Here is a 52,328-nt window from a genome sequence, read left to right on the forward strand (position 1 = left end):
CACTGCACTGTTTGTAACCAGAGCATAAGATTGAGTTTAATTTAAACCTTTTTATGACCCTTGTAAAATGCATATACACTGTGAGTTCCATGTGAATCTTCCAAAGTTGTAAATATTCTGTGAACTCTTGACTTTGTAGTTCAAAGTGTTACCCTCCATTTTTATCAGTGACAAAAAGGCTCTTTTCTCTGAATCCAAAAAAGCTCATATTTGGGGCTTCTACCCGTTCTCAGTAATATGTTTTTCACCCCTAATGTCATGCCGTATTAAGCACAGTGTAGCCCTAAAATGAAATGAACAACCTACCTACTTTAATGTGAAGGGTAGATTAGCAGATTACTCAACATCCAACTCAATGACTTAAGCAAAGTTTTAAAACCACTATGAAACAATTCTGTGGGTTGGGTAAGGAGGAACCATTAAGTAGCTGAAGTAATTCAAAACATCCACTAACCATAATACAACATGTGGTTTCTGATTTCTGGAAAAGTGAAGTACTTAAAAACAATCGGATTTGAAAAATTTTATCCTTCTCCTCATTCCTTCCTTCTCTGTGGCAACAAACTCCACTGTGGGACAAAAATACTCTGATAAATGCAGTTTTTTTTTCTGAAATGTGGAGCTGTATCCTGCTATCACAGCTTGCCCCCTTTGTCTAATCCAAACCCTGCTTGCGGTGAAGCTCCTGTCATACCAGCAAAAGCAATGACATTAACATCAGAAACCAGAGGAAGCCTGGTTGTAGGCCACCCAGGTTTTCCTGAGGTCTGGAGACCCAGGGAAATATATATCTTGGACAATTCACCCGGCTACCCTTGCATTTCCTATTATTAATTTTACGCAGGCGACCAGCCCTGCTCTGTAAATCATACCTGTGGTTTAGGAAGGGCCGACAAGTCTCTTCTTTCTCTTCTTTTTAATTCATGATGAGTTCGGTTCATTGTCTGTCTCTGCTTATCTGTCCAGTTATCCCACAGATTATGCTTGTCACTTACAATACAACGCATCCACATGATGTAGTCCTTAAATGCTGTTGTGATTTTGCCCTGTGACATTTGGAGTCACGTTTAAAAAGGTCTGGACAAGTTAAAGAGCGTTTTCCCCCTAAAATTATCTGCACGTTTGTGTTATTGTTGCATCAGAGCTACAGTACTTAAGAGAGGAAACTGTGGTGAGAACTGGCAACTCATTTCACCCTTTGCCCTTCATCTTAAAGACAGGAGGCAGATAGCGTATTACCCTCTCAACTCAATATAACACAGACACACAAGATTTAACAGCGAGGTCGGAGAGGCCGTTAAATGAACACTCCAAGGTTCAGCTTACTGTGCATTTTCTTGAGGGTCGCAATGCAGAGCTGTAGATATTTTATTTTGAAAGGAAAGGATCGTACGGGGACAGCAAAATGAAATGAAAGGAATTTCAGACAACACTTGAGCAAATGTTTATTCCATATGTTTTGTCTAATTCATGAATCTTGGAGAAATTTCAAGGCTGTGTGTGAGATTTTCTGCCCTTTTCTCGCTATGGCCAGACACATAGCCTGTCATTAAAAAAACAAAGTTGATTGTGGTAGATATTCGATGCACAAATTAAAACGGAGTGGTCAGCTATTGATATATACACATTGTATATGCTGTATGCCAGTATAAACTGTATTCCCTCAAAATATTTGGCTCATTGTGGGTAATTTTGTCTCAGAATAGTCATGAATTCTGACATTTTAAACAACCTGCCCCACAAATGACTAATACTTCTTCAGGGCTACACGTATCTGCATTTAAGGCGTCCTAAAGCCGCCCACCATTTATAGAAATATACTGAGCAGAAACCGCACAGGGACTATCAGGGACGTATTTTGTTTAATACAGTCCTCTCTTCTTTCCTCTATTTGTTATTGTATGTGTCTTAATCCCATTTGCAAAAATTTGATTTTTATCTCCCTGGTGTGTACAGTCCTGCAGATCCGAGGGAGGGGGATACTGCCTGCAAAGCCTCAAGTGATTGCTGAAATCATTCATATGAAGTTTCTGGCAGGCTGTGTGTGAGTGTGTGGCAGCTCCCACTGTGATGCAGTCACTTAACTGGCGCCCATCAGAACACAGTGGTAAGGTGTAATATGTGTGGGGCTGCAAGGGATCAGAAGATGGGTTAATAGTTATGCAGAAAAATAAAGGTTCAAACATTTACCCCCGTAACGCATTTGAGGCACTTGAATATTTTATTCATGCCATCATTCTGGTGTATGTAAACATACAATATGATTAACTTGTCAGTGAACTTTCTTCAGTACAGGACTACAGAGTAAAAGCAGTAGTGTAGTTACACTCAGAGCATTATCAAATTGTACAAATATTCTGCTATAATTAAAAGTGCTGCATTCAACATCTACAAAGGCAGCACATCGGCAGCATGTGGGCAGCATGTGGGCAGCACAGTGACAGGTTATCACTCTTGCCTCACTCTTGCCCTTCTGTGTAATGTTTGCATGCTCTCCCTGTGTTTGTATAGGTTTTCTCCCACTGCTAAAACCATGTCTGTTGGCCCATAGTGGCAGCGGCTCAGGACAAATCCTCCATCCGCCCATTTGACGCAATTTTGTTGTACACCTTGTATGTCTGATGGTAAACAAAGCACTTTACCTTAAAATGATCGTGAACAAAACATAAAGTACTCAAAATACAGAATAGTAATTTCAAAATGATATATATTGCTATATCATTGGATTATAACCATGACAACATTATCAGACTGCTAATATGAAAATTATATTTGCTGGATTTGTTATTTTGAGTCTCCTCATCCACATCCACAGTTCTGATGTTTTGTGAGTCTACTGAGTGGAGCAGATGGTGATGAACAGGTTCATTTGCATCCAAATATATTTGCTTGTTACCACTAGACTTTGTAACAATTAAATTTTATCAATACAGCTTTTCTTTTCAAAATATGTGCACCGAAAAAAGGGTTTAATAAATAACTGAATAATGTTTTTACATGTAGCTAATGCTGAAAAAAAAGTGGGAATGATAAAGGTTCTTGGAAATGCAGCTTAGCATATCTAATGAGAACTTAATTATGTTTTCCAAGTTACTTTCCAAGCACTACTTGTAAAAATGTCACTAAACATCCTTGCACCAGCTTTAGCAATCACTAATAATGTATATACCAGTCTAACAGCCGGTATGATTTTAAACAATTTAAGCAAACTGTTCTATTAATATTTGTATACTTTTAATATGAATGTAGAAATGTCACTCTTAACAAATTGTTGTTACATTGTTTTATCGAAACCCTGTAAATACTTCCACCACTGCAACTAAATACTCAAACAATAAAAATTCCTTCTTCCAAAACTTAACATAATTCAAATCTTTGTTGACATAGTGAGTAACTGCTTATGTTTGAATGCTAACCAGTGGGAATTGTCAGCTCAAAGACAGCTGGACTCATAAAGGTGGACCTATTTGGAATGTGCCAGTAAAGCTGAGCAGTGGAGAGTCTCTGTGTGAATGTGTTTAGATTCAGTGTCATCTGAGTGCATTAGGCAGAATGTAAACACACACTGCAGACATTTACTGAAACCAGTCTGCATACTTACTTAGGCTGCAATCTTAGCTGCATGCAAACTTTGAATCTGACCATCTTTATTGATTTAAACACTATAAAGCTTTTGTACACTAAGAGGCTGAATGGACACTGTAGTGTTCAAGTCATCATCTCCTCGAGACACCAGACAGACAGCTCAAGGAATTTTTAAACAAAGTTGGAGAAATCCATCATATCAAAACCGTTTTAGGTTTTATTTGGGCCTCTGGTATCTCTCATCTCTTTTGTAACATGGCAGTAATTACAGCCATCCAGGTGCTTGTCTGGAGCCATCAGCCAAGAGTGTGGAGACTGCTTCTCCTCAGCTGGTCTGACATGGACTTCTGACATCACTGCCTCATTTGTTTTAACAGAGCCTGAGTATGTAATGGTAATAATCACAGAAAAGCCAAGATTTATTCTGCATTGTCACTCTGGTCTCATTCATACATTAACTTAACTGTTACTAGGAGGATAACCTTATAAACAAGTTAAAGGATTATCCGGAGGAAGGAATGTGTTTATAAACATAAGTTGTGAAATGGTCAACACGGGAGGTCTCCTGGTGCATCTGAAATCATGTCAGTGACAAATGAAATGATTTAGGGACAGTGATTTGATGGACGTTCATTCCCCTCTTCATAAAGACAATACTCAGCTGTGCTCGGCTGGAAGGTTTTGCAAGGATTTAGAAAATAATAAATGAGGCGGCTGTATCAGTGTTAGGACAAAAAGTATATATCTGTATTAAAACTTTTAAGAGGAAGCTGCAGTATTGAGGTGCATTTTGAGAAATGTAGGGTCTAGGTGGGCTTTTCGGAGGTTACAAGGGACTGAAATATAATCAGAATAGGTGAGATTACAGGGAGCAGAGGTGAAGAAAGTGCAGGACTTTAAGTACTTAGGATCAAACAGTTCAGAGAAACGGAGAGTGTGGAAAAGAGGTGAAGTGCAAGCAGGTTGGAACGGGTGGAGAAAAGTATCAGGTGTGTTGTGTGATAAAAGAGTATCAGCGAGAATGAAAGGAAAGGTGTTGAAGACGGTGGTGAAACCAGAGATGTTGTTCGGCTTAGAGACAGTGGCACTGAAGAAAAGACAGGAGGCAGAGCTGGAGGTAGCAGAGATTAAGATGTTGAGGTTCTCTTTGGATGGACAGGATCAGGAATGAGGACATTAGAGGGACAGCTCATGTTAGATGTTTTGGAGATAAAGACAGAGAGGCCAGATTGAGGTGGTTTGGACATGTTCAGAGGAGAGACTGTGAATATATCGGTAGAAGGATGCTGAGGTTGGAGCTGCCAGGCAGGAGGTCTAGAGGAAGACCAAAGAGGAGATTTATGGATGTAGTGAGAGAGGACATGAAGTTAGTTGGTGTGAGTGAAGAGGATGCAGAGGACAGGGTTAGATGGAGGCAAATGATTTGCTGTGGCGACTCCTGAAAGGGAACAGCTGAAAGGAAAAGAAGTAGAAGACCAGGGACTGAAATATCTGAGCTTCAGCTGGTTCAATTTTAGTAACGTCTCTTTTGAGTGCCACAGCTTCAAAATTCAGTCACACGTCCCTATAATAAAATATTTCTCTGCCTCTAGGTGAAAAACTCCTCCAGATGACATCACCCAGAGGAATCTTTGAAAAGTAGATTGGCCATGATTACAAAATCTATAGAGTGAACAACAAGATGATATAATCTGAACTGAGGTTCCTTCAAGTCAGCTGGAGGCATTTTTCAGCTAGAAGTAGAGACATAGTTTGGTATAGGGAGCTCAATAAGAACGGCATTTATGTACATGTACTACCCAAACTAGACAAAATCAGTGAAGGCATCCTTTAAAATGATATAATCAAACCAAGACCCCTTCTCATCAGTGTTGGACTTCTATATGTGTAGCCCCATGAGTGACTGCTCTGGACTGTTGAGGTTAAGTGCCTTGCCCAAGGGCACCCTGATGGTAGCACTGCAGGCAGGACTAAACATCAGTCATACTATTTCCCTGCCAGACTTTCTGAGCAAGGCCAGAGCTTTGAACTGGCAGCCGTCCAGTGCCTTTCATAGTGATGTACAGTAGTAGGGACACAATTTATGGTTATGTTGCTTTGTGGTTGGATTCATAAGGATCAGATTACCTCCATAAACTGCACTTATCAATTGAGTCACAAGGGTTGCAAACTTCCTCGTGGATGTAGAGTAGATGCAAAAATAGCAGGTTTTAATGAGGTTTATTCCTGAATTCTTGCCACGTTGAGGTTTTAATCCGCTTTTTAACGACCAGCTGTGTGTTGCAACAAGAATATTTATCTTATTAATTAATAACTTAACAATCAACTATGCAAGAATTTAATACAGCAAAACCTACAAGCAAAAATAAAAGCAAAAAACATACCTTTAAAAAAACGGAATTGATTTAGTTGATTAGTTACAGTAGGACAAGAAACACAGCCAAGCAGGACTTGGCAGCCTTCCTCCACAATGCTCCAAGAGAGGCAAACTCTGCTCCAGTTTCATACTTGTTTGACAATGCTGTCACCCTAGTCCCTCTTAAATATGAAATACTTAACACATGTAGAAATTATAGCTTTTTAACAGCTATTAAATGAAAAGACAATTTTTCTGCACAAAAGGAGTTGATTGATTTGCAGAGCTTGTTACTGAGGTGTTACTGTTATTCGGTTTCATGGTATTAAGTCTAATGATGTCAACTTTTCCCTGTTGTGAATGTGCTCCACCACCTATTCATTCAAAAGCATAATGGTGCAGCTAAATCAAGAATAAACTCTGTATAACGCTCCAATAAAACACAGGTCCGGAAAGAAAAAAGTCACCTCTGAAAAGAGAAATGTGCATAACATCAACAATCTGCTGTGAAATGTGAAATGAAGAAGGTGACCTTTAGTCCAACTGCTCTTGCCCCACTACCATTCATCAGCTTCTCGTCTCCACTAAAAGCAGGCTTTACAGCCAGTTGGCGCTTGTGCCCTAAAATATGTTCTACTGGATGGACACAAGTGTCGATGAGGTGGTATTTCTCAGGCCCCTTGTCTTTTTGTTATCGCAGGATGTGGAGTTGGGGAGAGTAAGGGAGCAGAGTGGGGAGGACCAGAGCCCTAAAGCATGATTTACTTGACCTTCCAGTTCTGGAACTCACAGCCAGAACCTCATTAATTTCCAGGGTCATTCTGTTCAGACATAAATTGGTTAAAAATCAGAATGCATGGAAGACTTCCAGACATGCACAAAGAATTATGAAATCTCTGGCCTTACCCCGCCCTTCCAGCCTCTCCTCATACCCACTCCAAACCCCAAGCATTTCCCCATCGCTGGGTGTAAATCACACAGGTCAGTTCGGAGGAGTCGCCTAATCCTGATCAGAGGGAGGAGGCCAGTGGAACGTTTTGTGCTTATTAGGCAGCAAATATGGCGTTGTTTTATGTGATAATCAACCGTGAATGATTTTTCACTTCCATCCGTTCTGAAGCCTTGGCTTGTCTTTTGTATGGGAAAAGGGAGCTGGAGGAACAGCAGGGCTGAGAGGGAAGCCCAATAAATTACACTAATGCACACATTTAAAGGGGCTCATATTCCCTCTGGCCTGTTATCAAGACTACTCCAGTGGGAATGTAAACTACCTCTGACTGCCCCCCTCCCCAGGCCCAATATTTAATGTTATCATCCTTTAAAACAACTCAACTGTTTATGTTATCACAAATAAAGGGCAGATAATTTCGACTTTTTCTCACTATTTCATATTGGCTCCAGATTAGTCAGGCAAATAGTTGTCTAATGGTGCTGTTGGCCTCATTAATTTCAGAAGATAGACCCAGAATTGTATAAACACAGTGAAGTCAGGGTTGGTGAATCACACCTTCAGTTTATAAAGGCCGACAGAGGGGGAGGATGCTCTATATGAGCCCACACAAGGAAAGCCATGGAAAGGAAAACAAGCATAATCCTGCTGATAAAAGCAGGATTGTTTCAGGGTTTATTTGGACACGCAGTGCCTGGCAGAGGTTAGACCCTAATGAGACAGCAGCTTGTCCAGAGTGGATTCATCACCGCCCGATAGGGGTTATCACCCTCCGACGTGCTCCACTACTTTTAATCAGGCTCCTTTCTGGTCACTCCTTATCAGCAGCAGTCCATCTCTGGGGCCGTCAGCATCCATCAGAAGCCACAGACAAGCCCGCGGAGCACGACTGACGAGTGCATTAGTAAATTATTGCCTTGCGGCCCAACTTTAGTGTCTGTCATGCCGCAGAGCATATAGCAAACACACATATGCACACAAGTATGTAGCTGCACTTCTATGCTTGAGACATTTATTTATGGGTGCACTGATAGAGATGAGACATCGCAGTAAAAAACAGCAGTGTGATACATGCAGGAGGAGGACAGTGCACTCAAATCCTGCAGAGCTGTAAGTCAAGAACACATAAAAGCAACACCTGTGGAAAATAATGCAAAGACCCTGCAGTAAATACTAACTCTGTGATGTTACTTATGCTGCTACTACTCCGCTCTCGTTGTATGTTACAAATTTCATAACACAAACTTCTGCACACACACGGTCGTAAAATATGTGTGTGTGTGTGTGTGTGTGTGTGTGTATGTGCTCTGTCTGATTAGTTTAAGTTAAACGGTGATTTAGTACTGTTAGTGTTACTCTCTACCATGACGTGACCCGCTCCCACCTCATCAATGTGCCCCTACAACCCCAAACAAGCACATTAAAGTCACAACAGGTCTTTGTCTTGTTCTGTGACGATGCCGCAGCATGACTGTCAGGCTCCTCGTCGGCATCTTTGTCTGCAAGAATAAATAAATTTTTTTCTCCCTTTTCTTCTATCTTCAGTCAAGAAAAATACACAGACCTCAGGGGCTGAGAGGAGGCCTTAAATCACTCATTGTTGATGTTTAGACCAGTTAAGTCAATAATCTCCATCTTGCCACAGTGATAAGTGATATTGCAGGAAGACTCTTTACCATAACTCCTCTCTGGCAGTTCGAGTTTGCTTATAGCAAAAACATCAGTCAGACCGTGTATTCTGATTGGCTGATTGGGCCTGGGGGGAGAAATTGAATTGAAAGTAAAAGAACAATGTTGGAAAATTGCATTTTAATTTTCTGTTACACGGCATCACTGTAACCAAGTGTTTACAAAGATGTCTGTAGAAGACTGTATTGAGAGAGGAGGGAAACAGGACCGTGAGAAACTCAAGTGCTGGTTAAAAAGAATCAAGTACACTTTGGTCAAGTACACAATAGTGGTTAACATGCCAGTATAGGGAAGTCTTTACCGACTTTACCAATACACTTCACTGCCAGGCCACAGGAGCAATGTGATGAAACTAGATAAAGTTGTAAAAGACTGTCTATCATAAACAGCCCTGATATGATGAATGCATTCATTTCTTAATGTTTTTAGTGCAAAAGTTGTACAAATGTCTGAAAAACGTTGCCCCTCGTGCTTCGAATCAGCATTTCCCAGTACTGCAGCCTGTTACCTGTGCATGGCGAGACCTCTGGTGCAACTTCAGTATGGTGACCTACATCCGTGCGGACAATATTTGTTTTGATCAAAACCTCTTGAAATGGAGAAACGTGCCGCTCAGGGTTTTGTTACAACAACAACAGGGTCCGTGGCACAGATAAACAAGCTAATCCAGGCAAACGTGAGTAGAGAAGCTTCAATGTTGATTTTAGCATCTATTGGTGATTGTTGACAATACGATTAATTTAGAAAATGGCAGAAGTTACCTTCATTCATAAGGATGTTAATCAGGAGATAGTTAAGCGCAAGCACCAAACACAATCTAAAGAAACAAATTGTTTGTGTGTGCTGCAGAGGAAACAAGCCCAATCAGTGTTAAGCTTCAACATGTATTTAGTTAATCAAGTATTTCAGTGCACTTACAATAAAGTACAGATAACTTTTCTTTAGACTAAATGAATCATCTCCTGTCTGTACAGAAAGTTAAACACAGAGGGCCATTGTTGACCATTTTCTCATCTGACTGTATGAGTTAATTTCACAAACTGTCAAGCTCCTCTTTAAAGCACAATAAATGTGTTTATCCCCCTCCACGGGTCTTTTATTCAGCATAATGTTGTCTTCTTTTACATTCACGACAAACATATGGTTTGAAATTTATCCTGTATTAACATTGTTTAATTATTCAATTTTAGAAACTGTAATATGAAATATAGTCCATGGCCTTCATATTTAGATCCATCTTGTATTCATCCAATTATTAGATTTATGAAGCCAACGTGTCATTTTCTGAAAATGAGAGAAAATTTCTCTTTTTTATTCTCAATGTTGATGCTGGATACTTGCTTAATTGCTATTTAATTGACATGCATTTGTTGGCTAACTATGTTTTTTATGATAAAAAATTGAATGTTTTTAGGTTTTTACTGGACGTGTCACCTTGGCATGTGGAAAATACTTATTTCCAACATTTTGCAGTCCGAACATTAATTTATTTACAAAAAGTAACATTAATTAATAATAAAAGTACATTTGATTTGCAGCCCTGCAGAGCATCCAGTGCACCATAATGACCAAACTAACTAATTAAGCAGTTGGTAAATCAAGACAAATTGGACAGTCAAACACTTTTGAATAATGGAAAATGTACAATAAATCTGTTTCAGCTTTAGAAGATATAGCACCACTCCTATTTCCCTGGAGCATCCTATAGGCAGTAATTACAGGCTGTGTAACATGCGTTTCTAAGTCGTGTGGCCTTTGCTGCTGGCTGCCGAGGAGCCCTGCAAGCCATCACAGGCCATAATGGAAGCCAGATGTCTCCCTGTCCGTTTAAGGCTCATAATCAATCGCCTCTCTCAGAGCAGTTCTGACTTTCTCTCCTTCTCTCTCTTCTTCAACAAATTGTTATTAGACGATCTGTGAAGGAATGGCGTGCCTGTGCAGCAAAAAGTGGAAGTGTGTCAAGAGTGAGATTAACTAATTGGATTCCCCACAAGAGTTTTTGTTTGGAGGAGGAGGGGTGGGGTGAAAGGGGTGATGTGGTGGGGTGTGAGGGAAGGGAAATGATCCCTCCCTGTAGCCTTGACAAGCTACATGACACTGCCGGCTCGTTCCTCCAACCCCCCGACATGGACTCTGGGAATCCAAGAGTGATGGAGGAAAGGGGATTCCCGTGAAAAAAAAGAGAAGAATCTGTCTAAATAAATAACCTGAAGTGGCACTCGAAGCTACACAGTGCATCTCCATTTCCTGTGGCTGTTTCCTGCAGTCAGACAGGATTGCTTTATATCTGAGTCCTCAAGCGTGTGCCAGGGGAAACATTCTGAAGTTCTGACGTTTTTTGTAGTGTAAGGGGAAGTGGAGTGTATGTATGCGACACGGGTTTACTGGAGGAAGAGGCAGAGGTGTGCTGATTGGGGTGTGCAGGTCATGACCTCCAACTTGTAATGAACACCTGATGGATGATGCGCACCTAAGGTCACCTGTGTGTCAGAAGAGGGCAGGGAAGTGGATGGGTGTGGAGCTGTAAATGGCCAGTATGTATCACACAATAGTACAGTGGAAAACACGTCACTTATTTAATCGTCAGAATAAGGCAGAAATTTCCAGTAATATTTATCAACTATGAACAGAGGTTGACATCATGAAGCCAACTTTTAATGAAACCCCACTGACTTTGATTATCACCTATCTGATACAGACAGTTACTGTGTAGCCATGTTAACCGCTCTTTGAGAATGTACTAAATGCTTACACCAGTATACTCACATTTTTAACATGCTGATGTTTATCCTTTTATCATTTTCACCATCTTAGTTTAATGTGCTGAGAAGGGTCAAGGAGCACTGAACCAAACAGGCAACAGCACAAAATTAAAATGCAGTTTATCTAAAGTGACTCTTTCATATTAGGACAAACTGCTGAATATTCTGTATTAGAGTGTTTGGTGTTCAAGCAGCAGGACAGTGCCTGACGAGGGTCAGAGCAGCAGGTCTGGCGCTGAGGCCTCCCTCTGTCCAGAGTGGGAATAACTCCCTCTCTCACTGATGGCAGCTGGCTCTGGTGACGCTCAGTAAAGTTTTATAGTCAGATATGTAGAGATGATTAGGCCAGCTGTGCTGTGTCATTATATTCCCAAACAAACCCCGCAGGAACTGAACTCTCACCTCGTTGCACATATGGGTTACAGGACTCTCACTCTTGTCCATGCTCTTAAATATGTGAAAACATTATGCACATATACACACACAACAGAAAACGAAAGGCACTTGCTGGCTTGAATGAATGCTTGGACTATGTGACCCTTTCTAAACCACATAAATCATATTCTTTGTTAAAGTGCACTGAAGTCTGAGAACGTGCTTTACTGTAACCACACAGATGCAAATAAGGACTGTAATTATGATCTCTCACCCGTATCTGAATCTGTCGGCTAAATCAGTTAAAAGGAAGTGGGAATAAAGGATGTGAAACTGAGAAGGGCTTTCTATAAATCACCTGTTGACTCTCACTTGCATGTCTCTTCTCTGGTTGCTGTGGTAACGAGTGTGTGGCACATTCTCACTACAAATTGTTTTGATCAAAGGAGCTGCACAATACCAAGCAGCTCTGAAAGTTCTCTCCACCGCTGCTCTGTTTATTTTGGAACAAGAACAAGACAAACCCAAGTGACGTCTTATTTATTTTCCCGATCTTGCCCTCTCCTCCCTTTAACAAGCAGAGTTGCAAAGAAGAATTCCTCGATAATCAATCAGTACCAGTCCAAAGTGGGTGTTTTAGTGTTGACACCCTACACACACACACACACACACACACACACACACACACACACACACACACACACACACACACACACACACACACACACACACACACAGGTATGATATAACAAAGTGTGACTAGGTCTAATGCTACAACACAGGCAGATAATAAAGAGCATCATCAGATAAAAGGGGCATGAGCAAGTGACATACTTGATTCTGATCGGTCCCCGGGGTGGTCTAAACACTGAAGGAGCGCTGCCTGTCTCACAGCAAAGGAAACAATCATGACTTAAATGTGGTTTTCAAAAGTATTTCAGTGATAAATATAGCTTTCTGCAAGTATGCTGCTTGGGTGGCAGCTTTTCATCCTCATATCTTGTTTTCTCATTGTCACTGTTTGCATTAAGTGTGCTCCAGGGCCTCAGTGTCAAATGCGCGGCTTTTGTTGTCAGTTGGAGAAGTTGCATTTTAAGGGTGGGTATTTAACGCTGGATGACTTTGTCGGAATAAAAAGTTTTGAAACACCGGTCATCAGTTGTTTCTTTAAATGATAATATCTGATTTGCTAAAGAGACAACCTGTTTAGATGGCATGACATTCGCCGATGAAGAGACAAAAACATTGTTAGTCATTTTACATCAGTGGCCTCTGAGTTAATCTTGTTATTCACTGAGTGGTGTTTCGTTTTAGCTGTTCTCCATAAAACAGCATCTGTGAGCCACGATAAGCACCAGAAAGGGGAAATGAGGAAACCTCAGACTATACTCAGCAGACTTAACATTTATCTGCACTACAACCACGCAGGTGACCTCAGTTGCATCAGTTGTCAGGTTCTGCTAACACTGTAACACACTGTTTGTGTCGTACAATGTCAAAGGCCATACAGGAATGGAAGTGGAATTGTCTTTTTCATTAACTTTTAAAATTCATTTTTATGCCAGTTTAAGTTAATTTGTTTCAATTCAAGTGGCTAAAATGCATTGTGTCAATAACACAACATATTATTGTATCGGAACAAATTGCATGAAAACACAAAAGTAAAAACACTGTGAATGGAGTAAACCTACAGAGAAAAACCTGCCATCCCCATGACTTTGTAGGACTGTATAGGGAGTTTCAGTTCACTTCACGGTTTGGCCTGTAACCTGCTGTTTTGGTTCAGTCTAACCACTCATGCTGTTTCTGGCTGCGGCAGGCAGTTGTTTTGGATGTAAACGCTCAGCAGGTTAGCAGGTGAACATGGAGCTTAGAGAAGACAAAGCCAGGGCTGCTAGATGTACGATCATTTTCAGAAACCTGCTTAATGTTGCTTCACAACAGCACTGTTTACTCAAAGATCATCCTAAAAGATGATGATGTGTCCGTGTTGTGTTTACAACTTGTTCCCACTGCCCCAAATTAGAAAATATCATTTATATCAGGCTTACAACTGACAGATCTACGGACAATTCACTAATTAATCTGAAGGAACTTATTCCAGGTTGCAGAGGGGTGGAGCCTATCCCAGCTGTCATTAGGTGAGAAGCGGGGCAGACCCAGGTCTCCAGTCTATCTCAGGCCCAACACAGAGAGACATACGCAGACAGACAGACAACCATTCACACCTATGGGCAGTTTAGACACAACCAATTAACATAACATGCCTGTTTTTGGGCTGTGGCAGGAAACCAGAGTACCTAGAGAAAACCCACACAAGCACAGCGACAACATGCAAACTTCGGCTACATTTGAACCGGAGACCTTTTAGCTTTGAGGCAGCAGCGCTAACCACTCCGCGACCAGAAGAAATGTATCATTTGATAAATCTAAAGAAGTAAAATCTGCACATTAGCAGTTATCATGCATTGTCTGACAGCCTGTGTTTTTTGTTGTTGTTGTAGTGGTTTTTGCAGGCTGTGTCATGTAGCAGAGAGTATAGAGCTGATGTGAAGTGCTAATTTCGTCTTTGTCTCTGTATATTTGTATATGAGAGGACTTGCTGACTTACTGGGCGGCAGTGGCTCAGTTGGTAGAGGGGCCACCTCCTGATCATAGGGTCGGAGGTTTGCGCCTCGCTCTTCCCCACATCATGTCGAAGCATCTCTGGGCAAGACACCGAACCCCCAACAGCCTATCCCCATCCACAGCCGTGCAGTGTCGGTCCCAAGCCCAGTAGAAATTGGGGAGGGTTGCGTCAGGAAGGGCATCCGGCGTAAAAACTGTGCCAAATCAACATGCAGAGAAATGGTCCACTGTGGCGACCCTGAAATCACGGGACAAGCTGAGAGGACAAAAAAAAAAAAAAAGCAGACTTACTGTGATCATCCTCACATTGTCCTAGTAGAGGAAACCACAGGCATAAGAACTGGCCCTTTAACTATAACTTGGAAGAGAATCAGAACCTATAACATTTTTAAATTTGTTTTATGCTCAGTGAAGTGGTTGCTTTTTTCTGAAACTTATTATTCAAGTTAAGTTTAGTTAACTTGTATTTTAAGGAGGCCGGGAAATGCGTACCCCCTTGAACTGTACTCGGAGGACAACCCCATTTGAAACGTATCCACTTTGAAATTTGTACATGACCCCCTAAAATCTAACCTCATAAAATGATATTCTCATCACCGAGAATGATTTCATGCTCTTGAAAGCCAGCACTGAGGTTAAATACATGAGCAACTCTCTCATTTGCACGCACACAATGTCAACTCTATCTGATTCTTGGGCCCAGCGTACATTTAGTTCGAAAGCCGCAGCCAGTTTACCCCGGTTTCGGGGAGCAGAGCGAAAATTTGCTGCTGATGACAGGTCATGTGAAATGAAAGTGCTTTCTACATCCTCTCCTTTGTGTTTGCATCTCAGCGGGCAGCCAGAGCTGGGCCATAATCCCCCCTCCCAGTGTGTACATCACTCAGTGAATTCAGCCTCTATGGAAACAGGCAGGCGGTCGGACCGCTGCCATTTCACAGCCCTAATTAATACCAAACCTCTGCACCCTTCACAAATTACAGCGTTTACCACACAGGGTTGGCTCAAGACAACAGTCTGCAGTCTGCAATAAAACGATTCCTTCATGGCCACATTAAAACAGGGCGGTAGGTCAGAGGACTTTTAGCTTAGAACTGATTACTGTTGACCATCGGCTCAGAGTGTGTAGGCAGTGTATTATTTGAGAAGGGTGGTGAAAGAAGGCTTGAGCGGTGCCGTCCAGGTGGCAGATTCTCTGAGGGATTCTCCACTCTGAAAGCTATCCAAGGACAACCAGGAGGAGCTTTAGAGCTGGGGCGGGGAGGACCCGGCCACCCCACGGTGCCCCGCTGGCTGTGGTCCGCAGCCAGTGTAGCAGTTGGTAACTCTGGAGCCAAGGTGGAGTGAGAAAGGAAGGGAGGAAACTCAGAGAGAAACCATGAAAAATGTGGAGCATGAAAATGTCTCCCTTGGTTTATGGCGGTGCGGCCCGGTTTCCAAGAGAAACACATCTTTAAATTTAACTTGAGATGTCTTTTTTTTCTCTCCCCTTCTTCTTATTCCACTCCCAACTGCTGGCAAGGACCTGGTTTTGAAAGCAAGGCCAAGATGCTTGGAAACTGCGACCATGTTAAAAAAGCACTCAATAATGTGGCCTTTTGGAAATGTGGCGACAGCTTCTGTACGAGGGGCTCAGCTTTCAGGGTTGGTGAACATGTTGGATGCCCGTGCAGCTGGATTTACAGGCTAAAGGTATATTGGCTGAAGGTAAATATGAAGTGTAAGAAGGACTGACTTTCGGTTTGGTTAAATGTTCTGCAGATGGTTGTGGTGATATTTCATTTTCACAATCTGGTACATCAAACATAAACTCTCTTGGCACTTTGGCCAATGAGCATTTAACGCCTTTCTGCATAACAACTTCACCCGCATTCTTTTCTGATTCTTCTCTGGGAGAAACATCCCAACTGTATTTGGGAGAAAAGCCCATAAATAAATAACTTGATACTGATTATTCCAGTGCATTGGCTTAAAATGATGTGGGCGGCTGGAAACATTTTGGCCTGCTATCAAATTAATGGTTCGTACCCCGTAATAATATTTTGCTAGTCTCATGAGGAAGTCATCCCTCATGCCAGTGATTCAGAGATCATTTAGGGAAAGAGCATCCAGCCGATGTCATAAATCAGTGTTTGATGGAACAAACATACCTCTGAAGGGAACAGAGCATCAACACTGGCTCCTGCCATTACAGTGACTGAATAAAATGCTCCACTGATGATAAGCACACTTTTTTACATGTGGAACGTAACACAGATTAGCCTAAAGCTAACAGCTGCATGTTCCACAAAGCACAAATTTATATTTAGGAAATTAAAGAATTGTAGGCCATTAGAGCTGAGTGTAATTTAGAAATCCACAAAAACATCGGTAAAACTTTACTAAGCATATTGACTCAGTTACTGTGGCAGGACTAATGGCAGTTTTGAGGGACGTGCACTCAAGTTGAGCATTTCCAGGTTCTGGTTCTTTATGCTTGCTGCTCCTTTATATTCATATGACAGCGGTAGTTACTTTGTTTCTGATTTAACATACAAAACACGAGGGTTTGTTTTGACCCAGTGTGTTATTTTCTGTTTCTGCCATTATTTACTGTAGCTCTGTTATGAATTTATGTTGGCAGCTGGGCAATTTACAGTTTTGGACGTCTCGTGAACATTGTTCAGTACAACTAACATACCTACGCATCCGCGACAGTTTAATGCTGAGTTCAAATATCTATATTTTAATTTTGGACCAGTAACCAGCCGAAAGGAAAAGAAGAAGAAGGACTCATAACCGTAAAATTTCAAAACAAAGTGCGTCCAGTATTTTGTCTGTGTTATATTAATGGTAAATTTGAATACAGTCATTTTTAATGTGTCGGTAAAATGAGCTGCAGCTAAGACTTAAAAATGCTATTATGTCTTTATTTTCTTTGAGACAGATCTATTTCATACAGCTTTGCAAATCTACTCCTTTCTCTCTTTTACCTCACTAGTTGTAAAGTATGATTTATTGTTATGAAAGTACCAACTGTGTAGAAACCAGTAAAGATTCTACTGTGGTAATCCAATAATTTGATATACAACAATACATTTGAAATGTTCATTTCTCTGATCCATAAAATATACTTTTTAATACTTATGTTTGCCACTTTAAAATAAAGGTCAGAGAGCTCGTTCCTCTGCAGCACAAAAATGTGTCCATCAAAGAAGATGCTCAGATCATTCTCATCATCATGACAATTACTGACATTATCAATTTAATCTGCCAAATGAGGAAGAAGCAGAGTTACTAAACGCAAACAACATTTTTTTTATTTGCACACTACATCCGTTGGCCACAGTTTCTTAAGCACTTGGTGAGTTATGGTGAAGCGTTCGTACCCCCCTCTCTACAGCCTCGAAAGCCTCCACTGACGCATTGCAGCAACAGAAGAGAAATTTCCATCAGCCTATCAAACAACTTCACAGATAATGCCTCAAAGGACTGAAGACGTCACAGCTTTCAGTCATGTTAATCTCTCAACCACTGCAGACAGAAACCCCCTCCTCTGCTCTCAGAGAGGTAATTTGTTTTACACAGTTACTTTTTCAAAGCATTAAATATTGGCGAAACCTGCAAGCCTGGTTTGTTTTATGGGTTGCCCTGTCTTGGGTTGCCAAGAGGGATGTATAGGACAGCTTTTAATGGAGGGTGACATTAATTACAGGCCAGATGGACTTTCTCCCACCCTGCTTATAAAAGTTCTCAGGACAGTTCACAAATCAAGGCCACTCAGTATTTTGTTAAGCGTTTGGATTGTTATTGTTATTGTACATCTGCAAATACTAAGTAATTTATGGCATTTCGTGCATAATTCGAGACTCAACCCACCAAGACATTTAATACGTGAACATTTAACAGTTAATATTAAGTTGATAAAGTGCCTGGGCTTTTACTGCCTTCTATGGAAACTGACTCAAATAATTCTGACAACTTTTCATCCAGCATGAATTAAGAGAGAAGATTTGAGTCAAGTGCCATCTACGTCATGAGCCAAGTATAAGAATTTGTGCAAGACTGGGGTAACGTATGTGCCTCATGGAAGGAACAACAGCAGGTACACTGTACAGCATCAAGAAGGGAGAAAATGAAAAGTGAAATTCAAGATGCTGCACTACAAGGGGGAAACTGCAGCTCTCTCTGGGGTCAGTCTTCTTTCCGTACTTAATAGTACTGAGAAGTTTTGGTGGTCCAGGTTTTTGGGTCACTCATTATGATGTTGCTGCTAATATGACAAAAAAATACCAGAAGGTTTTGAGTTTCCTGACTCAGATGTAATACGATCAGAAAGCCAGGACATCATATAACATCACCACATTATATCACTCGTTTCCCTTTTCATGGAAACGTTCATGTATGTTCATGCACTTTCGTTCATGTAAGAACTGACAATACTTTATAGCTTAAAGTAACTAACGTACTCAACTTAAGCACTATTTTGAAATACTGTTTTATGTGATAAAGCATTTTTATGGTCCCCAATACTTTCTCCTGTGATGTGCGAAACTTTTATTTTTTTGTTGATGTGAATTTTTATTTTAGTAAAAACAGCACCTGCGGTGGAAGAAACACACCAATATTGCAATCACCATGCAATACTACATGACACTACAAAAAAAAAAAAAAAAAAACTGTACATGGTCCCATGATCAAAACTTTCAGAATCAGCATCAAGGTTCAAGCAGCTCATTTTAGAATATATGTGCAGTATCTTATATTTAAAATATAATTATTAGTTCAGTTACTTTTTATCACTGCTGCACACTGTAACATGATATGAACAAAACTCTACACCCAGCCAGTGTTTTGATTGCTAAGTAAAATCTATATTAAAAAAATAAATAAATTTAAAAGTTTAGTGGCATACTGGTTATCTTGTCAAAACCCTTTTGGTGGTTTGGATGTAAACTGGGGGGATTATGACCTCGGTATTTTTAATTTTCTGTTTACGGCCCTGGTTACAGGACAAGTCCTCCACAATGAGGACATTTTATTTTCATTACTTTTACACAGTACGATTTTATATGCAGTACAAATGTATTTTTATTATATTACCTTCACAGTGTGCTGTGGCATTCATACTGCATGTTTTTCAATTCAAATCCTTCAGGCCTATTTTTCCATCAACAATCCTCTTAATAGCTGAGACAGGCGCGATATACTGTGTAACAGATTATATTGACAGATTGATTTTAAAATAATTCATTATTTAAAACAATTTTCCGTCACTGGGTCTCACAAACACAGAATAACAACATTTATTGCCTCATTATCTTTCACAGTCTTTAGATCATCACCAGACTGCAGCAGCATTTTTAAAAACCTACTTCACTAGAAATTGTGCACCTAACGTAATTTACATCGGGCAGAGTGACAGTGGTCATCACGATGACTGAATGAATCCTGATATTTGTTAGGACCCTGCAAGTTAAAATCTGCTAAATGGTGCGATTAATACCAACGAAAATTTGTCTTCGAGAAAAAGCCACTCGAGGCTCAGTCCAAATGCATGGGTGTCTTATGAAGTTTTATTTCTCTGACAGTCACATGGACGTGGACATGGACTCGTGACATCACATCACTCAACATCCTTAAGTTTAATTGTGCTGCACATTTCAGTTTGGGCGTTGCAGTAATAGACTTATAATTTTTGATCAGTCATTATTGACCATCATGACAAAGTTCACTGGCATTTCCACACCTTTAGGCCTGCCCTCGTACGATAGTCTACGCGTGGCAGGGTTTTCCTGTTCATTTTAATGTCAAAAAGCAGCATTTATGTTGGTTATCAGACACTGCAAAGTGACTGCGGAGGGAGGTTATGAGCTGCACTATTAACGGGCGGAGACGTTGATTGTATCTGTGTCTGGATATAAAAAATATGCTCGTCCAAGTCGTCGCTGCTATGTGGAGCCAGCAAATGTATACAAACTATAACTTACCCTGTTGCTCTCTCGCTTTCTCCGCTGCAGAAGAAATTTAGTGTGGAGGAAAAGGTCTGTGGACATGGGCTTTGTTAAGGAGCATGGATTTAGTCACCTCCTCAATGATGAATGAGTATTTAAAAAAATACTACTAATAAACAATAAGCCATGATGCCATAATGGGTAACCAATTGTTTTAGTAATAATTATCAAAATATGATTGTGTTTCATTTGATATTTTAAAAAAGTAAACCTGATTGGCTTAATTGACCTACATATGCCGGCTGAATATTAACCCGACGAAAAAAGTATTTATTTTTGTCGATTAAAGTACTAATTTTAGGCAGCAGCTACTCTTACAGTTTAAAAAATATAAATATACATACACATATATTTGCACCTTCATTTTCACATTTTGTTTTATTTAAGTTTCTGTTGATTGTTTTATTTTTCCAAATCTAAACGCAAACATATATATATATATATATATATATATATATATATATATATATATATATATATATATATATATATATATATATATATATATATATATATATATATATATATATATATAAACACATTAAAATAAAGTTATATTATCAATACCTAAAGTAAGCCACGTCAGCATCCTCATCAAATGATTCCATCACGATAAGCGAGTAGTTGATAGGCCTGATAATAACAATAGCAATATTAATAGTAATAATAAAAATAATATAAGAATAATAACGTGCCAATGATACATCGTAATCCGATTTTCAAAGTAAGAAACGTTTTATTTACATAATTTTCAGTGCAAATTATTATTAACAAAATAGCACAACTATGTATTCAGACAAAAAAAAAAGAACACTGCGGTGATGTTCTGAGATTTCATTTATAAAGTGAAACGAGTGGTTCATAATAATAAAATTCACAACCGCACAGTCCCTTCACATGAGGAAAACAGATGCACACAGAAGCTCAGAGAAAACGACAGTAAGGAAACACAGGGGGAAGTCAGACTTTTAAACAACCTGCAGTTCTACCTTCATGACCTTAGAGGGAAAAAATAGAAGCACTTCACTGAGAGTTTGAGTGTTGGTTCTTTGAGTCTGTGTGGTTTTGGCTCCTGTCTTGTTGCTCCACTTGTTTCCAGGATTTGAGCTCACACGGGGCTGGTTTTGCTTTTAAATGCTAAACTCTGACACTTCTTCATGTGTTATTGTGCAGGGAACTGACCCCTGCGACTCCAGATGTGTTTTACCATCGCTGTCGTTCTTCTGTCAATATAATAAAACTCGTTGTCATCGTTCATAAGCTGAAGGCCGCAGTCTGCCTTCATATTAGGACCTGTGAGGCCGCTGTGTCCGTCCCTGTGGCCGCTGCCTCCGCGCTGCGCTCCGGCCCGCTGCCGCTCATGATCACGCTGGTTTTGTTGTGCTCAGAAATGTCCAAATGTCCGTCACAGTTTTCCTCCTCCGGAGCCTCGTCGGATTCACAGTCGCTCCCGCCGTCGCTCTCACACTCGGAATCCATCGGCTCTTTGGTTTCCCTGGTGCCGGACTCAGACGCACTCTTGTCTGTCTTCTCGTCCTTGTCCTTGTCTTTCTGAGCTTGGGCCTCTTTGGAGTGTCTCCACTTCATGCGCCGGTTCTGAAACCACACCTTCACCTGCAAACAGAGGCATCGTTAAATTACACTTTTTTTTAATGTCAATAACAACTCAGTGGCTGCAAAATTCCCTCAAATTAGATCAGTGTATGAACAATCTACACAAAATGGGAAATTAGATACATTAGGTCAAAGTCTCTTAAAATGTTAACAGTTTGAATAAAACAACTTTCTTCTTCTTCTTTTTGTGTTGTTATTATCACACTGTGAATAACACACTTTGCAGACACAATTCAAAGTTGCCATAAAAATAACAAGTGCATGACATAAATATTTCACCTATGGTCAAACAAGAAAAGTCCCACCGAGGAATTATAATATTGGGCATAATGAAAAATGAAATTAGAAATTCACTAATAATTAAATAATAGGAGATTCTGTGAAGACATGTGTTGGCTAAGTGAAGCAATGAACATTATGAAGAAAACAAGATCTGGTAAAGTGTTGCTCAAGATATGGTGAGATTTGGTGAAGGCCACTCAGCCCACCGGGTTGCACCATGCAGGTCAGTTTCTGTTATCAAAGATTTGTTTTTTTTGTTTGCTTATTCCTATTTAGGTTTTATATTTTGAATGTTTGTCTTACTTAATTTAAGTATGGCATGCAGGTTCCAGTACATTTAATTTTTTTAATGTATTTATTTTTTACTTGCTCCTTTGGGGCTCTGAAGCAGACATTTTAACTCATGTCTATTATTGTCAGTGCAGCTGAGGCCATAGAGGTCAGCGCCCTCAACATTTAATCTGGGAATTTAAGAAACACAATTAAAATCATGCTCATTAAATTAATATTTTTTTTTTACAATTTAAACATTTATAGGGGTATTCCTGTATTTTTACAATCCACAGCAATTTAAAGAAAACACAACTTTATTATTAAATAGAAGAACAACAAAACCACATGAAAACAATCCTAAACCTTTTGTTGGTGTATGATATAAACTTTGCCATGGGGGAGTTAAGGAGGCTCATATGCTTAGTATTTATACAATCCTGACTGCAGCCCTGTGGTTCTAATGTTTTGTTGTACACTTGGATCCCTACTACTTTTGCTGGAGTCCACATTCAAAGAAAACACACTTAAAATGTGCTTAAAAAAACACATTTAAACCCCCGCTGCGCCATTACAACAAAAAATAAACACATCATCAAGACATGTTTTTATATGGATGCCGTTTATGCCTCAGAGATCCTCATTCCTTTTTACAGCAATATCAACCGACAGACAATCACATCACATTTAAATCCACGTGAGCCAACGCTGCCTCTTACCTGAGCGTCGGTCAGCCCGAGCATGGCAGCCAGCTGTTTTCTGTCTGGCTTGGTGACATACTTCTGTATTTCAAATCTCTTCTCGAGGCCTTTCCTCTGCAGGTTGGAAAACACTGCCCTCGACCACGACCTTTTCCTCTTGTAGGTCTGAGGCATTGTGTCTTTTGTGAGGACAGCATATGGGCCTAAACACACAGGAAGAGGACATGAGGTTAAAACAAAAAGAGTCCAGAAAACCAGAGAAACATTCATTGCAGGTGACTGCAAACAGGAATAAGGAAAGGCCAGTGTCTTAGTCTCTCACTGCCCTACATGTGGTGACTACCTGGGAAGGTGTCCTGAAACTGATGCTGGCCTGATTGTCTGCTGCTGCCGCTGCCTAGCGAACTCATCATGGAGGACGGGTCGCTCATCCCATGGTCTATGGAGGAGAAGTACTGGCTGGCCGGAGGCTGAACGGGGACATGGATCCCTGACTGACGGTTCGAGCTAACAATGGATGTGAGATCTGTTACAGGACGAGAGATGATGGACTTCAGTCAGGAAAGAGTTATACAGTGACACACAAGCAGCCAACATGAAGGGGGGGCAAGATGGACTCAATTTTTCAAAGAGAGAGCCCACGTTTTGAATTCATAGCCTGAATTTCCTAACTTTGCTTTCTAACGAACTCCCAGCTGCACTGCTGCTGTTTGTCTCTGATCCTGAACTCTGACCTCTCTGTGCAGGGGGCAAGAGAGCTGAGGCTTTCCCCACAGGACCTCTTAAAGTGCATGTTATGAGGCTAACTGCTCTGTAAACAAGCCTGTCAGTGCTTTAAGCTGGAGCAGGTAACTGATGTGCAAAGTTGCTTCTGGCTTGTTTACAGTTTCCAATTCTCGGATTTCGTCATGTATAAAAAGGAAGCTTAAAGGCATAGAAGACATGTGTCTTTGCTTTTGTTTGGTTGCCATAAGAGAGAACTTCTTTAGAAAGACTACGTAACGTTTACGAGCTTCTGGGTCTTTTAAAACCTCTCTTCTCACCTCTTAACTTGTCTTTGCCTTTTGGGTCAAAATCAGTCGACAATATCCGATCAATCCCAAATTTGAGGTCTTTGCTTGAAGGCGCGGGAGCTTGTTGGGAGTTGAATGCAGTTCTGGAGACTGAAGTAAGCTGTAGTCCGTGTCTGTGGTACGGAGACCCCGGAGTCATCCTCGCACCGTACACAGACGGTTCGGGCGCTACAGGAGAAGGGCGCAGCGGGGAGCTGCCGGAGTGCCCTTGTTGCGCACGGTGGTGGTGTCCCATGTGCACCATGAGCGCCGACGATCCTGAGATGTTCTCCGCATCCCCAGCCTGCAAAATGTCCGCGATGCAAAACGAGGGTTTCTTCATGGTGTCCACAGCAAAGCCCCCCGCGCAGTACGCAGACCAGAGACTGAAGTTTGACGCGTAAAACGGGTTGAGCCCGGCCGTGTACATCCCGGAGCCTGTTATGCGCCTTGTTGTTTGTCAGAAGATGGAATAAAAGGAAATCATGCAGGAAATACAGGGGCAGCGTTTCAGGGGACTAGATGACCGTCCTCTTTGTGTTAATGCCGAAATCGCTCTCCCAACTCTGAAATCCTAACCCTGCAGCTCGACTCTGAAGTTCCTCCGCTGACACTGATTGGTTGCTCTCTGCACCAATGGCTGTTTTGCATTCGCTCACATCACGTCCTTGTAAATTAGAATGATGTGTAATCCACGCACACATGACCGGGGACACCTCGGAGCAATTTTGATCCTGAGATGATGGATTGATCACTTAAAGAGAACTCCCCTCCTCGCCTGCATTACCAAGTCCAAAAAGACATTAGGCGCATTAACTCTCGTATTAATGTCAAGTTTTCTGCTTGCAAACACACCATGTCCTACTTGCTTTGGACTGAATATATGTTCAACAAAATCTTTGACCTGTACACTAAACATTTTTTTAAAATTGAGGTGAGAGGGAAAATACGGAGAGAATATCAAATAGATAGAACACATGCCGAATAATAAGTAGAAAAAACATGTAACCTTGAGTCAAGGAGAGCGTCTATTAGCTCCAACTCATCCTGTTTTGGATGGGCTGTGATTCGTGCTAAATGAGCGGATACGCCTGCTACATTTGCCCCCAAAATAGAACCTGTTTTAGTATTTTAGGATACAGCAGAAATCCTTATTTCTTCCGGAGCAGGAGGGGGGAACTTTATAATGACTGGTAGAACTTCCCTTTTTCAATATTTGTGCAACTTTATCTCGACCTGCAAGTTGCACGGTGACGCAAATCCGTCCCCATGCTCATAATAAACAGAGGAAATCGATTCCCCTCTAAAACGAAAACACAATTAACTTCAGAGGCGATACTTCATCCGCAAGGCCCCTCAAGATTCACGCGTTGGGCCTTGGCCAGTAAGCTGTTATAATCACGGCTTGTAAATAGTAAAAATGGAAAAACGAACCCGCAGCGCTTTAACGTGAGCTGATTGGCTTTAATTGCCCTAAAACAACATTTTTAAAAATATAATAACATCAACTTTAATAATCTTTCTATGTGTCCATGTGCTTTATATTTTTTTTAGCTGTCAAATAAAATGGACCACCTCCCCTCTCTTCTTGGTTCGGTCTTGATAGTTTTTGCGCGCCCCCTCCTCCTCCTTCCTCAAACTCTCCGATCGCATGTTTCTCTTGCATGTGTTGAAACAATGGCTTCTGAAGCGCACATTCATTTAGTCTTGATTCATGCGGCCGGAAGGGCTGATGACCCTGACTGCCTCCTATCATGGTGTTTTCGAGTGACACTTTTCCGGGTTAAAATTAGAAATGAGATTTAACGTTTGCCCTCCATCATGCAGTCAAAACAATCCAGGGAAAAGGATGTAGCAGACGCAGCACGCCTCGAGTTATTTCAGGTGCTGATGAGCTTTTCAGTGGGAAGCATTAAAAACAAAAACCGGCCTCAGATCAGCATTTACAAACAGCAATTTACCCCCATTATGGGGTTTTCAGGAATAATATACATTGTAATTGACTAATGCATTATTCACAGGCAAATTGAGTTGTTTTAAAATAATAAACTCAGTGATTTTTATTTACTGGTTTTAAAATGTAATTGGACGGTAATATTTTGTTGTAATGAATAATTCATTAGAATTTGAATTACCGTTCCGTTTTACTAATGCAAACGAAAAGAATCGTGCACATTATTTTGATTACGGCCCTGTCAAGTCTCTGCACCTGTGTTGTGCAAAATTACACTGAAATTTTGGGTGTCCCTGAATGGAATCCATTTTTTTTTTTTTTTGGTAATTTATTTTTGCTGTGTTGGAGCAAATAACCCCTTTATATTTTGAAACACTGACAACGTTTAAATAATGTAAAATTCCTGGTTATAAGCGGAGTTATTATGAAAATGACGTTTTGTGCAGCTAAAGCAGTGCTTATCTGTTATTCAAACTGAAACACGCAGCACAAACACAATTGATCAACAGGAAGAATACATTAGTAAGAATAGATCCGAAACATACTTGTGGCTTTATGTAATTGCAACAATTTGATCTGAAAATCAAATCTTCTAGCAAATCTTTGATGTAGAACTCACCTGTAATAACTGTAAAAATACTACTTTTTGTAGCTAAAGAGCTGCTGGATTCTGTCGTTCACCTTTATTTTTCTTTTGCGAGCCAGTCCGTCTGTGGAGCTGCATGGTTGGACTACTGCCAGCGACTCCTCTCGCCCGGAGAATTGATCTTGTCTTAAACAACAGAAATCTCCCTGTCAGAGTAAATGCCTGACAGCAAGTTCACTAACCAAAGTGCCCACGCTACAATTTTCAAATATCATATTCATATTCACTACATTTCCAAGTCACTTTTTAGGGAGGGATCTGACGAGGACAACCTTAAAAAAGTCAATGTAGATGAAGCCCCTTGTTATATTTTAGATATATATTTTATATTATTGTCTCATTTAAATAACGGTTCAGTCTCGCTATTTCTCCCATGTTGTTGATTCGTCATTTTCTGTTGTTTTGAAGAGTTAGTCGTTCATGGAAAATGATACCTACATACACTGATGTTCACATTTTAAATTATCTGACGATTTCTCACATTTATCCTGAATTCCACTGAAAGGCCTTGACCCCTAGAGTAAACTTAAAGCCACTACACTAAGATACCACAAACATGCCTACAGTTAGTCTTAGAAGCTTCACCTCAAACAGCTATTTATTATTGCTGTATTGTAATTTTACCAGGGTAAATGGTCCCCTGTTGCATTAAAGACTAAAAGGTGTGTGAATATCAGTGTTGTCTAAGATATGTGAGTATGATTTTCTATAACTGACTAAGTCTACACTATAAAATCAACTACAAATTCATGTCAGCTAAGGCACTAATGATGGATTTTTTTAAGCAGTCACCTCTGAGGGGGAGGCACTTCGACCCCATTGAAGAGTCTGTTTACCCTGCAGCAACTTGAACAACCAGCAGAAAAACAAAATGTCGAAGCCTTCACCAGTCACATGCTCACGGTGGCTGAAAACAAAGGCATGCTGCTGAGCACAGCTGGCTACCTGCAGTTTCGGACGGTGTCTAGCGGAGCCTATTGTTGTCGCCTGATTGCTCGCTGTGTGTTTTTCAGGAAACCTTATCAGGAGGAGGAAAACTGAATGAGCACCTCAAACTGTATCTGAACTGGCTCTGAGTCTGGTGCACAGAATTAACTAATTTCCATTATTACTCTGAGAATTATTGCTCCCTTCTGTAAGACTCCAGCTCAAGCCAAGATTACTATTTCTGGCAATGTTTGCCTCAGGAAGGAACTTTCGCAGATTTAATGGGACCTGGGCCATTGTACACAGCCTTCTGTATGGCACTCTGCCATCATTTCCACAGAGAGAAGAAAGAAAAAGCAGCTGAGCGACGTGTCTAAAGCCCATTCAGAGCAAGACTGTCCTGTTTATGTGTCCATGAACATGTCAAACATTGAACTCCCTCTGAGGTTGAGATGAACTCACATGTTGCCTAATTTGCATGTAGGTTCTGTGATCTTACGAACACCTTTAGCTCGTAGCAGCTCACATTGAGCATTATTTTGGATCAGTGGTGGAGGAAGTGTTCATATCTTTTGCTTACGTGGCAACACAACAATGTAAACACAAGCAAAAACCCTGCATTTACAATTCTACTTACACAAAAGTACTGAAGTATTATCCCAAAAGGAACAAATGATGGTCACTGTGACTCATATTGCCGTATTCCGTGATTATAACACTTAGTGTCAGTGTCAGCATTTTTAAATACTTTGCTGTTAGTTTAAGATGTAGCAATTTATGTAAAAGTTGAAATTAAGCTTTTGTGTTTCAGCATAGAAAGGTCAGAGAATATTGCAGGGATCTTTGTCTTCAAATCTACACAAATTAACTGCAGATATTTCCATATTGTCACTGTGTGAGTGCAGCCCCTGATTATTCTCACAGATAAACATGTAAAAATGTTCATGAGCATGTAAAAGTGCCACATGTTCAAGCAGCTCCCTCCAGTGACAAAAGATAGATATTTTAGTAATTGATTAATCTTATAATTTCTTATAAGCAAAATGTCCAAACATTTTATCATCCCAGCTCCTCCACAGTGAGGATTTGTTGCATTTCTTTGTGTTAACACTATTGCAAAACAGGACACTTACGGCCTTTGGAATAATTTCTGAATGACTGTAATTGTAATATCACATGGAGTCGCTGACTTTTTCTTCCCTGCAGTCTGCTGAGCAACCACAGCTGGAAACCCAAACTCATAGCAGCGTTTCTACACACTGATTCTTATTTAAAATAAGTGTTGATTCTGCAGGCTCCAAATGAGTCACCACTCACTGTGGACCCAAATTATGACTGAACGCTGGCTTGAACCTATTGACAATTTAAAAGAGTAATTTTCTTTAACTCCACTGCAAATCGTGAGGCAAACACACCTGAAATAAGCCCATGGGCCCACATCATGAGCGAATGAATGCGGAGAATAAATCCCATAACAGCCCCGTGTTTCCTTTTGTGGCATTCAGGTCTTTGCTCTTTGCTCTGCACAGAGTCAGAGTTGAAAACATTAAGTGGTCATTAGCTGGACATTGGAGTGGTAGACTAATCACACTCACCCCAGCCTGCCCTCCATTGTAAACAACCTAAGGGTCTGCTTTAATGGAAGCTTTTAAATACTATGGTGCCTCAGTGCCTTTGAGCAAAACCACCTGTTTATATTAAAACAGATTAAAGTCGTCACTTGTGCAGCCCTCTGCAGCCCCACTGTGCAAATGTACACATGGTTAAATCACATCTACTGTAAGCAGGCAGGCTCTGAGCTAAATACTGCAGGAGACTAATGGAAACACAAAAGGTCATAATAACAAACCATTAGGGCCTACTGCTGCTTCTCCAGCGGGGTGGCGAGCTGCCACGAGGAGCACTAAAAACCATCAGAAGAGCAAATCATTTCAGTCCATTTTAAACAGCTTGTTTTTAATTGTGATGCATTTTCTAATTCAAGTCACTGAGGATTGTGTCTTAGTAAGTGACGGTGCTGCAGTCATCGACTAGGAAAAACAATAAAGGAAAATAATTTAAAGGACATTAGAATGCAGAATAACGTGCTTTGAAAATCTACTCATTGCTTTATAGCTGCTCTAAAAACGTATTTTGCTTTGACTCAATATGTTTAGTCCTGAAAACGAGGCGATATTGTTCAGACTTCGTGCAGAAATTCTGCAGATGCATTTAGAGTCGCCCTGATGCAGAGCAGAGCATCTCTGCAGCTCCAACACGCCACATCAGTTCGCTGGTGTTTAACGCGTCGGTGGAAAAATAAGACGGGGAACGATTCATTAGCAGAAACCGCAAACAGCAGCAGCTTCGAAGGTGCAGAGAAGTTTGAACTGCATTCATCCGTCTAACTATCTATCTATCTATCTATCTATCTATCTATCTATCTATCTATCTATCTATCTAATTCACAGACTGTTTTGCAGTTGGTTATAAATCAGTAGTTTGTCTCGGGGGAGGACAGGTCACATCGGGACAAATTCAGCTACTGGAAATGTTTTTTCCATACTGTCCCAGGAGCGTCTTCAGCGTCAGTTTAATTTGCTTCATTTTCATTTTATTTTTAACGTCAGAGACTGTAGATCTCAGCCCAACATGAATTATGAACATTTTTTTCTTACATTTGCAAATTTGTTTTCAGCGGCCTTCACAATTTAGATCTTTCAGCAAAAATAAAATACAGTCTAATTTAGTTTGTTATGTGACGTTTAAATTAAAGAATAAAAACACGAATTTAAAAGAAACATTATTCAAACTGTCCCTATAAAAAATAATTGTCATCAATCATTTGGACCCATAACAACAACAACAACAACAACAACTGTAATAATAATGATATTACAGCCACAGTAAAAAATAACATACTATAATCTACTACATGTACAACTTTAAAGATTGTCTTAACTTATTTGATAAAGTTGATTTTCTATTGGTTTAAGTCTTTTTAGTGATGTTTACACTTTGTGTTCGTGTTCCGTGAACAACATGATGTGATGTCTTCTTCTCCTCTTTACATATTTGGGGCGCAGCCCACTGCAGTTATTTTTCAGCCAAACGCCTCCATCTAGTGGCCAAAGATCGAGGAGCAAAGGTGGTACAGCAACTACTGAGGTAGTTGTACTTTACTCCAATGTTTCTATTTAATGTTAGTTTTACTCCATTACATTTATTTGACAGCTTGAGTTACTGCTCAATTTGCGGATTTTCAAAATAAAATATATTTAAGTAATTAATGATGGAGTGTGGTAAAAATAGTTCAGAGATGGCAATTTTGTCCCACATCAGATATCAGAAATCAGTGGCACATTTAATAATCATTTTATTAATTACTGGAAAATATTTGGCACTTTTAATAGGTTGTCAAACAAATCTGGACCAGACTTGTACATGAACTGCACCACACTAAAATGCATTGTCTTCTTAAGGGACTACTTATGGAGTACTTTTCTACATTAAGTACATTTTATTTTACAGGGGAGTACTGCAATTTTACTTGAGTATTAACTTAGTCTATTTCTAACTCCTGTGTAAAGGAGCAGCCACAGTAACAGCTGGAATGACTCTGAAACAGTGGAGTACATTAGATACAGTAGAATCCAGATGTGGGGCCAGTTTAGGCAGTGAGAATGAGAGTGAGAGTCAGAATTAGTTAGCGAAGGAATTCATTTAAATTCTCCACTGTCATGTGTTTACCTTTTTTTTTAACCTTTCTTTGTGTGGCTGTGGTCATTTGTGATAAATATTACTGTAACATGTAGTGTTTCTGGTATAACACATATTTCATAAAACTGTATATACTATATATGTTTAGTTAAAATAGTGAACTGTTTACACGACCCTATCATATAAAATAATGAATAAGCAGTTATTGCCGGTTATGATATAAATGTACAATGACACTAATATTAGTTAGAATTTTACTTCCATGTGGTCAATTAGCAGAGTTTTCCTCACGTTGTTCCTGGTGTTGAATGGGTTCATGCGTACAGATCTCAGGGGATTCCTGGATTTAACCTCTGACCTCCATTAAAGCATCAGAAGAGTCTTCAGGGAGGATGTTGGACTGGCTCAGGAAGTAAAGGCAGGTGTCACCTGCTGGTGTTGGTGACATTGGACACTTTTGCCGACGATTAACTTCTTTTTCTGCAACATCAAAGTCAGATTTCCATCATGTTTTCACCGAAGTCACTAAACACCTAGTGTGACTTTTCTAAACATAAGCTGGTGCATTGGAAGTTTTATTTTACATCCTGTATGTGCATTTCAAAATCATTTTTATGTTGTGTGATATCACTACTGTTTTTCTTTTAAAATACGAAATCCCTCCAACACTGTACTGAACAGGCTAAAAACACAATTTAGGCTACAATCCAACATTGATCTGCTCACTGATTGATAAGTTTTGATGAATTGAATAACTGTATCTTAAATATCCCATTTGTCACTCTCACAACTCAAAGAAACCTAAAACATAGAAAACACAGAAAAGCTGCAAATCCAGTGATCTCTTGTTATAGACATAAATTGTTAGTACCCTTCCATGAAGAAGAACCTGTAATTTTCTAGGAAATAACTTGAAGCTGACAAAATAAAAGAAACAAATTAGGAAATTAAACGAAAATCAAACTTTGTTTTTTAATTAATTAATCATTGTATTATTTAAAATCATATTTATTTTAAATAACACAAGGCCAAACCAAGCAGCAGTCACTAATTTTTCCAGATGAAATTAAATCTGTCAATTTCATTTTATTATTATTTCTAAGGAAACTATTTATTGTGTTTCCCAGCAAGTTGCCAACAACCTCGTCCCTGTTTGCTTTTATCAAAAACATTACAATAAAGCTTTTCTACTATTTGTTTCAGTGCTAAACAGAGACACGGTTCAATATTGTGGGTTGTTTTCAACATGTGTTTGTTTTAAATCACGCTGTGATGTGGAAGTCTCCAGGATCAAATCCCAGCCAGGTGTGTCCTTGAGCAACGCTAGCTTCCTGGGAGCTACCTGTGGCTGCCCACTTCTCAGCCCAGGGGGATGGTTTAAATGCAGAGAACAACTTTCGATGTAACATGTATGTGTACAGTACTCACTGATGACAACAAAGCTTCTATTCTATTGTTTACCATTGTGTGACATTCACTAACTGCAGTTTTCTACAGATCAACACAGGGCTGAGTAAAAATACCATCACAACAATAAACAATGACTTTAATGTCTTTAATGACTTTTTCATACTGTACCTTATAGCCAATGGCTTTGATATGTGAAAGAAGGAGAAGAAGTACAATTTACAATAACAAGTGCAAATCACTTGCTGTAGGAGCTCTGCCTTTTTGATACATGTCCAGCTGTAGAAATCACAGGGGGGAAGAGCCACAGAGTGAGAACAGATTTATTTCTTTCAAATATCGGTTGTGTCCCCATGAAGCAGTGAGTACTCATAACTTCACGTTTCCATCTTCAACACTTTGGCACAATTAGCACCACAATATGATGCATCACAAGACATAAAAACGTAGAAAAAAAATGACACAAATCTATTTTAGACCATCTGTGTAAAATGTATCTTAATTATTATTATTTTGGTCGAGGGACAACTTTGTAGAGATTTTGAACTAAATCAAACTAAACTTTAAAATTCATCCACATTTTAAAATTTTTGTTTCAGACGAAACAATCCATCTCCAAATTAAAAGAATCCCTTAAAAACTGTATTGTAAAAGCTCCTTCAGACTGGCCTCTCTTTGCTTGAAGGAACCATTTAACATATTGGGAAAAGAAGCTGAGTTCTGCTAAGTGTTAAATGCTGTTTCTCATGTCTGTGCAGTAAATTGGCAGCTAGAGCCACCAGTTACAAACATGAGGAAACAGCTGGCCTGTCTTGTCCAAAGATAACATATGTCTACCAGCACCAATCAAGCTCAGTAATTATCACATTATATATTTTTCCCAATCATAAAGTGTAACGAACCACATAGTGGTGCAACCCAAATTCCCTATTTCTCTAAAAAGGTCCTCCCATACTGTGTGAACAAAAACTGTTTAAAAAGAGACCGTCACTGACAGCATTCATAAAGGTGCTGCGTCTTTGTCAGACAGCCACATGTGCTGTGTGTGTGTTGATTAGTATAAAGTTTTAACTCTCGTCACCCGTCTGCACCCTGCCATCATTCAGCAGTCTCTCTCGCTCTGCTCCGCTGCTCTGCTCCTCCTCCACACTCAGGAGCCCAGAACAGAAGGGCATCCTAGCCAGCAGGGGGCGGTGCAGTCCATTGTAGAGTGCCGTGCCCAGCAGTAAGACTATGAAGCCCAGAACCTGCAGGCCGAGAAACTGCTCCCACCCCAGTGCCAGGCTCACCACCCAAATGACCAGTGTTCGCAGGCTGTCCAGCACCATACGGGTTGTGGCACTGATCTCTTTAGTGACGCTGATCCCGGCAAAGTTGAAGAAGGCAATGCTGACTGTGTTTCCCAACAGAGCCAACAGGATCAGTGGCTGGTGCCCAATCTGACAGAAGGCATCCAGTGCATCCTCCAGGACAAGCCGAGGGCTGCCACTGAAGTTTCCCACATGGATAAAATACATAGGGATGAGCAGCAGCGACAGGACGAAGAAACCAAAAAAACCTGGAAATAAAGGCCAGAATTGAAGTTAAACTGCAACAGTAGTTCCCGACCTGTTTGATTTTACTCGCAGAATCCTCCAACATTTTTCACCTCATCGGTTTTTCATATTATTTTATCTGTTTTTGAATGTGACCGGAATCTGTTAGAAATCAATTAATAAAGAATCTACCACTTGTCGGTTGTTAAATGAATATTCAGTGGCTCATTCTACTTGTGTATTGCTCTGTCACTCTGTGTGCCGAGGAGCTCAGATGTTCATCATCTGTGGCAGACTTCTTGCATAAAACCTTTTTGGTATTATTGTTGAAAAAGTGCAGATAAGCAACCACTGTACCTTCAGTACCAACAGCCTGAAGAGGATGGACATTGTGTGTGTAGACAAACTTTTCTTCCAGGACCATCTGCACTGCAACAATAATTTGAGCCATGATGATCAGGAGATCTCCTGCGGGACAGAAGACAAAAGTGGTGTTATTTTTAATAACTTAACACATGTCAAACTTTTGTTTGTTCTGGCTGCCACGGACATTAATAGTGAATGTTGCATGATTGCCACAAACTTTATAGCACATCGGTTTGAAAATCCATCTCACCAGTGATGATGTCGCTGAGTTTGTGTGTGTCGTCTTTGTGGCTGCTGAAGAAGTCAGCCATGCCGACTATGACAAGGCCCAGAATGGTGATGAAGATGCCAATCCACTGACTGACTACCAGACGACGCCCTAGAAAAGCCACTGAGAGCAAACCAGTAAAGACGATGACTGCTCCACGCAGCATCTGGAAGCTGGAGGCACTGGTCATGTTGAGAGCTGGAGAAAGAACAAAACATTTAACACGACGGATAAACAAAAGAAAGCTTGAAACTCTCTGAAAGCTGAAACGGCCATTGCCATTTGTTGATTGTGAGTTTATCTAAATTCATTGTTTCCTTTCCAAAAAACATAAACATGTAAAGGAACTTTATTGATCATGTTTTCTCCAAATGAAAGGATTATTTATGAAAAATCAGATAATCTGTGCAGTATGGCTGCACAAGTAGCACTTCAATCATTACATTTGACCTTTGAAAGGTAAAACACATGATGAGCATATAAACTTTTACCATATATATGCCATAAAAAATACAAATGCAGTTTTGACAAGCTGACAGGCAATACTGCGACGGAACATCTAACAGATAAAACGTGGGGTCACTTACCAACATACATGATGGAGGTGGCTGTCATGTCACACATGGCAGGGGGGAAGAAGAGAAGCGGGTTGAAGCTGTGAGCCGCGTTCATCTGAGGCTCTGGCCTTCGACGGTCATGGCAAAGTAGGATGTAGAAAACTGCAAGACAGCTGAACTCACCCAGGAACATCCCCACTGCCTGGACAGGTAAGAGGATTGTCAGACAGAAAGGGGAAACCGATTGTTATTGAGTCACTGACTGTGTAAACAACAGTTTTGATAAAAAAAAACAAATACATTGACAGGAAGAGCCTGACTTATGAAGGTCACTACATTACATCAAAACAACAACAATAGCTTTTCCTGACGTCCTGCTGCTTATACAATGCTGCTTACACAAACATTTAAAAAAACAATTGACACATTTTGACAGAACCACACTGGCCTGCTGTGCGGAGTGAAAGTAAACTGTCATTTGCAACTCATGTGTTTACCTGTACAAATGGATGGGAGAATCTGTGTTCAGGGTCATTGTGGCATCCCCTCGCTGAGAACAGATCAGCCCATCTGTCATACAACAATACAATGACAACTTAATTACAGAGATTAGTGACGAACAGAAAAAAGATAATAATCTGATTTATTTTATCATAAAACTTGCTGTTGAGAAAACCACTTTCTGCTGGGTCACATGGTGCCTTGTGTCTGAACAGCTCAGACTGAAAATTGCAGCTATGTACTACTTAACTACATTGTTAGTACAGTAGGGGTAGAAGTTATGACCCTATTATATGTCAGGCAGGGGACAACTAGGATCAAGGATAATCAGTGTGTTGAGGTATCTTGACTGTTTTCAGTATTTCATTTGCCCAATTAATTACTTGTTCTATATTTATTACAATCACTATATACTGTACACTAATATGTTTCACTGTGGCATCAAGTGAAAAAATGAACAGTCAGACAAAATGATCTGATGAAATTGTCATACGTGGAGTTAATGAGTGCTTAGGTCTACATAATATATTGACTTTTATAGTTAGAGGAAGCATGACTGTCGTGTGAGCGTCCTGTCAGCCTCAATGTGCAAGACAGAGGCGATGTCCCTAAAACTGAACACTCAGCAATTCCTTCAAATCCAACGTCTGAGCTCATCAGCAAAGCAGGGAAGCTAAACTGGGGCCTGTGAACTGAGCCAAAGCTGTTATGTATGGATTTCAACTAAATACCTTTCCATGGTGCATATTTGCATGAAAAGATACTGGGAACTTACACCAAAACTATCAGTATACATACTGTATCTGATGTCAGTATCAGTGAAGCAGCTGTTTTCAGGTGGCTGTTGTGAAACCTAACCTGATAGTTATAATGTTCCGGGGGGGGCAACATGACACAGCTTGTTCTCTCTCACATCAGCACCACGCAGTGCTCTCAAACTGGGATTCAGAGCAGTTCAGAAGTTTGTTTTGCTGACCGAATGCACAAAATGGCAGACTGATTTTCAGAAAAGCTGAATTCCTTCTTCCTCGATTGTAGTTATCTTTAGGTGTAGGCTGCCATTTTGTGTGGATGTGAAAGGCATTTCATTCATTATTAAAAAAATCAACACTAGTGAGAAAATTAGCTAGTTGCAGCCCAAACATATATTAAAACTTACTGCTTACAATATTGAGGCAGAAACAATTTGTGGATCAAAAGAAAACCATGTAGACCAGACCTATTATAAACTATTTATATATAGTTAAGAATTAAAATATCTATTTTCTCTACATATATACTCATTTCAAGATTTTTAAGGTTTCAAATGAGATTTGCTGTTCTCAGTTTTAAATCAGAATAAAATTAATACAGATTAGCGCTGAACCATTGAATGGACAAAATAAGCAACTAAAGCTGCACATTTGTGGTTGAAGAGAGGAAATGGACATTGCTCCCTAACTTATTCAATGATAATGTCAATGCTAGTAATCAATGAGGAAACTACTGTTTGTTAAGGCCCTATAATATGTGATGACATACCACAGGGTTAGAATGACCAGTGGATTGATAGGAAATGAATTGTCACTAGTTTGTATAATGGGTTATCAGCGGTTTCAAACCTCAAACAGTAACATAATCCCATTAACTTTGTTCGGCACTGGGAGCTGATAATGAAGCCCCGCAGATGAAAGAGTGACTGCACAGAAGTGCATCCTGAGCCTTTGCCATGTCTGTCAGTAGCGTTCAAGCAGCTCCACGACAAGAGGAAAACGAAGCTCGCCGTCCCACTTACATCTTCACAGCGAAGCGTGAAGCTAACGAGCAAACAAGTCTTCAGCTAGCAGCTAACGCTGACGGCTAATGGTCACAACAACTGAATGTGAACGACACCTTCATTACATTTGCGTAATGAATACACGTCGTGTTTAGCTAAAAGAAACATTTCCATTTTGTAATGATATACACCGCATCGTCCCTGTTTGACACAGTATAAATAACATTTTAACTATAAAAACACATGACACCGTTCGAAAAACATTCACATTCACTCACTTTGCCGATAATGTGTTGATAGATCCAGTTGTGAGCATAAGAAACGCAAGGAACAGCTGGTATCTTGTCCAAGCCATGCTGGACGTGTGGACGGGGACCGAGGGGGACAGGAAGGACCAACACCAGGTAGTTATCGTCTGTGAAGATCTGGGTTGTTATTCAGAAACTCTCCGCAGGATCCTCATTCTCCGGCTAGAGCCGTGCGGGTCACGTGACAGAGTCAGCTGACCGCTGCGTCAGCACCGCCGCTTCCACGTCCTGTCAGAAATAACGACACAGGAGTGAAACTGCTCATGTTGTCTCATTTTTACTGGTGAAATTCTACATACATGAGGATAAATTCAGTAAATATACCTCTCTTCCCCATTTCTTTAATAATTAACGGCAAATATATCCTAATAAAAACTTTTGGCGTTAACAACCGCAGGCTAGTTGTAAATAATATTAGACTACTTTGCAACAAACAAAGGCTTGTGATAAAAACAATCTTGCCACAAGATCAACTTAGATGTAGCTGTACCAATATTTTCAATCATGTCATGACAATTTAAAACTAGTCTTTAAAACTAAAAATTATCAATATTATTGTCAGTTACATCAATACAAAATATGCTACTCTACTTTTCATGTAACTGTTGTGTTTATAGCTAAAGAGGGTTGAACTAGGCTTTTATTGAACCTCTGACTTAAATATTTGAGATTCATCAATTTATCTCTGTTTATCACTGATAGCTCATCATAATGACATCACAGTGTTGTGGTGCAAATCTAATTTAAATAACTGCTTTAAAGACAACAAGAATGAGTACTGTCAATAGTTAATTAAAGGCTGTTTTCTTATCAAGTCTAATAACATTCAAATCTGTCCTAACAGACTATAAAAAATAAAACTTCTTATAGCAGCGGATAAGGAAACTGGAGAGGAAACCCACACAAGCACTGGGAGAAAATGCAAACTCCACACAGAATGGGGTGCAAACTCACAGACCTTCTACCTGTGAGGTTGCAGCGCTAATTATAATTCAGTAAAGCCATATTTAGTGATGAGAATTTAGCCATTCTGAACAGAGTACTTGTAATACTCCTTTTCTTCTTTATTAGTATTTTTGAGGTACTTTGAACTTTTGATTAAGAAACATTTAAAGGACTTACATGTACCTTTAACAGAGTATTTCTACTGCTTGGTTCACCACTGAACGCTATCTGGTAAAAACTAAAGCAGCTGTAAGTTAACTACTATTTTAGTACAGCGAAATACAAAGCAGGAGTTTACAATAGGGCTATGAAGACAGTACAAAGGACGGACAGCAGGGGGAGACAAAGACCACATAAGGGTCTTCATCGTTTGCAAGTGGGAGCACAATAAATTTTCCCCTCTGAGGCCTCACATTGCTTAAAATTAGAACATGTACTCTACTTTTCGTGTGACTAGTGTCCATTTTGCTTAGGTCAATCTGTGACTTTTTAAACGTACAAATAAGCTATTATGAAAACTGTGATCTCATATAACTCAGAGGTCTGAAAACTAGAACAGGATCCATGTGTATCATGTAAATTCTGCCACAACAAACTGAATTAAAATATTGAAGCAATCTGCTCTAATATCAGAGCAAATAAAGATATCACATCCAGACTTTGCTCCACAAATTGATTTATTTTGCACTATTTTCCAACTTCATTTCTTTAGTTCTACAATTAGCAAAACAGATTTTTTTTGGTGACTTCCCAGACAGTTGATGAGAACAAGGAGTCATCTGCTCAGTGACTGTGAAGTGTCTCAGCTCTCCTCTTACTGCAGACAGCAGTAAAACATCTTGGCTCCTACGACTTAACATTTAGCACAAGTGCTGATGTGAATGCCAAAAACTGGACTTGCTCTTGTGACTAGCTTTTCTGTGTATCTGCCTGGTACATTGCACATGTAATGAAATTACACAGGGATTTGACTGGGTTCCTTTCTGCGCATTATTACAGCAGCGGGACAACGTTGGAACATTTACATTTGCACCAAAACAGCAAAAATAAATGCATGTGTGGAACATTTGCTAAACATCATGTACAAACTCACATGTATAGTGAATCTTTTTTTCTTTAAATATGCCCTTTATAAGCCGCAACATCTGTGGCAGCCAAAACAAAATATGAGTGCCCGGCAGCTTTATAACTTCAGTGGCCTGGAAGCGTTTGATTGACAGGCGACCTCTAGTGGTGTGAGATTTGACCTGTGGGAGGAAAAGGTAACAGTGGATCACTGTATATGTGCATGCAGCTCATCTAAGGCCACTGACATGTCACATGGCAGAGGCAGCTGAGCAGACTGAGGGCTGAGGATCTGCTGAAAAGGTTCCTCCTACAACTGCCCCCCTCTTAAGACAAGTTCAAACTGAACGGTCAAGTTAATTATTCGCGAACACCGCTCTGGATTGCTCACCTGTGCATAAATCACAGAGAGCCTGTGACTCTGTTTTATAACATGTATGTGTGCACTGTACAAAACAAAAGCAGGGCTTTTCACTGGAATAATGTCATTCACTTGGAGGCATATTCATCACCACAGTCTTATCATCTTTCTTTACTTGTGACATATGTGAAGTGTGCCACGTTAACTGTTTTGTCTTCATTGTAAATATTTAACTAAAATGTGACATGACAATGTATTTGATTGTATGTGCAGGCTTTTCATACTGTAGCTTTAAATATGAATTTAATAGAATTAGTTATTAATAACAATAACGTAACATATGCATACAAATTACATAACAATCTTAATGCACAAGATGATCAATATCAACCCTGGTTGTGTGGGGCACAGTACAGTCATTACTATGAAATAAATGTGTTAGCAGTGGGTTTGAAAATGTATTTATTGTTCATATGTTGTTGTTTTGGCCTTCGCGCTAATTGCACAGATTTAACTGAATCTATAGTGGCTCCCCAGGGGAAACTGATCCCTGATTGGCTGTTAAAGACTACTGCTAAAAAAGTAAAAACAGTCAAACATCCATGTCTTGACAAACCCATAAATATTTGCTGTGCCATTTGTTCTGGCCTGAAGCGTTATACACTCTGCTGATAAATAAAATTAAGTGTGTCTGCTCAGATAAGGAAGACGGCCGTTAAGTACAGTGCCTTGAATCTGATCCCCTCTGTTGTTATGCCACTGTGCGTCTTACCAGAAATATCGGTGTGATGAGTTAAATTTAAGTATATCATTTATTTGACTGGTGTCAAATGCTTCTAACACGATTTTCGGATTTTATTTTGTTAACTTAAAGTAAATGAACTGAATTTCCTTTCAAAACACTCTCTACAATAACATTTTTGTCATTTCTGGTCACAAAATATTTCATAATATTTCTTGTTTTGTATCTATGACACAAGTGGCATCCAAGGAAGAATACTTAAAATATGACTAATATTCAACAGATACTCAAAGATGTGCTTGAAATATGATCACTGGATCACTGTGATAAAACATTACATTGATATGTAATATGTTGTATTTTGAATCCAATTCACATGGAATTTATGATGTAAAAATATCTCTTGATATTGCCGACATGAATCAATTTATATATTGTAATCTTTGGAAAGTGTTACACAAGTGGTATCCGAAGTATATTTCAAGATATGTCTAAATACAAAGTTGATGTTTAAAATTTTATTCTAATCTGATCCAGTTTATTGTGGATATTCCATCATATCCTGACAATGTCAATTGATTATGCCTTTTAGATATTTCCTACATATGACCCTTGAGAGTCAGACACATTTCTGGTATCAAGACGTTTTGAAACGTTACCTATTTAGTCCCAGTTTGAAAGTTGCCACATCTAAAACATTACACCAGTGAATGAAGACACACAAAATTCTGATAATAAGATAATATGGTTCTATGACAATAATTTGCAGTACTTGTAAGTATCAAATGACTTCTGATAATAGATATTAGAACACTTAATAATGTTTTGCTGCTCTACCAATGTTTTGACCCTGCACTGGTCAATTTAAGATTTTTTAAAATATTATGGTCACATTTTCACACTTAGGAAAAGCTTCAGGTTTTAAAACTGGGTAAACTACATTTCTGTGATGATTGCATTAAGATTCACAAAAATCAATAAACAATATTTACACTTTAACCTTTTGACATGTAAAATACTGAACATATTAATCAATAACAATAACAATTACTTTAACCGGTGGGGTTTCTTTTGATCTTTTACTGAAGGTTTTTAGCTTCTGTCATTCCTATCTGCAAACACCTGCTGTACCACCTCTGTTTTTTCCTTTTTTTTTTTACGTCTTTAACCTCAATGTATTTGAAAAGATATCAATGGATTTGATATGAATAAATAAAATAAATAAAGGAGAAAAAAACATCCAGAGGTGTACAAACATTTTGCATTCAATTTTACAGAGAAATGTGTCTTCAAAATTTACTGGGAGGAGCTTCATCATCCTGAAAGACAATAATCAAATAAAAATAAACACCATTTAAGGACATCCATCTGATATTCATCTTTAATCCTAAAGCCAGATGTCTTTACTTTTGGAAGGAACTGCACATGCATAGATTAATTGACCTTGAATGTGCACTTGTAAGTACGTATGTCATCATTCATCTGAACTCTATGGCCCTGCAGAACACACTGAATATCCTCAACCATGCATTTTTCTTTTCAGCAAATTACAGAGGGTTCACTGCAGAGCCAGAACCATATTGATTAGGAGCAAACAAGTTATTAACCGTTAACAGCAGGACCAGTGCTTGTGCAAGATTATCCAATAGGTGTAATGCATTTTAATGTCTAAAGAAACAAGGAGGTGTGCAACCCCATACCAATGGGTGGAAAACTCAATACTTACTGGACTAATTAGTGCAAAGAAAGAAAGCTACTGCATAATTTATCTGATTTCTTATATAATGGCTAAATCATGTATTGATCTCCAGGTCACTTTGTGTAATTTGACAATAGCTACTTTTTGTCCACTAAGCTACTAAACGATAACAGGGGAAGACACTGAGACATCTCCAGATTGAAGAAGAGACTTTTGTCTTCAGTCCGTGAGGGAGACCAAGCTTCAAACCTCCCTTCACGTACTTTGGAGTCGGTGCAGTCGACGAATGTTGTTGTTCCTGGAATTTATTTGTGGCCTTTAAACAGAGCTCACGTACAAGAATGAACTGTAAACACACGCCCACACAAGCTTCTCCACATGTCGTCCTTACTGTCCTGCTGAAAATATGCAGGATGGAATAGCACTGACAATTCTTCTTAACCTTTAGGGAACATGACAACAATCACTGCGAATCATTGTTTCAGCTGTTTCCAATACACACCTCCATGTTCCTGGAAACCCTTTCACAAAACACAAAGTATGTTCGCACAAATGTGGTCGATGACATATAGTGAATGGAAAACCGACAGCAGTGTCATGAGCAGTATTGAGACTTACATTTCTTTTAACAGGATTTAAATTAAAGTAGAGAAGTAGCATTTTTTCATACCTTCACTGAATCCATATTATTTACGAATGGCAATTACAACAAAGATATCAAATGTATAAGCAAAGCTCATAGATAATAAAAAGAAGGTACAAAGACAATTATTTTCATTTAAATAACATAAAAAAGAGGCTTCTTACTGTATTACACCATTGCTTAAAAAACACACTCTGAGAAATCTGCTCAGTAATTGCATAATTAATTGCATGGTGGTGTGCAAACTGGATGTATATTGTTCTGAGTTTGCACAAACCAGAAATAAAAAATGCAACGATATGTTTGTCAAACTATAGTGTGTGTATTCATTAAAAAAACTCACCTCAGACTAGTTGGGCTTCCAGTGTTTGCCTCCAGTGCTGTTCAGCTAGTAGAGCTCACCTGCTGTACACCTGAGGTCACAAACAAAGAGTCGCAATGTTTACCATGCAACATGTCACGCATTTGAGTCAAACCCTGCTCTGCTGTGGGAAAGTCCTGGGACCAGTCCGTCCAACTTGCTTCGACACTTTTTCATTTTCTACACTGCATCATTGCTTTAGGCGTCAAATATTGAAGCCCCAAGGTTCCTGTTGTACTTTGCTGAAAGCCCCACGCATCGATCACTGACACAAAAGGGTACTTTAACCGTGTAACCTAACAGGATTGGACAAGCGGCGCTTTTTGATGCCTTGGGAACGAGAAGGTCAAATGTGTCTCAAGAATGCTGCTTTATGGTCAAGTAGGAGCTTGTTTAATTTACACCAAAACTAAACTTTGCCCTGAAACTAGCATGCTTAGTGCTGAAAGAAAATAATTGCATGAAAGGCAATATAATCACTCTATGTGGCAAGAAAGTTAGTGAAAATCACAAAATATTGTTCCATTTTATGTTTCTTCATTTGTGACACAAAGTACAGGCTGTGACCTTTCATCACATTCAACAGCTTTAATGTTTTCTCTGCAAAATATTAATGAAATGCTCTTAAATTGCTGCCCATTTTTAAATATGACAAAATCTCTGACGCAGACACACGTGACCTTTGACCCTGTCCACTCATCTCCTCTCCATTATCTACTGTATCAGCAACACACCAGGACAGTTGTCGTGATTGTGCATCAGCCGCTGAGGGCTGTCATTGGTTACGCAATCGCTCTCCAATGGTGCTCAGTATGCCTGTAGCTTCCTGAGCTCTTATGTCCCTCTGCTGCCTGAAGAGGCCATCGAACAACTATTGAGCATCTCCTGCTCTTGAGAGATTTCTTACAGTGAAGTATCCTTGAAACAGAAAAGAAAATTCACCTGGGGACCACACTTCCGTTTTTATTTGTTTGAGCCCACTCACCATTAATATAACCAACTCAGAAGTTACCCAAGATGCATTAATCCCATACTGACATGTCTGCATGTTATTAGCATTAATAATATGGAGACATGTCTGTGTCTAATTTGCATAATTGTATCTACATGTAGACATAATTGCCTTGTTCAGAGCACTTGCAGCAAATAATTGCAGTACACATATTTTTTAAATCAAACTAAAATGTCTGGTCCATGTAATCTGAATTAATACATTATTTTCTTATCTAAACTCTAATGTGATTATAGTTTTTTTACTCTAATTGTGTTGATTTACTATTGTCAGGACAAAGTGCAGTGTGTTATTTTCTATTTCTTTTTTGCTTGATAAACTATTTTTCATTTATTTTATTTTTTAATGCTAGACACTTTTCAGTTGTGCTGGGAATAGGATTGCAATTTTGCAACTGAGTGAATCTCAGTGAATCGCAGCACATTTATGAAAATACAGTACCTGTAGTAAAAATAAACAAGTATATATTGAAAGAATAACACAATAACACAATCACAAAATATATATATTATACCACATGTTAGAGGAAACTTCTCTAACCTTAAGTTTAATATATTTATGAAACAAAGTGCTCACTAATGGTTGAAAATTGGATGCGAAAAGTGTAATAATTTTTAAGTTCACGCCTGTTGTACTTTGCTGAAAGCCCCATGCATTGATCACTGAGCATTGTATGACACTTTGTCGTAGCTATTTTGAAACCAATTAAAGGGCTATTGCCAAAAAGTAAAAACATGAATCTACTGTGCATGTTTTCTTAATATACTGTAGTCTTCATCATGTCAGTATACAGAGTGGTTAAAGTCGTTTTGTTCTCATTCCTTAAGAAACGGTGTTGAGTGTGGTTCTGAGTCAGTACCACATGAACATACATACATCCTTCTACCTTCCACTGTCCCAAATCTCTGTCAGATCCCTTGTTGCTGATCGTGCAGACTATGTATGTATGGATTTCACAACAATCGCTTCAGCTGACATGTAGGGTGATTATCTAACTGTTGACGAGCTTTGCGACGTGTCCGGGGTGTACGTAGGGCCTGGACACATTTCCTGCGCATCTTCTTGGAGAACACCTAATCACAAGTGACACAGGGGCAGCACTGCAGATTTGATATTAATCCATTGTGATGTCAGAAACATTTACAAAGCTCTCAGCAGTTGTTTCTAGATAAACGGCCACAATTGCAATTGGTGAATGATGTGATGTGATACTTATTTCAATCATTTACACAAACCTCAGGCTACAAGGAGTGAAAAAAATTGGATCTGTGAGGTCTTTCTTGGTGTGCTGGATAGTAATACTCTGCTTGGTATTCAGTGTAAGGCTTTGTAGCACAATGTGTATTCACCAGGCTGTAATAGGCGTCAGGCCTTGCGTGTGTGTATGGAACATGTTGTCTGATTCCTCACCTGAATCTATTGTCTATTTGCCGGATGCACGGTATTGTAGTGGGACATGTAGCAGACATGTAAAACAACAACCCTGAAAACAACAAAACAAAACACAATGATACTATTTTTTGCCTGTCAATGCAGAGCTGGGGATCCAAGGTTGACATGTGACAGAGCCTCCCTAAAGCTCTGTCTACTTTTGTAAAAGAGGGTGTTTCATTTGCAGTTTTGAACTCAATGCACTGTGACACTCAAGATGAAAAAGCCTCTAGAGGATTAGGTAAGGAGGAGATAATATTACTAAAACAGATTAGATACAAGTTGTAAAATCATTATCGGGCCTTCTCTAGTTTTCTCTGTGATGGTGTTAATGCAGGAGCGGGATGTTTTTGATGTCTAATGGCTGTAAATCTCTTCTTTGATGGTGCCTCTGCAGTTCTGCTCTATCAAATCAACCTGGCAAAACCCCATTAGTCATGTGTTTGTTCTGACTACAGGCCACAAGCCCACTGATGATCCAACACCAGATCCTTTAATCAGCATTAGGCTCCCAAGGGACCCCACATGCAGACCTGTATCTGCTGTATGTTTTTTCGTTATTTATTTTTTTCTTCATCTGGTTTCAACTATATGGAGAACGCATGTATTAGTAGGCAGAAGTATAATAAATTTATAGTGTAAGTATAATAGTATAATAAGTATAAAGTATAATCAGTTTTTATTTCAGCTTTTCTTGCCAGTTAATTATCTCATGGCCCCTTAGATCTGTGGCAAACACAGAATAGAGCTGCTGCAGATGCTTTGTAATTCCCTGTGTGGTTTAAAATTTTTGCATAAAGACAAACCCAATAAAAGGTCTTTTATTAGTCAGCTTTAGTGGTGGGCACAGCCTGGCTAGCTGTTTCCCCGTGTCCTGCATTTGGGCTAAGCTAGCTATCAAACATTCATCAAGAAAGTAAATATGACTTTAAAAATCATTGTCTCACAGCCGCACATCAGAGTTTGTAGGGAATCGGTATCATGCCTCTTTGTCTGATTCAGCATCGTGTCAAGAAAGTCAACTTAAAATTGTATTTACTTTGTTAAAACAGAATCAAAAATGAGCTCACAGGTGTCCAACACCATCTCTCCTTTACTCTCAGATAATGTAAAATCCAATTGGCCTTCCCAGAGTTTCTGCTTGTTCTTTACTCAGCTGACGGCATCAGCATCAAAAGAAAATCCTGGCAAGTGCCAACAGCTTGTTTAGCCCCAAAACTGGGCTTGTGTCTGAAGCCATGCAAGCAGAATGATTACAGAGGAGATGGGAGGAGTGGGGATTGTACCAGAGTCAGTGGCAGCAGAGCCGGGGGTAGTAGTTATGTAAGTCCACTAATGTCAGACCATCACATAAGATGAAGCCCTGCTCAGCATCCCTGTTGCTGGATGCCAGTTTCTTCTTATATCAGTGAAGATATTCACATTAAATGTGGAAGCCCAAACTAATGTGTCCAGCTTATTCAGAAGACAAATGAAGATGAACAAGATCATTGTGTTTGGATTTGAAAATTAGTTTGGAACATGTGTCATTAAATCGTATTTACTTCTATATAATCTTTTAGTAATGATTTCTAATTGATTTTGGCACACTTACTAATGTAGAACACCTGCATGTGGATACCTCCTGATTGCTTTCACCTTTTACCAATAACACACAAAAAGCAGGAAACCAGAGTTGAATAAGAAAGGACTGCTAACAGGAAGTCAGATCTATCTCCTCTACCTGCAAATGATGCCGAACACTCCAGCTGTTCGTCTGCAGACAGACGCAAAAAAGCTCCAGGTGTTAGTGGAAGAAAAGTGAGGAAGTTCTTCAAGCTGAGAATAGATTTGCTAATTTTGTCCTATTTTTGTCTTATAGGCACATTTTTACCCCTACTAACATTTTATATTCTTAAATGTTGATTTTAGCAGCAATGAAGGTATTTGACAGCCTGATTTTTATTCTCTCATAAGAGAGGCTGTATTTGGGGACATATGCATTACGACTGTTGGATTTCATTTATTGAAATTATGGTTTAGTAATACCTTAAGAGTGCCCTGATCTTATTTCTACTCCATTCTTTACCCTGTATCTCTGTACATGTGACAAATATAGATCCTTGATCGCGCAGATGCTCTCTCATCCCTTGCCAGTAAAGACATCTGAACTGATAAAAAAATCAAGTACTTTTCTTTCTGTAGAGAAACTAAAAGTTCAATGTGAGCAGACCACTTTGCTATAGTCATAGAGTTCAGGGAGGTGTCACCACACAGCAACAAAAATCCCATAAGAGCAGCTTTGGTGAACCTGATATTCTTTCACTGTAAATCATTTCAAGTTTGTTCAACTGGGAAACCAAAGTTCACCTGCTGCCATGCAAAATGCAAATTGACTGAACTTGGGTTTAATAGTTAGTTCAACATCAGTTATTAGAGAGATTTGTCTAGGATTTAAAGCAACTCAGTGAACATAACCTGAGAAACAAGTTCACCTCACTCAATATAATAAGTTGGCTCAACCATGTATTATTTTGTAAAGAATCAGTTTTTAATGTTGACATAAAGAACTTCCAGCTGCAGCTTCTAAATTCATTTTGTAGCCACATCAGTACAACAACATCCAAGGCTGCTCTCTGCTTCTTTATCAGTGTCAACATGTCTGAAGGTAGGAAAAGAATTCAATGCTAACCTTTGTCATAGGTTCCATTACTTTTATCATTATGAAAGTAAACTATGTAAACACATGAGAATTACCATCATGAGTAGTTTCTTCAATAAGAGTCTCTGAACTCAAATAGTGCATGCGGGGAAGTCTGCTATAATGCTATCTAATATCATTAAGTATCATTAAATGATTAAATAAAATGATGAGATTACATTGAATATTATACCAAATAAGGAGTAAGAGACACTTGTGAGTTTCTAAATAAAGCTAAACAGCTGCTGGTTGTGGTGCAAACAAAGATGTAAAAAACTCCAGCACATTTCTACAAGCCTATTTTTGTTTGTTTGGTTTGTCCTCTAATGGACCACTTGCATATTCAGGTGTGCAGAGATGTATTCTGATCTACAAACATGAGAGTGGTATCGCTCTTCTCATTTAATGTTTAACAAGGAAGTAAATAAAATTATTTCTCTAAAGTTTGTGTATTTGTTCCATACAGAACAGAAAACGCAAAAGAAAGAAAGACAGAAGACCACAAACATTAAATTCAATAAATTAATCCAACTTCTTTGTGAAGTTTCAATTACACAAGGACAATTTTTTCATCATTTAATGATGATGAACAAAATGCCTGGTTTGTAAACGTCATAAATGTTGCAGCCTGTGAGACAAGAATGGAGCAAGTGTTCATGAACTGAACATTAAAAGAAGAAGCATGAAAAACATAAACATCATAAAGACACTGAAGAATTACTATAGATGGGGTCCAGCATTTTAATGTATGTTGTCAATCCCAAGAAAGTAAATCAAGCAGCTGCAGTTGCTGAAGGTGCTGACAGGAAAAGGGTGCATTTTGTAACTTTGACAAGCCAGTTAGAAATACCCAACAACTTGTTGCTTTGCTCAGGAGAGAGGGGTTTCAGCACATAAAAAACATTTCCTCTCCGTGTGATTAACAGCAGACAGTGAAGCAGGCCATTAATGGCATTCTCCGTTTGTGAGATAAAGGTCCTGGCAGACGCACAGATTTTCAGTTTCCTGTGAAAAATGAGCTGTCTTAATGCAATCCAACGAGACTGAGATGTGAGGGCAACTGAATACTGGACGTCCAGTATGATATTGGAAGCCCATCACCATCCTCTCCACTTTCATTTATTAATGTGTATAAGCTGTGCTACCCCTCTAAGGTTATTCTGTGGAAGAATGACAGTGTATCCTCTAAGATACTAATCTGAGCCAGGAAAACCGTGAGGAAAAGAAAGAATCTAATTACACTTTATAGATTTGGTGGAATTACATCATTTTCCTACTCATCTGTTGCTTTTAAGGGTCCTTATTTTTATGTCAAGTGAAGTAAACCCTTAGGTGATACACATCTGTCTTTGAAATTAATGAATATATCATGAAACTTTAGTGGTGATGATGCCTCATAAAAACAGAGCAAATGGTTTATTATAAGAATTACTTTACTGGAGATTTATTTTTCCCACATTTCATTTTTTAATGCTTGGCCTTCCAAGCATGAACTGCAGCCTGTCAGATGTCATTTGTGATCTCAGACTCATATGTCCTTGGATTTTTACTGTCGTGTCCCCTAATTTGTATAGATTAAACCCACACATGTACAGTCACATTTGTGCTTATCCATAGTTTTTAAACAAGACTGAGGTACTTGTTTTTTTTTTAAGTGTTTCAATGTCATTTGCTAAAAAAGTTAAGGTGCAGGATGATTAATTGTATTTGTCTGAATCAGAAATTTAGCAATAAAGCTCATAATTCTCTATAACTTGTAAATTATTTTGTGTCTGCAGGTCTATACTGTAAATGAATAAGTGACAGGTGATGTAAAAATAACGATGAGCTGTAGAGGAATACTGTGCCGCTGGTGACCTGCAGAGATGTGCCACAGGTCGTGCTTCGCAGGGTGAATGATGACATATTATGAAAGACACTGAGATCTCAGCTGATGGTCTGGAAATTTTCCTCTTGGAAGTGGAGCAGAAGAGTTTATGGTTTGCAGCTATAAAGGTGCGACTGTGACAGTTATATAATACACATCATAACAGGATGAGTAAACTTAGAGTCACCTCATCCTGACTTTGGTTACGTAACAAGGCACTGAGGCCTGTTGAAAAGTTAGCCATGTTGAAAGTGGTGGTGACACAGGTCTGTTTTGATCTGTCGATAGGCAGATGGTTGTGTTTTAGATGTGATTTTTTTGTTAAAATGTTATTTTCACAAACATCCAACTCTACAAAAACAATGTCTGCACAGGCTTTGTCTTTGACAGTTTCCAAATTCACAGATGAACAACCTCTGTAGTGTCCCTGAATGCACCACCAGCATTACTGCAAAGAGGCGGAGGCTTCACCTTGTGGTGATCAAGCTACAGGTTTGTACTCCGAATCTAAAACACATTGAAAAGGCAACGGGTCCCCTTTGATATATATGTGTGTCAGAAAAAAGTAAAATACTGGGAAAATATAACTAAAATGTAAAATGCAAATTTGACAAAAATGAGCCAAAGAACATCTTTTTAGAAAGAGGATGGTGTTTGAGATGTGTTGCTGCCATCAAATTCTAAATGAGCCAATACTTTCCATGAAATGATAAAATATCTCATGTGGTTTGTGTTCTATTGTGTATAAAATATGGGTTGATGAGATTTGCAAATAATTGCATTCTGTTTTTACATTTCGTCCCAACTTTATTTGACTTTGGGTTGTAAATTGTTCCAGGCATTTCAGTTTGGTTGAAATTCCACTTTGGTTGACTTTTAATTTATCCATCAGTTATATCAAGCATTATATTCATTTTAATGTATATTTAATACAAATTTGTTAAGAGGGAAGGCTGTGGATTTTGTAGTCTCTTGTCTTAACACTTGAAAACTGTTACTGCTGAGAACAGAGAATAGGTCGACACTGTACTTACACTTACATAAAGTAACCTTTTCTGTTGTTGGCCACTCGCATTAACAGCATTAATTATTTGTAGAAAATGAGCAGAGCATTGGATTATTCTGATTGCTGTAATTCTGCTATATAAATGTTTGTATGTACAGAAATATGAAAAATAATATAATAATATAATAATAATAATCTAAATTTGTAAATAATCTACAAAACAGATTTTTAGTTTACATTACTCTTTGCTTATTGCTTACTTTCCCTTAGCTGATATTCATAACTGTACACTGCTACATTACTTCAATGCTCCATAAATCTTTTCAATTACTATAT

General features: G+C 39.3%; 2 protein-coding genes across 3 annotated transcripts; both read right to left on the bottom strand.

The window, feature by feature from the left end:
• Positions 1-21,048: 21,048 nt before the first annotated feature.
• On the bottom strand, positions 21,049-24,873 carry hlx1 (H2.0-like homeo box 1 (Drosophila)). Of its 2 annotated transcripts, XM_067482815.1 has the most exons (4): positions 24,248-24,866; positions 23,548-23,730; positions 23,223-23,407; positions 21,049-21,951 (listed from the first exon to the last, which is right to left on the bottom strand). In XM_067482815.1, the coding sequence occupies exons 1-4, from the start codon at positions 24,684-24,686 to the stop codon at positions 21,619-21,621; spliced, it is 1,140 nt and encodes a 379-aa protein (XP_067338916.1). In that variant the 5' UTR covers positions 24,687-24,866; the 3' UTR covers positions 21,049-21,618. The 2 variants fall into 2 exon arrangements, with proteins under 2 accessions (XP_067338916.1, XP_067338917.1); XM_067482816.1 differs by lacking the exon at positions 23,548-23,730 and having other exon boundaries at positions 24,248-24,873.
• An 8,138-nt stretch (positions 24,874-33,011) lies between these two features.
• slc35f6 (solute carrier family 35 member F6) lies at positions 33,012-38,371 on the bottom strand. The gene is made up of 6 exons (XM_067482658.1): positions 38,151-38,371; positions 36,113-36,185; positions 35,646-35,817; positions 35,041-35,256; positions 34,782-34,892; positions 33,012-34,447 (listed from the first exon to the last, which is right to left on the bottom strand). Exons 1-6 carry the CDS (start codon positions 38,225-38,227, stop codon positions 33,957-33,959), a joined length of 1,140 nt encoding a protein of 379 aa, XP_067338759.1. The 5' UTR covers positions 38,228-38,371; the 3' UTR covers positions 33,012-33,956.
• Positions 38,372-52,328: the final 13,957 nt, after the last annotated feature.

This window comes from Channa argus, chromosome 17 (genome assembly GCF_033026475.1).
Source record: "Channa argus isolate prfri chromosome 17, Channa argus male v1.0, whole genome shotgun sequence".
Lineage (NCBI taxonomy): Eukaryota > Metazoa > Chordata > Actinopteri > Anabantiformes > Channidae > Channa > Channa argus.

Bases quoted from the DNA above. Each gene is read 5' to 3' on its own strand.
- hlx1 (XM_067482815.1), bottom strand. From the start codon at position 24,686: ATGTACACGGCCGGGCTCAACCCGTTTTACGCGTCAAACTTCAGTCTC. The intron at 23,731-24,247 runs GTGAGAAGAGAG...GTCCTGTAACAG, and splicing joins AGGCAAAGACAAGTTAAGAG to ATCTCACATCCATTGTTAGC. The intron at 21,952-23,222 runs GTAAGAGGCAGC...CTCTGTTTGCAG, and splicing joins TCGGGCTGACCGACGCTCAG to GTGAAGGTGTGGTTTCAGAA.
- slc35f6 (XM_067482658.1), bottom strand. From the start codon at position 38,227: ATGGCTTGGACAAGATACCAGCTGTTCCTTGCGTTTCTTATGCTCACA. The intron at 35,818-36,112 runs GTAAACACATGA...TTACCTGTCCAG, and splicing joins TCTCCCATCCATTTGTACAG to GCAGTGGGGATGTTCCTGGG. The intron at 34,893-35,040 runs GTGAGATGGATT...TCTGTCCCGCAG, and splicing joins ACTCAGCGACATCATCACTG to GAGATCTCCTGATCATCATG.